The following is a 64,636-nucleotide window of genomic DNA, read 5'->3' on the forward strand; positions in this document are numbered from 1 at the left end:
TTGATCAAACCTTATTCCTCAAACATGTCGGTCCTGATCAAATTCTTGTTCAAATCTATGTTGACGACATTATTTTCGGATCGACAAGCCAACAACTTTACAAAGAGTTTGAAGCAGTGATGAAGAAACGATTTGAGATGAGTTCGCTTGGGGAAATGACCATGTTTCTGGGGCTTCAGGTCCAACAATCTTCAACCGGAATCCTTATTCACCAAGCAAAGTATGTGGATGATGTACTGGAGAAGTTTGGGTTCCGAGACGCAAAACCTGCTCTTACACCCATGGCAGACAGACCTCTTCTGACCCCTACTATTGAGGGGGAATCTGTAGATCAGACACATTATCGATCAATGATCGGATCACTCATGTACCTAACTGCCAGTCGACCAGACATCATGTTTGCGGTTTGTCAATGTGCTCGCTACCAAGCTAATCCTAAACTCTCTGATTTACTTGCTGTTAAACGGATTTTTCGGTATCTCAAAGGGTGCCCAAAACTGGGTCTTTGGTATCCGAAAAATCCAGAATTTGATCTTTACGCTTTTGCAGACAGCACCTATGGCGGGTGTGAGCTTGATAGAAAATCGACTTCAGGCGGATGCCAATTTCTGGGTGATAGATTGGTCTCATGGCAGTGTAAGAAGCAGCATACCGTTTCCACCTCAACAGCAGAAGCAGAGTATGTCGCTGCGTCTGCTTGTTGTTCACAAGTCATCTGGATCCAACATCAGCTGTTGGACTACGGTTTGAATTTTCAAGAAACCCCTCTTTTTTGTGATAATGAGGCTGCGATCCAAATTGCCAAAAACCTGGTCCAGCACTCAAAAACCAAGCACATCGACATCAAGATTCATTTTATTAGAGAATGTTATGAGCGTTCGCTTATTCGGCTAGAACAGGTCCATTCTGATAATAATGTAGCAGATCTGTTCACCAAGCCATTTCACAAAGCTCGATTCGATGTGCTGGTTAATTTTCTAAAAATGATTCATTTATAGGATTAATTTTTTATGTTCTTCTTAGGATAAATTTGCGCATTTTTCTATTATTATTTTATGCACAAATTTAGGGGGAGAAAATCAGAAAATCCAAAAACATTTAAAAAAAATTAGAAAATCCAAAAACATTAGAAAATTTTAAAAAAAATCCAAAAACAAAAATTAGAAAATCAGAAATTTTATTATGCTTATAGGAGATGGTTTGGGAAGTGATATTAACAAGTGATAACGGGCAATCTGAGTCTGCGTAACGTACCCAAAGTTGAAGGGTCTATGCTCTGGTTTGATGTGTCAGTAAGCACGAAAGATTCTAAATGGACATGACTAGGCAGAGTTGAACTTAGGAAATCAAATGACTTGACAAATCTTGACCTAGATAGTTCCGTTCAGCCTGACAATACGTCGCTCGGATAGGTTGAGCAGAGAGATATATATGGGAATCTACTCGTCACATTAATTGAACCCGTACTTGGAACTGTGGTTTAACTTTTCCTCTATGTGCGGACTTTGTCCTTAATTCCGGTTGGATGGGGGCGACTGGTAAATTCCAATAAATTAGGTCTGTAGAAAATCGTTTTCTTTCTTTCTGTCTGTTAGTCATATGTTGTTTCCTTTGCATGACTTCCAATCCGACCTGGTACACAACATATGCAACTCTGTTTCTCTGCATGTTATATATATGAAATTCTTCTTATCTATCAGCCATACGCTGTCTCCTTTGCGTGACTTCCAATCCGACCTGGTACACAGCATATGCAACCTTCTACTTCTCAACCCCTCTGAAACAATAAGCAATAGCAATCTGAATCTGTTCTCTCTCTGAATGATTGTATGCTCACTCGATGTATGGAGTACTCTAGAAGTTCTTGATGGCTGGGGCATATCAGGAAGCGGGAAACACGTTCTAGTACAATTAAAATTGAACACTCAAAGATTGTCTATAGATCTCGCTGCTTAATTTAGGTGGACAACAATATCCCTGGTCGTCGTCAGTTGAATGGTCTTTAAGATATTGTATCTAGAAACTTAGGTTTAAATATAATATCTAGGAATTTAGGATCACATTGTCTTGTCACTCATAGTGTGCCCAATTCTGTCACAAATTTTTCGTGTTTAAGTGGACAACAATACCGACAATCGACCAGACAAAGATGTGAATATGAAAGGTACCGACAAGTGGATAATGGTTGTCTAAAAACTTTGATCCCAAAATTCTAATAGGTTAAAATAATTTATATAGGTTTAAATTGAATTGTTTATTCATTGTCGTTAATAATATTTCAAATTTTTATTCTACTCTATTTTTAATTTTTTTATTTTTTAATTTTAATGTTTATTTTTTTTATTTTTAATAATAAGCTTTAGTTTATTAGGAATTTTGAAATTAATTAATCCTCAAAATAATTCATTTTGAGAAAATGGTGAGTGAAAGGGGCATCGACGTTAATGATTAAAAGATTAGGGGGAGAAGTTGTAATTTCTGCGCATATATAAAGCGTGTGTGCGATGAGCCTTTTTCACCGTCATTTACTTTTACCTCAACCGCACACGCACACTGTTTCTCTCTAAATCTCATTCTTAATTCCAAAATTTTCTCGTGAAATCAAAGCTTTGACTCGGTAAATTCTTATGAACTCGGTAAAAATTTTCATTGTTTGCTGTTGGATCTTGATTGTTTGCTGTTGGATCTTCATAAAAATTATTTTGTCTTCAAAAATAACCGCACACGGTGTGTGCGGCCGCACACAGGCGTGTGCGGATGACCGTGTGCGGCTGCATAATTTTGTGGATGTGCGGCTGCGGCCACACACTTACATGTGTGCGGCTGTGTGTAAACATGTGTGCGGTTGTGTGTAATCACGTGTGCGGCTTCATTTTTTTATTGTTTTGTCCTAATAACTTTGTGTGTTAACTTTCAAATTAACATGGGAGACATGGAATTTGCTAAAGCTCATAATTCTGCAATTTTTCTCGAAGACCCTCCTGCAGTCCACAATGACTTGAAATTCATTGTGGATGGCTTGAAGAAATCCTGTTTGTTTCATGCTCTAACTACAAGTCCTGCTATCTACCAAAGTTTGATTAAGGAATTCTGGAGGAATGCTGTTGTAAAGAAGAATGGTCAGGGTGAAAAATTCGTTGAAGCAACAATCGAAGACAAGAAAATTCAAGTAACAGAAAGCATTATTAGAGAATCTCTCCAAATTGAAGACAGACCTGAGTACCCCATGGAGATTGATGTTCAGCAAACTCAGGAAGTATTAGAGCATATGGGATACGAGGGAACTTTTCCTCCAACAATTAAGAAGTTGCTTCCTCCTTGCTGGAAGTACTTGGCTCATGTGTTTGTGAGCTGTATTTATGGTCAAAGATCAGGAGCAAACGAGATTTCTCTGGCCAACACTGGTGCCATTGCAGCATTGGCGGCAGGTTTTGAGTTTAATTTCTCAAAATTTATAATGAATGAAATGATACTAAATCTTGAAGGGAGCAAAAGAGACAAATTCTGGATGTATCCAAGATTTTTACAAATCATCCTTAACGTAACTCACCCCGAGCTGCAGAGAGGAAATGATACTCTGGATTTCAAATCCATTGGTCCAAGTGCCTTTGGACTAATGAAACAAAAGAGAGGCGGGAAGTTCGTATTTGAAGGAAAAATTTCCATTAATAAAATTTGGAATTTTTAAAGAGGATGTTAGAGAAGAATCAGAAGAACAATCAATGTCGTTGGAAAATGAAGATATTTCTCACTCTCCCTTCAGTGGAGGAGATTCATGACTCTCCCACAACTTATGTAGCTGATGAGCATGATAATCAGAAAGCAAATGATTCAAAATCTTCTCGAGAGGATGATGACGATGATCTTTATGAAGATGTGGAGTTTTTAAAAGAAATTGACTTTACGGGAATCAATGACGACATTCCAACAAACATAGAGTTTGACCTTGGTGATGAAGATTTTGATCCTTTTCTGGATATTCCCAACAGCCATGTTAATAAAGTCAATGAAGTTGCTTCTTTACCAACCAAGACTAGAGATGAAGGAAATGTTTTCAAGATTCTATTCTCTACCTCGAAGCCCTTGGAGATCGCACCAAGCCAAGGAGATGTGACATCATAGATTCCTCCCTCTGTGCCACTTATCTCAATTTCTGCTCCAGTCAGTTCTGACTCAGTTGAACCTCAAACTTCTCAGTCTTCCATAAAAACAAGCCAACCTCTTGAAAGTATGAAGGCACCTGCTGTAAGATGTGCTCCTCAAGTCCTTTCAACAATCACTGCTACCTCTGCTCACTCTCTTCCAAAGCAAACAGATGAAGGTCCAAGTACCATATTTGAGACTGGTGGATCCTCATCCATTCCAGAATATTCTCCAACTCGACCTTCTCTTGATGAAGCTTCTATTAGATTAGTAAAACATCTGGCTCAATCTAGTCCATCCTCCTCATGCGGAAAAGGAATATCATTCAAGGAGGGTCGATCAGGTGATGACAAATCTTCTTCGCCGGATCTTCGAGAGGAGATTGGGATTCTCCGTCAAGAGCTCATCGAAAAATCAATTCAGATGGATCAGCTTTCTGTATACATCTTTGAGCTCAGGGCGAAGGATGAAGAAAAGACCAAACAAATCAATGATCTACAAACGAGTCTTGGATCTGTTCTAGCTAATTGTTTCAATCTCAAGAATGTGTTGTACGATGCTTTTGGTGAAAAAGTCAAAGCCCTCTTCCAACAGCCTCATGGAGTAGTTGATCCTCCCTCTGTTCAATCACCTCCTGCAATTGATGATCTACCTGTCAACTCACCTGCTCCGAGAACAACTAAAATTGTTAACAGGTTTGAAAAAGAACCAGAAGGAAGCAGAGCCAAAATCACAATCAAACAGGGAAACAGAATCGTAACTACAAATCAACAAGAAGGTCTTTTATTCATGAAAAATTCCAATGAAAATCGCAAAGCAAAAGACCCTGTTTTAACAGTAACGGATTTGAAGAAAAGAAAGTTTGGCGATTAATATGGTGACAGGACAGGTATCCGAATGTGGGCCTTTGATCCAGTGACGAATTTGCGGGTTGTAAAGCAAAAATCAGGAGCATCTGAATGTAACAAAAGTACCCATGATTTCAACTCTTGGACCAAAATTGATCTAGCCGAATTATCCAGGGCCCCATTCCACAATCCCTCCGAAAATCCCAATGCTTCGAATTTCAAAAGATTTCTCGACAGACAGGTCAGAGAAAACTTTCCATCAATGAAGACTACAAAAGCTCTATATAGAAAAGACAAAGATGTTCTTGATCCAGAATCAGGCAAACCCATGAAGATCATACTCTGGGCTGCAACTAAGAAACAAAAGGAAATTCCTATTCCTCAACATTTTCATGAGGGATATCTGGATGATATGGAGTTTTGGGCCTATGATGACGAAACTGCAACTGCAGCTATCAAATTCAAGAATCGAGAACAGGTTTTGAGATTGATTAATGCTAAAGATCTCCTTCGTTTCAGAGAAAGGGATATACGAACTCTAGCCCGTCATCAAATCATTTGCAGAAAAGATGTCATGGAAGTTGCTGCTAAAGAATTCACTGCAATGGTGGCTACGATCATAAATGGAAGATTGTGGATGGGATCGATGGGGAGATCAGATCTGAGGTTGTTTGAGAAGCCTGCTGAGAAGCCAAACGAATGAAGTTCAAGACTATGCTAGTCTCAAACCAAGGGGGAGATTCAAAGTCCATAATTTTGTGGTTTGAGCTAGCCATATTTTTTGTATAGATCTATTCAGGATGTCTGAGTGTGTATTGCAGCAGTGTTTGTATTGGGCTTGTAATGTGTGCTGCCACACATGTGTGTCCGGCCGCACACATGTGTACGGCTGCACACTTTTGTGCTGGTAGGAGGGGTACTATTTATAACAACTGTGTTGTGTCAGATTGTACTTTTTGTACTTGTGTTAGAACTCTGCAGTAGTTGTAATTTATCAATATGTACTTGACATTTAATGGCAATAGATGTGTGCATGCTTGATTCTACTTCTTATTCTTCTTCATCTCACCTTAATTGCAATTAACTTCATTGATTACTAAATTGGATTGTAACACCCAAGATTTTGAAAGCCAAGAAAGTAAAGGAAACCCTAAATTTAGGAGGGACTCGGCGAGTCCAAGGAGGAACTCGGCGAGTCCGAGCGGGACCCGAGTCGAGGAATAAGTGATCAACTCGGCGAGTCGGCCAAGGCGACTCGGCGAGTAGGGTCTGTGCGAGGAAAACCCTAAATCCGGGGCTTGGAGCCTATTTAATCGCCTCATTCTTCTTCCTAGGGCTCCTTTACTGTCTCTCTCACCCAGAACGCCGCACCCTAAGCCCCCATTGTGCTCATTCATGCTCTTGGCCATTTTTGAGTGATTTTAAGGAAGAAGAGGAAGTGGGAATCTTTGAAGCATCAAGGAGTGGCATTGGATCCGAAGTTTGGGGATCATTTCAGAGCATTTGAAGGTATTAAGTCGTTTCTCTCCTCCATATTTTCCTTGGTTATGAGTTTTAGGGCTTTTAAGCCATGTCTAAGATCAATCTCGAGCTTGAGGTCCAGATCTGAGGTTGCTACCTCAGATCCATGCTTGTTTTGGTTTAGAATCCCGTAAAGTATCAGTCATGGAGTGGATTATGGAGCCTCTTGGTCTTAAACCTTAGTTTATAGTGCATTTTGCCTAGATCTCCTTCTCTACACGTAAAGTTTGCAACTTTACGTGAGGAGTAGGCTTGGGAAGGGTAGATCTACGGTTTGGAGTCCCTGCATGACTCGAAAGTCCTCTGCATGTTTGTGGAACCGAATAGACTCGGCGAGTCCTTCGAGTGGACTCGGCGAGTAGCTTGAAGATGAGGAGGCACTCGACGAGTGGGATGAACAGCTCGACGAGTCGGATGAAGATGGGCATGAACTCGGCGAGTTGGATGAACAACTCGGCGAGTTGGTTGGAGATTGCCTGGTGCTCGGCGAGTCTGTTCTTGGACTCGACGAGTCAGGTCGTGTGGTCCCAAACCCTTCCGAGTTAACACTCGAGTCAGCGAGTCGAGCCAGGACTTAGTAAGTTGATCAGGTCAGGATTCGGGAATCAGTAGACTCGGCGAGTCAAGGGCTGACTCGGCGAGTCAAGTCGCGATTAGAAGGACTTTGAGCATAGGAACTCGGCGAGTCAGTAGGTGGACTCGGCGAGTAGGGTTGGCCTGGAAGGTTGACTTTGACCAGGACTTTGACTTGGACTATAGTTGACTTGGTTGACTGCCGGAGGTCAGTTAGACTAAGTGTTGCTTTGATATTGATAGCTCGGGAAGCTTGTAGAGCCGGAGTCCAGTGAGCGGTCAGACAGCAGCTAGTGGGATCATCAGCAAGTTCATCCAGTGTAGGTGAGTTTCCCTTTGTATGAATGGGTCTACGGCCACAATGCCGACCCATGTAGTTATGAGTAGAAGGCCTGGGGGTAAGCCCTAGGCACAATATGCTAGTGTGATATTCGGACGAGGTCCAATGATAGAGGGCGGGTGCCCAAGGAGTGGTATATGTGATAGTTTATACTTGTTGTCTGTGTGATACTTGTATGTGCTCGGTAGGGAGGTGAGTGTGGGAGAGGTCCCGTATCTCACCAATAGCAGAGTGTGGATGGTGTTCCACATCTCAGTAGCAGCAGTCCAGGGGCGAGGACCAAGTTAGGAAAGGAGTGAGGATGGGCGGGGCCCGTATCTCACTATCAGCAGGAGTATGGACGAGGTTCCAGGACTCATCAGTAGCAGGACTCGGGCGGGGCCCGGAGATAGGCGAGGCCTTAGAGCAAGAGTTGTTAGTATATGTTTAGCTTATGTGATGTTATGTGATATATGTATGTGATCTTTTATGTTAGTGGGCGGGGCCCTGTGATAGGCGAGGCCTAAGTGAAACAGATATGTATCCGAGCGGGGCTCGAAGCCAGGCGGGGCCTGGAGCGGCGGGGCCCGAAGTAGGGGGCGAGGCCCCGGATAGCGGGCGTGGCCCAGTATGTGCAGTATATGGTTATGCATGGTATGTGGTAAGGTGGGGAACTCACTAAGCTTCGTGCTTACGGTTTTCAGTTTTGTTTTCAGGTACTTCCGGTAGCTGATGGTGGAGCTCGGGGTGATCGCATGGTACACACCATAGATTAGTCAGCCTGGGAATGTTTGCTCTGATAATGAACATGTGTTTTGAAAACTTATACTTAAATTATGTTTTGAGATGATGACTTTGTTTAAAGTAATGTTTTATTAAAAGAAATTTTTGGTCTTGAATTTTGGGTCGTTACAAGTTGGTATCAGAGCCTTGGTTTGAGGGATTCGGGCATACTCTCGGGTGTGCCTGAACTCAAACTGAGGGGTCGGATAAAAAGTTTTCAAAAGCGAAAAGATAGTTTTGTAAAAAGAATTTTTAGAACGAAAAACAGTTTTAGAAAAGCAAAAAGGAATTCAGAAAGTAAAGAACTTTGAAAAGAGAAAAGAGGTGTGGTGCATGCAATCAACCGAGCTCAAGTAAGTACCCCAAAATACCCATACAAGTTTATGTTATGATTATCAGTTGATAGAACAGCATGCTAGAATAGGACTAAGGATCTAGGGATGATGCCTTATGTGCCGTTATTTGTGCTTTTGAGCTGTATAGTAGTGCTGATTAGACAGTAGTAGGATAGCCTGTTTAGGCTATGCCTGAGTTATGAGTTTATGTTGCATGCTAGTTCAGATTCTTGATATGTGGATATGATTGCTTGAGTATGTTGTGGTTAGATTTTCCCTTGTTCGAATGCTGCTTGCTTTGTGCATTGTGGGATTCTGAGTGATGGGAGTTAGCCATTAGGTGGATACGACACGTCACATGCGATCAGGGTTGAATAATCTCAGAGTGCTGAATTTGGTCCTATTGCGCAGCTCTTGTTTGAGTCCAACCGTTGTAGGGACGAGTCTTTTACTTGAAGGATTATCTGAGCCTCGTCGCATGTGATGGTATCCAGGTGATGGCTAATTGGCATCACAAGGAGACCTTCAGCAGCCGAGGACTGGTTTGAGTTGAGTCAGAGGTTTCCCTAGGGTAAGCCTAGGATGAGATAGTGTTGGGAGCAATATTAGTGGATAAGGGACCTAGTGGAGTCAAAGCAATTCCTGAGGAAAGTACGGATAGATGTGGAAGGTAGTATGGGCCCGTACTACTGAAAGCAGGGGATCCGTACTCGATTCGGGAAAGGACGAGACAAGACCGGGAACCTGGTAGGGTGTGTTTGGTCTCGCATCAGTGATGAGTATTCTGATAGTGGTTGTGGTATAATTGCAGCATGGTGACATTGCGAGAGAGACCAGCAGGCGGATCAGGCGCCGGAGAGGGATCAGGCTCGGGTTCAGGGGCCGAGCAGATCGAGGAGCGGATGAGAGAGTTGATATCAGCTGAGGTTACGCGCAGTATTCTAGCTCAGACTCCTGTGATCTTTGGCACGGTCAAGGAGGGTATACTGGAGATCTTGGATGAGAGGCTGGGAGCCTTCCGTACTGAGATGATGGCATTGATGGGAGCGCGTACCTTGACATTTCGAGAGTTCAGAGCCTGCGGGGCACCAGATTATCATGGGGCTAGGGACCCCATTGCTAGCAGCAGATGGTTGGCTGATGTTGCCAACGCTTTTTGTACGAGCAAGTGTCCCAAGGGGGACAAGGTCAGACTCGCTTCCTGTCTTCTGAAGGACAGAGCGAGGGATTGGTGGGAGGAGATTGGTCATGATTTGGGGGATGATGCCGCGTTGGACGCGACGACTTGGAGCGATTTCTCGGCCAGGTTCAGGGTGGAGTTTTCGCCGATGATTGAGGTGCAGCAGCTGGCACGAGAGTTTCAGGATTTGACGCAGACTACTGAGACTGTGGCGGAGATCACCGCCAAGTTCAGGGAGAGGGCTCTTCTTGTACCGCAGTATGTCGCGGATGAGAAGATGAAGAAGGCCCGATATCATGAGATGTTGAGGGATGACATCAGGGAGTTCGTGAGCAGATCCAGCTGTAAGACGCTGGAAGATATGATTTCTCGGGCTAGAGAAAGGGAGATTGATTTGGAGCAAATCCGGAAGAGGAAGCCGGATTAGGTTCAGGTAGCTGCGGGTTCGGGCAAAAGGCCCAAGGGATCGGATTCGATATCGAGGGATCATCAGGACCGCAGTCGGTGCGGAAAGTGTGGCAGGGCGCACGGGGGCGCGTGCAGGAGTGGTAGCGGTGGTGAGTCTGGCTGCTTCAAGTGCGGTCGGACTGGTCATTTCAGCAGGGATTGCACTGTTACCGCCGCGCAGGGATCAGACTTGATATGTTTTCATTGCAACCTTGAGGATCACGGATGGCCGTCAGGGCCGGGTAGAGGCACCTGCAGCAGGGAGCAGGGCTTTTCAGATGACGACCGTGGAGGCGCGAGCATCGCCGGACGTTGCAGGTATGCAATTTCCGTTTGCAGTTATTTTATTTTGTGCATGATTATATTGTTATGGTTTTGCATCATCATCGGTATGAGTATTTTATTTATGTGCGGTTGATTATGGTCGAGTTATATGCCATCTGCATACCTTGGATATTTGTATGGTAGTTAGGGGTTGTGCTCTATTGGAGAAGGTTACGTAGGATGCAGTAGTTGTAGCATGCTTGGGAGGGACTTGGTATGTCTCGCTAGATCAGGGTCGTGTTGTGTCAGAGATGGATTGGTTAGATCCCTAGCTATGGTAAGCTTGGGTTCCTCAGCAGACTGATTATGGAATGGTAGCAAGGATTGGGTTTTCTCTTTGAGCATTGAACATTAAGGGGTAAGCAGGATCGAAATGGGGGAGAATCCTCCGAGTAAGCCAGGGTAGGAGCACGCAGACCCAGAAGGAGTGCGCGACCCCGAGGAGGAAAGGAAGTAGTTCAGTGTTTGATGGATTGAGGATTTCAGGGGTAAGGAGTTTGAGAAACTCCCCATCAGCTAGAGCGTGTGTCGGTAATGGTTAGTTCGTGGTTGGGAATTCAGGTTGTGGATCGCCCGTATGACTCGAGGGAGTCGGAATGAGGATCTTGAGAGCTAATGGCACATGGGTGCCTTCGTATTAGCAGTCAGTGGTGGAAGTGTTGTAAGACTACGGGGCAGCCGTAGCATTCACTAGCAGTCAGCAATGGATGGTGATGTAAGGCTATGGGTAAGCCGTAGCATTCCCTAGTCGCTTCGTTAGCGGAGTTGGGGCGAGGCCCTCATTTTCTAGTGATCAGATAGGGATCAGGATGGTTAGTGGTTGAGAATGATAGGGAGTTGCCTGTATAGCCCTAGCGAGGTGAGACCTTGGGAGAGGCCGCTCCAGGATATAGTTGGGTGAGACCCGTGGGCGAGGCCTGAGCGAGAGTGAATAGACTAGTAGGACTAGAAGGATAGAGTCGGGTGGGACCCGTGGGCGAGGCCCGTGAGTTTTAGCAGCGCAGGTGGGACCTGGTAGGGACCTTAGTGCCAACATAGGGGATCGGGGATCCCAGGTTTGTAGTGCCTGAATGGCAGATTTGATCGAGCCGTTAGGTGTTCGAGGTTTCTTTGGAAGACGCTGAGAGCGACTAGTGATGGTGTTGGGTCTAGCTACCGATGGGAGCCGGTAATCTAGATGTTGATTGGTTGGTAGGGACCAGAGTGGTCTCAGTTCATCCGGAAGGTGGATGAGGGATGGCAGAAATATCCAGTCAGTAGAAGTGCGGGCAAGCGGGTTATGGTGGAATTCAGTTCGCTGAGTCGAGGGGTGCTCGACACCAAGTTATGACAAGAGAGGAGTATCAGTGGTTACTGGCGGTGATGACCCGTATTGAATTTAGCGGGAATAATGGAATGGTGAAGATAGGATCTTCACGGTGTCAGAGGAAATAGTTGTTTTTGGAGCACCGCCTTGGGAAGGCAAGGGAATCGCATGAGGAAAGAAGGGGGTGAACCCCTATGGGTTCAGTGCGGTACTCGGAAAGTACCAGAAGGATTGTCGGCTGAGTAAGTGTTGTTCCATAATGTTCAGGGTCAGGATTGACCCGAGATGATCATCTGCAAGGGTTGATGCTAGTCAGAATGATCAGGAGGAAGACCAGCTGTAACAGCCCGAAATCTCAGGTATTGGTTAAATTATGTTTTTGGGTGATTTAAGAGGGGACTCGGCGAGTTGGGGCCTAGACTCGCCGAGTAGGATCGCAGACTTGGTCGCGGGATCGCGACTGGACTCGACGAGTCCAGGTATGGACTCGGCGAGTCGACGCTGTTTAGCGGAAACCCTAACCGTTCAGGTTTGGGACGTATAAAAGGGACTCATTGGCCGTCATTGTTCGTTTTAGCCTGCTGAGAAGAACCCTAGATCGATTGGGTGCAGCTGGAGCAAGGATCTTAGGCCATTGTTGGTTATAGAAGAGTGGTTGTGCAAGGAAGAGAAAAGATTGGCTAAAGGAGCAGCAAGGGGTCACACTCTGAGGATTGGGAATACAGAGAATACATCATCCAGGTAAGAATTCGTGTGTGCTCTGCTATATTGATGTATTTATGAAATTAGGGTTTATAGAACCCATTTAGTGATTAGATGATGTAGTGCCCTGTTACCCACGACTATAATTTTGTAGTAGGACCTTTAGAGGTCCAGAAGGTCCCATGCATGTGTATTTCGGGACGAGACCTATTTCAGGAAGCAGTTTGATCGACTGCATGGCGTGGACTCGCCGAGTCCGATGAGCAGACTCGGCGAGTAGCTTGAAGATTCACTGGGACTCGCCGAGTTGTTCTTCAGACTCGGCGAGTGGAGTCGGGGTGGCCCCGCGATTCTTTCAGGAGTAACTCGTCGGGTCGAGGAGGGTACTCGACGAGTAGATAAGGAATCTCAGAAAGTTGGAAGACGTCCAGACTCGCCGAGTCGTCATGGTACTCGCCGAGTCCGGTCGAGTGGACAGTTGACCGTTGACCAGAGTTGACCTAAGTCTGACTTCTTAGGGATAGTCACACTTAGAAGATATGAGTGCTAATGAGATATGTGATGTTATAGGAGGGTTGTAGCTCGTTGGATTGTGCACGAGTGATTTCAGGAGTTGCTAGCTTTCAGCATTTACGAGGTGAGTCTTCTCACTATACTGTACCCGGAAGGGTTGACTGTGTGACCGGAAGGTCGGATATGACATGTGATATGTATGCTATATGTGGTAAGTTAATTGTTATATGTGCTATGTATGTTATGGGCCGGAAGGCGATTATATTATGGGCCGGAAGGCAATATGTTATGGGCCGGAAGGCGATACGATTGTGTGATGGACCGGAAGGTCGGCGTGGGTAAGGCCGGAAGGTTTACCCAGCAGGGACGGAAGTCCCCTGAGACACATGGACCGGAAGGTCGGGCCTGGAAAGGCGTATGTGCGTAAGTTGTATATTGGGGAACTCACTAAGCATTTATGCTTACAGTTGTTGTGCATGTATTTCAGGTACCAGCGAGGACCGTGGGAAGGCGCCGGCATGATCGATACACACTGAAGATTGTCTTTATGAACTTGGGATTTTGAATATATGTATTTGACAGAATACTTGAACTATTTATGCCTTGTTTTAAATGGAATTAATTATGTTTTAAAAATGAAAAAAAAAAGTTGTTTGAAAATTTGAGTTGTTACAATTGGTATCAGAGCCTTGGTTTGAGAGATTCGGGTGCACCTTCGGGGGTAACTGAACTCAAACCGAGGATTTGAGGAAACTTTTCAAATAAAGGCATAAACGTTTGTAAATGGTTTTGTGGTAAGCAAGAAAGAAGCAGTGTGTACGATCAGTCAGCGCCCGAACGGTAAATATCCCCAAAATACCTTACAATATTATATGATATGAATTGTTATGCATGCTAGAAGACTAGGTATTCATGATAGGACTAGAGTGGCCTGATTTGTGATGCCTTAGTCTAGGGAAGTTGCCTATATGAAATGCTTTGCTAGTATGCGGGTAGATAGAGCGTATCAGAAGTAGAGTACTCACTATCCGGAGTTTGGGGAGGAGGACTTGGGATGAACATTGATGCGGTGTGGTCGGTAGTATTGGGCCCGTACTACCGAGGACACCGGGTCAGTGGGAGGCCCAAGTAAGAATCCCTGGATATCTAGGACTGAGTAGGGTTGCGTGTCGAGTACGGTTATACTCGGTAGAATCTCTGATAGTTTTATGTTGTATTTCAGAGATATCATGGTTAGACCGCGTCACGGGGCAAGTACGAGCGGTGTGAGTGACGAGGATATTCGTCAGATGATCCACGAGGAGGTGGCGGCGGCGATCCGGGCTGAGATCCCGGAGATGTTTGGGTCTATCAAGACCACCCTGATGGAGACGTTCGACGAGCGGTACGCCGCATTGACTGAGGCTGCAACCGCTGCAGCTACCGCAGCCGTGGCCGCTGCTAGGCCACAGGGAGGTGACTCGTTGCTGTTCCGAGAGTTCAGCAACACGAAGCCACCGGAGTTCGATGGGACGCAGGATCCGATTGCTGCGATGAGGTGGATCGCGGATATAGAGGGGTGCTTCTATACTTGTTCATGCCCGGAGCACCTGAGAGTACGGTTCGCTTTGAACCAGCTCCGTCTGGGAGCAAAGGACTGGTGGAAGTTCGTGACGGCGAACTTCACTTTGGCAGAGGCTGCGACAGTGACATGGGAGGGGTTCACTACCATGTTCAGGGATGAGTACGTTCCCCCGGTGGAGCGGGAACGATTGGTTCAGGAGTTCTTAACCCTCAAGCAGGGTACCGATTCTGTTGCGGTGATTACACGGAAGTTTCATGAGAGGGCGATGTTTTGCCCTGAGCTGGTGTCCTCAGAGCAGGCTCGGATGAGCCGGTACTTGGGAGTGTTGAGGAGGGATATCCGGGAGTTTGTATCGAACTCCACCTACCATACTTTTGCTGAGCTTCAGGCGAATGCCAGGAAGCGCGAGATCGAGTTGGAGACCCAGGCTCGGGAGGAGGCTGAGTCTCAGCGGGTGGACCGGCGACCGGCTCAGTTCCAGCCGGCAGCCAAGCGGACCAAGTCCGCTGATTCGAGGACAGGAGGTTCGAAGGGTCGCACTTGCGGGAAGTGCGGCAAGAGTCATGATGGAGTATGTCGATCTGGTGCTTGCTACAAGTGTGGCAAGGAGGGACACATTGCTAGGGAGTGTCCCAAGGGGTTTACGGTTTGCTTTCATTGCAACCAGACTGGCCATAGGAAGGCCGAGTGCCCTCAGCTTCTTCAGGGATCTGCACCTGCTGCCGGAGTTACTGCGACTCGACCGGTGAAGGCCGAGGCCCCGAGGGCTCGGGGAAGAGCCTTTCAGCTGACTGCGGAGGAGGTCCGCGCTGCGCCCGATGTTGTGGCAGGTATGTTGTAATTCATGTAATTATTTTAATGTCGATATGTTATGCTTATGTTATTATGCGCGTAGGTACTTTCCTTGTGAACTCTGTGCCTGCCTTAGTGTTATTTGACTCGGGTGCGAGTAGGTCCTTTATGTCCTTAGCCTTTAGTCAGCATATCGGCGTTAGTGGTGAGTCGTTGAGTCGACCTTTGAGAGTTTCTATAGCTGACGAGAAGGTGATTTGTGCTACGGAGGTTCTTCGGGGATGTGTACTAGAGATTTTCGGGGTTGGATTCCCGATTGATCTGATTCCTATCGCGATGGGGGATGTCTGTGTCATCGTGGGCATGGACTGGCTGAGCCGATTCGGCGCTGTCATCGACTGTGAGCGTCAGTTGGTGACTATACGAGACCCTAAAGGGGGAGTTCTTTCGGTGTACGGTGAGGGTACCCGTTCAGGACCAGCTTTTTGTTCGGCCGCAAGGGCGAGGCAGTGTCTACGGCAGGGCTGTAAGGGTTTTGTGGCGTATGTGATGGATACGCGGGAGGTTTCCGAGAAACCGAAGTCAGTTGAGGAAGTTCCGGTGGTGTGCGAGTTTTCAGATGTTTTTCCCGAGGAGTTGCCGGGAGTACCTCCTGTGAGGCAAGTAGAGTTTGGTATCGATCTGGTTCCGGGGGCCGCGCCTATTGCCAAAGTGCCCTATCGTCTTGCACCTCCAGAGATGCAAGAATTGTCCTCGCAACTCCAGGAGTTGCTGGGGAAGGGATTCATTCGGCCGAGCAGCTCGCCATGGGGAGCACCCATTCTGTTCGTCAAGAAGAAGGATGGTTCACACCGGATGTGCATTGATTACCGGGAGTTGAACAAGCTAACGGTCAAGAACCGTTACCCGTTGCCGAGGATCGATGATTTATTCGATCAGTTGCAGGGAGCATCTTGGTTTTCCAAGATCGATCTGAGGTCAGGATACCATCAGGTGAGGGTACGGAGTGAGGACGTCCAGAAGACAGCGTTCAGGACGCGATATGGGCATTATGAGTTTGTGGTGATGCCTTTTGGACTCACCAATGCCCTGGCTGTGTTCATGGATCTCATGAACAGGGTATGCAGGCCGATGTTGGATCGGTCAGTGATTGTATTTATCGACGACATTCTGGTGTATTCGAGATCTAGAGAGCAGCATGAGGAGCATTTGAGGGAGGTCCTTGAGGTTTTAAAGTCGGAGAAGCTCTATGCAAAGTTCTCCAAATGTGACTTCTGGTTGCGGGAGGTCCAGTTTCTAGGACATGTGGTTAATCAGAAAGGGATATTAGTCGATCCGGCCAAGGTTGAGGCGGTGATGAGTTGGGAGGTGCCGAAGTCACCCTCTGAGATCAGGAGTTTCCTTGGGTTGGCAGGGTATTATCGGAGATTTATCAAGGATTTCTCCAAGATCGCAGTGCCACTCACCAGATTGACCCGGAAGGGTGTTACATTCTCATGGGGGCCCGAGCAGCAGACCTCCTTTGAGACACTTCGCCAGAGATTGTGCGAAGCCCCGGTATTAGCTCTCCCAGAAGGGATGGAAGATTTCGTGGTATATTGCGACGCATCGATTTCGGGATTGGGCGCAGTATTGATGCAGAGGGGTCATGTGATAGCTTATGCGTCGAGGCAGCTGAAGCCTCATGAGGCGAGATATCCTACGCATGATTTAGAGTTGGGGGCAGTAGTGTTCGCTCTCAAAATTTGGCGTCACTACTTGTATGGGGTTCGATGTACGATTTACACGGACCATAAGAGTTTGAAGTATTTGATGGATCAGCCCAACCTAAATATGCGTCAGAGGAGGTGGTTGGATGTGGTCAAGGATTATGATTGTGAGATCCTGTACCACCCAGGCAAGGCTAATGTGGTAGCCGATGCATTGAGCCGCAGGGCGGAGAGCACTCCATTGCGAGACGTATGCTTGAGACTGACTGTGATGACTCCTGTATTGGATGATATTCGTAGGGCACAGTCTGAGGCTGTACGACCAGAAATGCAGAAGAAAGAGCGGGTTGTGGGGTTAATCTCAGAGTTTGTTAAGGATAGTCGAGGGCTTATGACGTTTCAGGGTCGGGTCTGGGTGCCGTTCGCGGGCGGTACGCGTACTACTTTGATGGAAGAAGCTCATAGATCGAAATTCTCGATTCATCCCGGTGCTACAAAGATGTATTTGGATTTGAGGAAAGAATATTGGTGGCCCTGTATGAAGAGGGACGTGGCATGGTTCGTTGAGAGGTGCTTGACCTGCCGTAGGGTTAAGGCTGAGCACCAGAGACCGCATGGCAAGTTGCAGCCATTGGAGATCCCCGAGTGGAAGTGGGAACAGATCACTATGGATTTTATCACCAAATTGCCAAGGACTGCTAGGGGAGTTGACGCAATTTGGGTGATTGTGGATAGGTTGACGAAGAGTGCACACTTCCTTGCCATCAGTGAGAGTTCTTCAGCGGAAAAGTTGGCGGAGATATACGTGAAAGAGGTGGTGTCTCGTCACGGGGTGCCGATCTCGATTGTGTCAGACCGCGATGTGCGCTTCACTTCCAGGTTCTGGAAGAAATTCCATGAGGAGCTGGGTACTAAATTGCATTTTAGTACCGCATACCATCCCCAGACAGACGGTCAGAGCGAGCGGACGATTCAGACGTTGGAGGACATGCTCCGAGCGTGTGTGTTAGACTTCGGGGGTAGTTGGGATGCGTATTTACCATTGGCAGAGTTCTCCTACAACAACAGCCATCATTCGAGCATTGGTATGCCACCTTTCGAGCTGTTGTATGGTAGGAGGTGTCGGACCCCCATTTGCTGGGGAGAGGTGGGACAGAGAGTGATGGGCAGCACGGAGATCGTGCTCCAGACAACAGAGCAGATTCAGCAAGTGAGACAAAGGTTATTGACTGCCCAGAGCCGACAAAAGAGTTATGCAGACAGGCGCCGATCCGAGCTTGAATTTCAGGTCGGCGACTTCGTTCTCCTGAAGGTCTCTCCTTGGAAAGGAGTGATTCGGTTCAGGAAGAGAGGCAAGTTGGGGCCCCGGTATATTGGGCCATTTCGTGTGATTGCAAGGATAGGCCGGGTAGCCTATCGGTTGGAATTGTCAGCAGAGTTGGGTCAGATCCATGACACTTTTCATGTGTCGCAGCTGAGGAAGTGCATAGCCGATGAGTCGGCAGTGGTTCCATTGGAGGATATTCAGGTGGATGCGAGCCTGAATTACGCGGAGAGACCAGTGGCGATCAGAGATCGGAAGATCAAGGTTCTGAGGAACAAGGAGGTACCCTTGGTGTTGGTTCAATGGCAACACCGTAAGGGATCGGAAATGACTTGGGAACCGGAACGCGAGATGCGGGAGCAGCATCCGGAATTATTTGCGGAGTGAGACTTCGAGGGCGAAGTCTAATCCAAGTGGGGGAGAGTTGTAACAGCCCGAAATCTCAGGTATTGGTTAAATTATGTTTTTGGGTGATTTAAGAGGGGACTCGGCGAGTTGGGGCCTAGACTCGCCGAGTAGGATCGCAGACTTGGTCGCGGGATCGCGACTGGACTCGACGAGTCCAGGTATGGACTCGGCGAGTCGACGCTGTTTAGCGGAAACCCTAACCGTTCAGGTTTGGGACGTATAAAAGGGACTCATTGGCCGTCATTGTTCGTTTTAGCCTGCTGAGAAGAACCCTAGATCGATTGGGTGCAGCTGGAGCAAGGATCTTAGGCCATTGTTGGTTATAGAAGAGTGGTTGTGCAAGGAAGAGAAAAGATTGGCTAAAGGAGCAGCAAGGGGTCACATTCTGAGGATTGGGAATACAGAGAATACATCATCCAGGTAAGAATTCGTGTGTGCTCTGCTATATTGATGTATTTATGAAATTAGGGTTTATAGAACCCATTTAGTGATTAGATGATGTAGTGCCCTGTTACCCACGACTATAATCTTGTAGTAGGACCTTTAGAGGTCCAGAAGGTCCCATGCATGTGTATTTCGGGACGAGACCTATTTCAGGAAGCAGTTTGATCGACTGCATGGCGTGGACTCGCCGAGTCCGATGAGCAGACTCGGCGAGTAGCTTGAAGATTCACTGGGACTCGCCGAGTTGTTCTTCAGACTCGGCGAGTGGAGTCGGGGTGGCCCCGCGATTCTTTCAGGAGTAACTCGTCGGGTCGAGGAGGGTACTCGACGAGTAGATAAGGAATCTCAGAAAGTTGGAAGACGTCCAGACTCGCCGAGTCGTCATGGTACTCGCCGAGTCCGGTCGAGTGGACAGTTGACCGTTGACCAGAGTTGACCTAAGTCTGACTTCTTAGGGATAGTCACACTTAGAAGATATGAGTGCTAATGAGATATGTGATGTTATAGGAGGGTTGTAGCTCGTTGGATTGTGCACGAGTGATTTCAGGAGTTGCTAGCTTTCAACATTTACGAGGTGAGTCTTCTCACTATACTGTACCCGGAAGGGTTGACTGTGTGACCGGAAGGTCGGATATGACATGTGATATGTATGCTATATGTGGTAAGTTAATTGTTATATGTGCTATGTATGTTATGGGCCGGAAGGCGATTATATTATGGGCCGGAAGGCAATATGTTATGGGCCGGAAGGCGATACGATTGTGTGATGGACCGGAAGGTCGGCGTGGGTAAGGCCGGAAGGTTTACCCAGCAGGGACGGAAGTCCCCTGAGACACATGGACCGGAAGGTCGGGCCTGGAAAGGCGTATGTGCGTAAGTTGTATATTGGGGAACTCACTAAGCATTTATGCTTACAGTTGTTGTGCATGTATTTCAGGTACCAGCGAGGACCGTGGGAAGGCGCCGGCATGATCGATACACACTGAAGATTGTCTTTATGAACTTGGGATTTTGAATATATGTATTTGACAGAATACTTGAACTATTTATGCCTTGTTTTAAATGGAATTAATTATGTTTTAAAAATGAAAAAAAAAGTTGTTTGAAAATTTGAGTTGTTACACCAGCGAAGGTAGGCAGCTGGTGTTGGCACAATTGGTGGGGTATTGGAGGCAGATAGCAGGCGGTGGGCCATGGTAAACTTCGAGGATGAAGTTTAGTTTAAGTGGGGGAGAGTTGTAACAACCAAGATTTTGAAAGCCAAGAAAGTAAAGGAAACCCTAAATTTAGGAGGGACTCGGCGAGTCCAAGGAGGAACTCGGCGAGTCCGAGCGGGACCCGAGTCGAGGAATAAGTGATCAACTCGGCGAGTCGGCCAAGGCGACTCGACGAGTAGGGTCTGTGCGAGGAAAATCCTAAATCCGGGGCTTGGAGCCTATTTAATCGCCTCATTCTTCTTCCTAGGGCTCCTTTACTGTCTCTCTCACCCAGAACGCCGCACCCTAAGCCCCCATTGTGCTCATTCATGCTCTTGGCCATTTTTGAGTGATTTTAAGGAAGAAGAGGAAGTGGGAATCTTTGAAGCATCAAGGAGTGGCATTGGATCCGAAGTTTGGGGATCATTTCAGAGCATTTGAAGGTATTAAGTCGTTTCTCTCCTCCATATTTTCCTTGGTTATGAGTTTTAGGGCTTTTAAGCCATGTCTAAGATCAATCTCGAGCTTGAGGTCCAGATCTGAGGTTGCTACCTCAGATCCATGCTTGTTTTGGTTTAGAATCCCGTAAAGTATCAGTCATGGAGTGGATTATGGAGCCTCTTGGTCTTAAACCTTAGTTTATAGTGCATTTTGCCTAGATCTCCTTCTCTACACGTAAAGTTTGCAACTTTACGTGAGGAGTAGGCTTGGGAAGGGTAGATCTACGGTTTGGAGTCCCTGCATGACTCGAAAGTCCTCTGCATGTTTGTGGAACCGAATAGACTCGGCGAGTCCTTCGAGTGGACTCGGCGAGTAGCTTGAAGATGAGGAGGCACTCGACGAGTGGGATGAACAGCTCGACGAGTCGGATGAAGATGGGCATGAACTCGGCGAGTTGGATGAACAACTCGGCGAGTTGGTTGGAGATTGCCTGGTGCTCGGCGAGTCTGTTCTTGGACTCGACGAGTCAGGTCGCGTGGTCCCAAACCCTTTCGAGTTAAGACTCGAGTCAGCGAGTCGAGCCAGGACTTAGTAAGTTGATCAGGTCAGGATTCGGGAATCAGTAGACTCGGCGAGTCAAGGGCTGACTCGGCGAGTCAAGTCGCGATTAGAAGGACTTTGAGCATAGGAACTCGGCGAGTCAGTAGGTGGACTCGGCGAGTAGGGTTGGCCTGGAAGGTTGACTTTGACTAGGACTTTGACTTGGACTATAGTTGACTTGGTTGACGGCCGGAGGTCAGTTAGACTAAGTGTTGCTTTGATATTGATAGCTCGGAAAGCTTGTAGAGCCGGAGTCCAGTGAGCGGTCAGACAGCAGCTAGTGGGATCATCAGCAAGTTCATCCAGTGTAGGTGAGTTTCCCTTTGTATGAATGGGTCTACGGCCACAATGCCGACCCATGTAGTTATGAGTAGAAGGCCTGAGGGTAAGCCCTAGGCACAATATGCTAGTGTGATATTCGGACGAGGTCCAATGATACAGGGTGGGTGCCCAAGGAGTGGTATATGTGATAGTTTATACTTGTTGTCTGTGTGATACTTGTATGTGCCCGGTAGGGAGGTGAGTGGGGGCGAGGTCCCGTATCTCACCAATAGCAGAGTGTGGATGGTGTTCCACATCTCAGTAGCAGCAGTCCAGGGGCGAGGCCCAAGTTAGGAAAGGAGTGAAGATGGGCGGGGCCCGTATCTCACTATCAGCAGGAGTATGGACGAGGTTCCAGGACTCATCAGTAGCAGGACTCGGGCGGGGCCCGGAGATAGGCGAGGCCTTAGAGCAAGAGCTGTTAGTATATGTTTAGCTTATGTGATGTTATGTGATATATGTATGTGCTCTTTTATGTTAGTGGGCGGGGCCCTGTGATAGGCGAGGCCTAAGTGAAACATATCTGTATCCGAGCGGGGCTCGAAGCCAGGCGGGGCCGTTGTAGCGGGCTAGGCCCGAAGTAGGGGGCGAGGCCCCGGATAGCGGGCGTGGCCCAGTATGTGCAGTATATGGTTATGCATGGTATGTGGTAAGGTGGGGAACTCACTAAGCTTCGTGCTTACGGTTTTCAGTTTTGTTTTCAGGTACTTCTGGTAGCGATGGTGGAGCTCGGGGTGATCGCATGGCACACACCATAGATTAGTCAGCCTGGGAATGTTTGCTCTGATAATGAACATGTGTTTCGAAAACTTATACTTAAATTATGTTTTGGGATGATGACTTTGTTTAAAGTAATGTTTTATTAAAAGAAATTTTTGGTCTTGAATTTTGGGTCGTTACATGGATCCTCAATTTTGGGACTAACAATGTTGCATACTTTTTTTTTTTATAATATGACCTTGATGTTAGTTGGAATTAAAACAATCTTTCTTAATAAATAAACAGCTTTTTGCCACATGTCACACTCTCATTAATTTGACAACATGTCATTTTATGGTTATTTTTAATTAATTTTTTTTTCACATAACATTTTGTGGTTTTTTTTATTTTATTAATTTTCACATAATATTTAAATGTAATAATTGCAATAAATGTAATAATAAATGCATATCAGTTTCATTAATTGACTTTCTTTTAATTTCAAATTTTCTAAATTAAAGTTTCATTAGTTTCATTTGTTTATTTATCTAAATTATTTGTTTAATTTAAAAAAAACAAACAATTTAATTTTAAAAATCCAATATTTTTCTATTTTTTTCTTATAAATTCAAACTTCTCAAATGTTTAAAATTTTATATATTTTTTTTCTTTAAAATAAACCCATTTAATATATGGGTCTTACACCTAGCTAGCTAATAAATAACTCAACAGTATAGTTACATTAAAACACAATCGAGCAAAAATAATAGAAATAAATATAGGATTCAACATGTTTTCACATATGATCTTTAAAACATATGAGATATATATGTTATATCATATTTTTAGCCGACCATTTCTTGTTTTTTTTTAACATGAAATAATAATATAATAGTTTTTTTAATATAAAAATAATATAGTTTATATATATATATATATATATATATATATATATATATATATACATATATATAATTAATTTTGTTTTTCTATAAATATTTCATAAATAAATAAACTTAATAGAGAAAAAACTTCTTTCCTCTCAAATAAATGTACTTAATACATAATAAAATGGAAATATTTAAAACTATTTTCATACAAGTGCACATTTTTTAACCAAATTAATTTTAAATGGTAATTAATATCTTTTAGTATTATAATAATACATTTGTTTAATACTCACTAAACATTTTTGGGGAAAGGAATGGGCCACAAAGAATTGGGTTCATTTATTAACATGATCGCCTCCAATGCTTATTCCAAAGAATCTTGGTGAATCATTTCAGTGGAACCATGTATTATATTTTAATTTTATTATTTCCAAAGTCTACTTCGCCTTGTTTATTATGATTTTTTTTGAAATATATATAATTTTTTATTTTATAGTTAAATACATAAAAAAGTGGTGCATATATATATATATATATATATATATATATATATATATATATATATATATATATATATATATATATATATATATATATATATGGCTGAGTTATTGTGCGAACAAAAAAAAAGGTGTGAAAACTTTCGAACTTATAATCCACTCATCATTTTTCAAAACCAAAAACATCAATCTTCTCCAAAATGGTGCGTCTAATATCTGGGCTAAAAAAAAGATTTGACAATTTTTTTATTCATTTTGAAAATTTGTATGTATGTACAAGCAACAGTCATATTGATTGCTCATCAACAGTCCATATGACTTTTGATTATGCCCATCACCATTCCATATGACCGCTGATTGTGTATAAATCCACATTTCCAATCCTTATATGGCTTTCTGTTTTCCTTTCTTCTATAAAAATATTAGGATAAGAAATATTAGGATTTCGGGTCATCGTAAGCTAGCCAAAAGTCTTATAGCAAGTGATGGTTTTCTTTAAATCTCTGATCATTAATAAGTATTTTACAAATGTGGGAAGTTTTGTATATAAGAATAAAAACGTGTGATCACTGTGGTTTTTCATTATAAGGATAAACAAGGATTTATCGCAGTTATAGTTATATAGTAATACATATAAAACTAAACTAACTCCTCGTTTCAAGTTCAATTTATGGAGAGAAAAGAAAGGAAATGGATGAAATTGAGAAGAAAGTAAAAGAAATTAATGTTTTCGAGTTTCATTAAAGGTAGGAAGTGGAAGAAAATTGAATGATCATTTTTCCTCTTAACTTTCCTTTCGATTTGGAAGGATTTGAAGAGAAATAACAAAATATTAATTTTCCTCTCATTTCTTTCCAACCCGAGAATACAAAAAACAAATTTATTTTCTTTTTTGTTTGTTACTTTCTTTTGTCTTCTTTTTTTTCTTTGCTACAACTCTAGAACATGGTGTAAGAGAAATTGAGTAAATTAACCATTATAAACGAGATTTTCAAAGAAAATAACTATTTTTTTTTTTAGTTTTTGAATAATAATAATTTTCTTCGGAATGACTAATTCTGAAGTATTGTTCATTTTTTCTCATTTATTATTATTATTATTTAAAATTTTCAAAGAAATTATTTTAATTTTTTGGGATTCCGAATGATACATTTCGTAATGTTTAATGTCGTCATTTTTCAATAAATGTCTAATTTTATGCACTTATATTGTACATAATTCATATTATTATGTTTGTTTAACTTTTTGTTAAATTAAGTAAAACTGATTTTTTCTTAAAATTCTAGAATTATTCTTTAGATTTCGACTTTGTTCTTGAAATTTCAGATTTATTTTTTCCAAAATCTGAAATTTGAATAATACTCTGGAATTAGCATTCTGGAATACTGTTTATATTTCGAAATTTTAGTCGTCATTCTGGAGTTAGTAAAAAAAATTATATTTTCTTGGTCTGGAATGTCTTTTTATGAACAAAGCGGTTATTTTTGAAAAAAAAGGCTAAAATTATAAAATCTTTACGTTGCGGACCTGCGGTTTTGGAAAATATTAGACCGTGTATATAACCATCAATAGAAAAGTGACATATAACCCAAAACCCGAATCCATGCCCATATCACCAAGATGTCAAATGGGTCATTCGGGCTCGTTGACCCGAATGCAACTTTCACCAAAAACCCATTTGCAAAAACCCCTTTCCCTCGTCCTTCCATTTCTCACCGGTGAAGGGTCCTCGCCACCACCGTGTCTGCTACCGCCGGCGTCCACTACTCCGTCTACAGGCGAGTTAGGTAAATCTTTTGATTTTTTTCCAATTGACGTTTTTGAGTTTTCTTCCTTGTCTGTCTATACAATGCCTACTGAAGTCTGTAATTCTCAATCAAATTGTGTAGTTATAGAACGAAACTTGCTTGAGCGTTATTTCTAAAGGAATCGATGAGTTTTTATATATAATTTAATCAGTGAAATTATCTTACTATGGAAGGTTATTGGGTAGGGGGCTTGATGTTTGATAGAACTGAACCTAGAACATTAGACCACCACTTTGAATGCGAAGTTACTTCTATAATACACGATCATTTGTTTGTTACGAATGCTATCTGTTCAGTACCTTATGTTTTATAATTTTCGGTCTACGTGAATTCCAGGGGAGAAAAATGGAGCAAAGGGTAGCTACTTCCTTGATAATGACACTAAACGAAAAGAAATTCATCGAGAGTGCGTTACTTTCTGAAATTAGGGTTGATGGTCGACGTCCTTTTGACTATAGAACCCTAACTATCACATTTGGCAGGTAAGATATCCTCTACATCCCTAATTTTCCTTCATCGTTGGATCATCGATGCCATTGTAGACCTCAATTTCTATCTCCGTTAACGACACACTGTTCTTTGAAAACCTAAAAGACGAAAAACATCTTGACATGTGTTTACAAGTGTAGTGAAGATGGTTCATCAGAGGTGCAACTTGGACAAACTCAAGTTATTGGTTTTGTCACAGCTCAACTAGTTCAACCTTACAGAGACAGACCAAATGAAGGATCATTTTCAATTTACACCGAGTTTTCACCAATGGCAGATCCTTCATTTGAGACAGGTCGCCCCACTGACATTGCTATTGAGCTTGGAAGAATCATAGATCGTGGTTTAAGGTATCAATCTCATTCTATTTAAATTTGAATCCCCAACTTTATATAGTTAGCAGAAGTTTTCCATTCATAAAAACATGCAGAGAAAGCAGAGCTGTAGATACAGAATCACTGTGTGTTATTTCAGGGAAGCTGGTTTGGTCAATCCGGATTGACCTTCACATTATAGACAATGGAGGGTAAGCTGAGAAAAGATAATAGAAATCCAAATTCTTGAATTTTTAATTGGATTGAATTTGATTTATGTGAAAACAGAAATCTTGTTGATGCTGCAAATATTGCTGCTTTAGCTGCATTGTCAACTTTCAGAAGGCCTGAATGTACTTTTGGAGGAGAAGATGGTCAACAACTTATAATACATCCACCTGATGTAATTATGAAATAAAAATAAAACAAAAAAATATTTATTCATCATTTCATCTATCTATAAAATTCAAACTTGATGATAATCTTCAAAAAACCACAGGTGAGGGAGCCACTTCCATTGATAATCCACCATCTTCCAATTGCAGTAACATTTGGATTCATTGGTAAAGAAAACACTATGGTATGCTACAAATTGAATTTTAAATTCTATTTAAGTATTTTCTCATAATTTTTAATTAGTGATTTGCTGATTTTAGGTGATTGACCCAACACACTATGAAGAGGCTGTGATGGGTGGATCAATGACAGCTACACTTAACACAAATGGTGATGTTTGTGCTATTCAGAAAGCTGGAGGTGAGGGGGTCCCACACAGTGTTATCATGCAGTGTTTGCGTATTGCTTCTGTTAAAGCTGCTGATATAACAAACAAGATCAAGAATTCTGTGAGTCTCTTTAAATAAAGTAAATTTTATTAAAAAAAAAGTAATCTTTGAAGTGACTAATATTTATTTTCAGGTGGAATCATATAATACAGAAAGGTCGTTACGAAAAGTCAAACGTCACAATCCTTCAACAGTTGTGGTTGAATTTGGTCAACAGGGTTGTGGTGACGTGGCGAAACATCATATGGAAAGATTAAATTTGGGTTCGGATGAATCTAGTGTAATTAGTCATAGTGATGATGTGGAACTTGGAAGAAAATTAATCGAAAATGATAAAATGGAAAAGAGAAACATCACTGCGAAACGCTTTGGTGGTGGGACCGCAACTTGGTATAGTTTTACATATGATGTTTTTTATATATCACTATAACATGCCAAATGACCTATTTACCCCTCCCCACAACGAAATGACGGGTCGTTTTTGTAATTTGGTGTCTTTCTCATCACTCCGCATGTTATAGCAAGATAAATAATACAAAAAAAAAAAAAAACTTGTGGGATTGGGCCTTGGATGGGCCGGGCTTTTTAGTAGGGAGAGGCCCATTTCTTAAAATTTGAACCTTTATGTTTTAATTTTTTTTCTCTTTTAAGGGATCCATATTCAAGAGGTGTTGATGGCAATGCATTGAGAGCTTCTTTAGCTTCTCGTGGTATGTTTCTTTTTGACTTAATACAGAAAGAACGACTTATTAAAGAAACTCTGAATGTGAAAACTTTTCCCAAATAACTCCTAACATTTTACAAATTTGCCAATATTTTTCCCTTGCAACATGTGGTAATAGTAGCTACACCTCCCGAAATACACAAAGAAGAACCAAAACAAGAAAAGCAAAATGAGACCCTATCTTATCAACAATCTTTAGTGCATGAAGTGACAAAAATTGAATTACAAACAAAGCAACCAAAGACATTGAAAGATGCAGTGAAACCGAGGCACAAGAGGAGAAACAAGTTGATGGCCAATTCCTCCCCGAGTTAACATTGGCTTTGTTTATACCAAATTGGCAAATTATATGATTTTTTTTTTTTTTGTATTTTGTTTCAACTTTCAGACTTTGTTTGCATCCAAAAATGATAAACTGTTTGTGACTAAAAAAAGGATATGAATGCTGTAGTTTAGGTGATGATCAAGTTAAACAAAGTTCTATGATAAGAATGACCTGGGTTCTTATATATTATAAATACTAGAGTCTGGAAAAAGAAAATGAGAAAATAACAAAAAATAATCATACTAGAAAGTAGCATATAGCGACATAGCTATCTTTTTAAGTTTTCACAAAGTGAATAAATTTCGAGATGAGGCCCACAGGTAAATGGGATAGAGAAATGAGCCCATAAAAACGATTCCACAACTAACAAAAAAGAATTGGATTTTGGATCATTTTGTACTTTTGAGAATGTTTTTCGTCCTTTGACATCTTCATAATTTTTGCAAAACAAATAAGAATGTTGCATCATAGTTGGCCAAAAAAGTGTACATTCAAGATTTTTTTTTTTCTTAAAGTTCGATTAGGACCTAAATGCCTTCTTCAAACAAATTCTTCGACAAAATTATAAAACTGATTAAAACATGATAAAAACAACCAACATGAAAAATATAAAATAAAATAAACTTTTAGTTTATTTAATTCATAGTAAATCTTACAAAACACGATAAACATGTAAATGTCGTGTTGAATCTTGAACATAAACACAACACGGTGTTGAGTTTTTCACACTTGACACGAACATGAAACAAACACGGATTAAAATTTTAAATTCTTCCTCAATTTCAATTTGTGTCGTGTATTTTTGTCGTGTCTTGTCATGTGACAATATTTTCAGCATGTCAGGTTTTGAACACTGGGTAATGGTGTGACTAGCAGATGAACAACAATGACATGAGAAATATTAACATTAGCGGGAGCATTGATTGATCTAGAGTTGTAACTCTGATAATATTTGATCAGGATAAGACTAAATTCTTATTTACTAATCATCAAATAAAAGAAAATTACAGGATCATACATAAAGTTCGACGAGTCGGTGGTCTTCGAGGTTTCTAAACTTAATTTTGCCTCCTTTATCTTCAACCTTCATGATCTATATATACTTAATGTTTCCAACAAATACAAAAATTTTCCCAAACACCCTTTTATTACTTTAATTAAATTGATATATAGATATAAAACCCTCCCATAACTAGTCTTCGTATCATTTTGACCAATATTTTTGGACTAATATCGGTACATCCATATCCATGCATCAGCATATATTAATATGTAGAGATTAAGGCCCACAGGGACTTTCATTGCCCCATAAGGATGGGCTCCAAGCTAAGGTATGTCGGCCGAAGTTAGTTGCACCTCGTCATAATTAAATTAAATGTCCATTGATTGGTCATCATGCAATGATGATCTAGAATTTCTGATCGAGATGTGTATTGTCATAAAAAAATTGGTTGAGGAATGCATTTGAATGAAGACTTTTTATAATTATATTATAAAATGCTAAAAAACTTTTTTGGAATATTTCTATTTTCGTATATATGATGCAATGAACCATGTGAGATTAGAGATAGGAATGTAATCTACAAGAAAGTAAAGACAAAATTGATGATTCCATATATGATGGTACTCTTCAACAAAGTATAGATGGTGTTGTTTTTTTTTGAAGAGGAATATATTTTCATCATACGTTTAGTATATTATTGAATGTATTAGATACACTTTGAATATGCCATATACTTTGAGTATTCTTTATTTGTTATTTGTTTTTTTTTTTTTAAATTTACTTATATAACTCTAGTTGTATTTTTGTTATTGAATTAATAATAAGATGTGAAAATGAATATAAATGTTGTGATGATACAAGTATTTATACATTTACACTTATAATTAAATATTGCAAAAAAGGATTTATATTTTGTATTAACAACATCGAATTAAACCACTGGTAATGTTTGTCATGATTAATATATCTTAAATTCTTATATTGTTACTTTCATTTGTATTTTAATCATCTCTTTATAATTTTCTGATAACTGAATCTATCTAATAAATAAAAACTATTTTTTGCTATTTGCCATTCTCTTATTTATTATGTAAGATATCATTTTGTGGTAGTTTTAGATAAATTATATCCACATGTAATTTTTTGATTATTTTGATTTTATTAAATTCTATATAATACTTAAATGTAATAAATGCTATAATAAATATATATCAAATTTAATAATGAAAATTTCCTTATAATTTCTAAATTTCTAAATTGAATCTATATATTTTAATTGTTTATTTATTTAAATTATTTGTTTAAATTTAAAAGAGAAATAAGCACTTTTAATAGTTAAATTTATTTTTTTTAATTTTCTTATAAATCAAAACTTTCTAATAGATCTTCATATTTATTATAATTATTTTTTGAATAAACTCATTTCACAACTAATATTATTTAAAAACTCTAAGAAAAAATTAGTGACAAACCAACAATTACATATGGATAGTTAATATGGGATTTTGTAACCAAGTGATATATATGTATTTAGGGATATTAATAAAATTAGTTATAATAAATAAGGTTATTGACAAAAATATCAATATTTTATGTGTGTTTCTTTTCAATACAACTATTATTTTTTCTTCTAAACATGGTATTTCAGAGTACCATTCATGACTCCAAACTTGAACATTTCAAATTCTAGTGAAACAATATTTTTTATATATTTTTTCTTAGTCAATTTAATGTTGTAAATCCAATCATCAACTTCTAACAACATATTTTTTTGGAAACATATATAATATTATTTCCATATATATATATATATATATATATATATATATATATATATATATATATATATATATATATATATATATATATATATAATCAACTTAAACTTGTAGAACCATAGAACCAAACTTATATCCTTCACATTATTAAATGAATGAATGAGATAAAAAAAAGATGTACAATAAAACTATACACCTTTGTCCATATATATTATCAAAAAAATATATTAGGAATTACATGTTATCATATTACATTAATTAGAAAAAATAATCATTTCTTTTCAAGTGAGCCAAATTGGTTTATATTAAATTAACTAAACATCCCACCACCCCATATGACTATACGGTCCTCCCCTCTTAAACATAGCCCCACCAAAAGATTTTGTCGTCGTCGATTGCGATCCAACCTCACCGCCGGCAACCCTCTTCTCTCGTCTTCCACCATTTCTTTCACCTATCATCACCGACGGCTAGAAGGTGTCTCCGAACTTGCCTGGTCCTCTAATTTACACTACATCTTCTCCGCCTTCAATTGATTTCCCAAAATTTCATACTTGTTTCTTGTGCTCTTTGATCATAAATTAATGTGAGGATTTTTCTAATTAAATGGATCTTACTCATACTTGATATTGATTTTTAGTCAACGGCTTCAGCGATTATTAAAATTAAGGAAGATCAAAATCTCATATTGCGAAATGGTTACTAGTATAATTGCGATTGTATATTTATGACTTTTAGTAGGGATCACTTAATTTTTTGAAGGTCCCACTAATTAATAAGTATCACTTCATTTTTTAATTATAGACTCCACACTTTGTAGAGCAACTGAATAATTTTTTGAATAACTTTTATCTACCATTATTTTTGTTTTGCACGACATGCATGACATTAAAATTTGTTATGACAATTTTTTTTCTGCTGCAGCTTCGACAAAGAACATGGCATATGGTATTTGAGTGACTTTTTGTGAACAAATAAACATTATGAGTTCCTTAAATTACTCCTATGCATTGTGGTTTTGTGGAAGATGAAAATTGTTAAATTTAGATACTACTTAGGTGAAACAAAGATATAACTGTACTTCACACATAAAAAACATTTTTTTGGCTCTTTCAGACGCTACTAGTGATGGGAGCAATGATGCAAAATTAAAGCATTTTGAGTCAAGTACACGAAGAGAACATTTTCATATACAAAGTATATTGATATGTAACAGATTTAGAATTTGTACATCACTTGATTTTACATGTGTTTAATATATATATGAATATTGTTCATTTTATAATTATATGTTCATTGAGGAAAATAGGTTCCAACCATGGTTTTAATCATGATTTTGTATAAACATTCTATTAAGAACATGTATAGTATTGTATGAACATATATGATTTTGTATATATGTTCAATATAAATATATATGCATATGAGTGTTTAGTGATGAACATTACCAATTTTTGGAGTTTTGTATAAATGTTCAGTTATGAACATGTATTATCATTTTGTTACTATAATTTTTGGGTTTTTGTATATTCTTTTCGTCATAAACTTATTGTCCACGTACAAAAAAACACACAGAATAAGAAAGTATTAATTATCATTAACTTTAGTTTTGTCCTTACTTTGCATTTAATGTTTTATTAAATCACTACTAGAAAGTTGACTTTCAGCTACGGATTTAAAGAGGGATCTATTCTGTAGCAAAATTTTGGCTTATAGAGAGGGAATTACGAGAGATCTGCGATGGTTTAAACAAGTATTTTATTTATTCAACATATAGCATATTAGAGAGGGTTTAGCGAGGGATAAGTTACGGATCTTACAAGTCTTTATCGACGCGCCCTTATTCCTCGGTAATCGGTGGAAAACGAAGACATTTGGCGAGGGTTCAACGAGGAAAAAAAATCGTCGACTTGTTGCCATCTGGTATGTATTTAGCGAGAGAACGCCGAGGGAGCATACACACGCTATGTTTTTTTAATTGAAGATCTCTCGCTGAAATTGACGAATCCAAGTCCAGTTTCACGAAGTTTGTGTAAGTCTCCTTCCCTCCCAAATCTGCTTTATCACTCCAATTGAACACGAAGTTTGTGTAAGTTTGACTCTCGAGTTGCAGCTTAACCTAATCTCACCTTCTCCGTTCAAACAGATGACGACACCATGGACCATTGCAGCTTCCGATTCCCGCAGCCTATTCTTCCTTAACTTCTGATTCAGGTAAACCTCTTGATTTTATTTGCTTTAGTCATATATTAGGTTAGGTTTGGTTCAATTGCACAATATATTACATTAGGGTTTAATTTCTCCGTTTTTTTTCCTTTTTCAATCGTCATTCCTCTTATATCGATTGCGTTAGGGTTTAATTTCGTACTCTTTGCTACTGATCGGATCAAATATGTAATTTTGAATAATTTTTCAATCTTATTAGAATAGATACTTAGAATAAGAACTTGATATAGGGCTTGATTGGTTGCTTTAGTCCTATATAAGCCTGGTAGCATAAGTTTTGTTCATCAAAGCCTCACCCTGAAGCTCTCCTGTCATCTCTGTACATGTATCCATATGCTCTGCAGCAAGCCCAACAACACCAGTTTCTTAGGCAATCATTGTTTGAATGTAGAAGATTCATCACCCATCTAATAGTTATAGGATGAACTGCTTCATCAAAAAAGTAAGTTATAAACTTGGAGGAGGCAATCTTATGCCATTGTTCAAGAAGCTATTCTGATGTAATGGTCACTACTAGATCAATTAGCATCTCAAGCAACATGATTCTAACAATAATTTGTTTCCCCATTGATTCTCTTAAAATCTCATTTCTTCATGTTAGCTCTGGTGGATCAAAAGTCATGATCACAAACCTAAGAACATGTTCCTAGAATAGTGACTAACTTTTTCTAACACTGGAAATTCAACATCACCCCTGTGAAGTGTAACTAACAGATGCAGGAACTGTGGGTGTATGTGTATGTGTATGTTCATGGACAACCATACCCTTTTCAGGTTCCTTTGGTCAACAAACACCCTTTGACTTTCTTTCTGGGTGTGTGGGTATCAACATGCTTTGCGTTTTGTTAAGTTAATACCCTTTGCCCTCTCCATTTCAACCTCTTTCTGAGCTTTCTTCTTATCTAGTTTAGCATGTTTATAGTTTTCTTCATGAGCTTTTCTAAACAGCCTCACAAAGTTCAAAAGGGTCTGTGTAACTGCATTGCTGCCCCTGTATATATGGGCTAGGGCTGTTTCTTTTTGGATTACAAGACTCTCTCTTTTCATACCCGAATCTCCATCTTTTACAACAAGCCCATCCATTATATTAAATAAATAAATAAACAGTCAATACATAATAAACAATCAATAATAATACTAGTATCCCTATCCATCATCAAACAGATCCTCTGTCCTTTTACATATGCCATATGACATATCCATCTCCTCCTCTTTTTTTTTTTTTTTTTTTTTTTTTTTTTCATATTTAAAGCATTAATTAATTAATTAATAAGATGAATATAACAAGAAGACTACTACTACTGAAACAATTATTTATATTCACAAATGCTTACTTGGATCCCCAACGCCAACATCATCCGCAAAAGATGACGAACCATATAAACTCCTCCTTTCAACAGCTCGATCCCTATAACCACTATGAGCCTGCTGCTGTTGTTCTTTACCAGACATTTCTGACTGTACATGTCCATGTCCATGTACAGGTGCCTCTGAAAACCTTCTTCTACCACTTACTGTAGCTGCTGGTGGTGTGTAAGACCCCAAAGCAGATGCATCTGTCCTAAATGGCACTGCACATGAATTATTCACTTCCATACTTGTAGTTATTGATGCAACATTATTTGACCCTGACCCTGACCCCACATATGTAGTATCTGATTTCACCACCCCTCTACCAGGCCCCCTTATCACACCTCTTAAAAGTTAGAAACAAAATTAGAAACAAAGATTTATAATTATTTATAAGTTATAACCAAATATGATTACCAAAATAGTATAAACAAATATAAAAAAATTACCTGTAGCGCCCTTAGCCATGGAAGATACAGGGGATGCTTCCACAACAGGCATCAATTGGCTTACCAGAGGGCCCAACTGCAAACACAAAAAAATTTAAAATTAAGTCTTAAAATGTGCCACGTCAGCACCACGTGGCATCAATGAAATTACCTGCTCGAAGTAAGGTACTGCCTCTGTTGCTGGCCTGTTGTTGTATGATATTATGGCATTAGCCTTTGGAAAGAAAATGGAAAACAGATTAGTTTTTTTAAATAAAGGGCATAATGGTCATTTTAAATTAGATCACTTATGAGGAACAGAGAAGGCATGAAAATTGAAACCAACCTTTGGTATCCTCTCAGAGAAATAGCTTCCAGAGAGTACTTGGAGTAGGGCTACATTGCTTCATATTATCATATAATAAATTAATAATCATAAAAAAATAAAAATAATTTTTTTTTGGCCAAAATAAAACAGTAAAAAGGTAGTAGAATAAAATAAATACACGCACCTATGACCAACAGAATAAAGAGGAAGATCAACAAGTTGAGCTGATGACACGTCATCATTAGGCAATCCAGATGTTAAAATCGAATCCAAACACAAATGAAACTTGTCATAAACTTCTGTAGCAGCTTTTGAGTGATCAAAAGTCACATTATATGGCACAGATATAATAAGATACCCTTCATTTGCCAATAGCCCTAAAAGATAGCTGCATATAAACATTATATTTTTTACATAAACCAATTCTTTTTTTGGTGACCCATAATTAAAAATTAATGAAATTTTAACAACTCACCTATAAGTAACTTCAGGAACTGCTCCAATAAAAGCACCACCAAGAAATTTAATGATTGCTTTAGGCTTCTCTCCTTTTGGTGGAGGAATAACTAAACAAGAATCAAGCCTCCTATATATCTTATCATCATCTTTATCCTATATAGTTCTAGTTTTCCATAATTATCTTTTTGGTGATGCTTTTAATAAAAATAAGTATTTCATGTAGTATAACTGTAGTTTCCAAGGATGCTTTTAGTAATGTGGATATGATTGCATTATCTAATTTCTAAATAATAGTTATATATTTGTTTGTAGCTAGTCATTATGTCACCACGTAGTGATAGAGATTGGATGTACAAAAGGTTAGATCATAGGTATCTTAGCACAACATATCATGCATCCGTCAAAGGATTTTTGGATGTTGCTTTTTCTAATGAAGCAACTGTTGATGGGGATTATATTAGATGTCCTTGTTTTAAATGCAAGAACATGTATTATAAAACAAGAGGTGATGTAGAGCTTCACTTGTTACAAAACGGTTTCACTCCTAATTACACAACTTGGTGGGCACATGGTGAAAGAAATACGATATCTCAGCATGAGGAAGAATCTTCTAATCCGATGCAGGATCCGATGGAAGATGATGATGATGATGTTAATGGGTGTACACAAATGTTGATGGATGTAATGGAGGAACTCCCGAATCCAAATGCCAAGGGGTTCTATGATATGTTGGAAGATGCTGATGAACCTTTGTGGGATGGATGTGAAAATTATTCAAAATTACAAGCTGCAACAGAGTTGTTGCATTGGAAGTCAGAATACAATATATCTGAGGCTGCTTATGATCACATACTTCCTATAATTAAGCGGATGCTACCCAAAGGTGAGAAACTAGTTGAGAACTTCTATGAGACGAAGAAGCTTTTGAAAATAATTAGACTCCCAGAAAAAAAGATCCATGCTTGCAAAAACCATTGCATGATATTCTATGGGGCAGATTCTGATTTGACTAAGTGTCGAGTGTGTGATCATGATCGGTACAAGAGTGGCAAACTGCCTTATTTGGTTATGAGATACTTGCCGATTGCTCCTAGACTCCAAAGGTTGTATTTGACAAAAAAGACGGCAAAGCAAATGACATGGCACTATGAACATCAAACGGAACCGGGTTTGATGGTCCATCCAAGTGATGGTGAGGCTTGGAAGCATTTCGACTCAATGCATCAAGAATTTTCAAGTGAACCACGGAATGTTCGCCTTGGGCTATGCACCGATGGGTTCAGTCCAAATAACTCAAATACAACCCCGTATTCATGTTGGCCTGTTTTCCTTTCAATTTATAACTTGCCTCCTTGGATGTGCTTAAAAGAACCATATGTTCAATTAAGCATAGTTATTCCTGGAAAAAAGAGCCCAGGTCAAAATATAGATGTGTTTCTCAGGCCGCTAATTGACGAGTTAAAGATGCTATATACAGATGGTGTTGTCACTTATGATGCTTCGACTAAATGCAATTTCACAATGAAAGCTATACTTCTTTGGACAGTTAGTGACTTTCCTGCTTATGCAATGTTATCGGGATGGAGCACACATGGCAAGTTAGCATGTCCGTATTGTATGGGTGAGTCGGGGTCGTTTCGGTTACACCATGGTAGTAAACCATGTTGGTTTGACTGCCATCGAAAATTTTTACCTGAACAACACACATATCGGGGTGACAAAACAGGATTTCTGGCTAATAAGGTTGAGCGATCTAGCCCCCCACCAATATTAACCGGTGATCAGATTTGGGAGCAAGTACGACACTTTCCAACTGTTTATGAAGGCAAACCTTTTAGAGCAAAGAATGCAAAATTGCCTGGTTTCGGGATTACTCATAATTGGGTTAAGAGGAGCATCTTTTGGGAGCTACCATATTGGCGGAAGTTGTTAATACGACACAACCTTGATCCCATGCACATTGAGACAAATGTGTTTGAAAATCTTTTCAACACCGTGATGGACACTCCGAAAAGCAAAGACAACATGAATGCAAGAAAAGATATAGAAATGTATTGCAATCGAGTGCAATGGCATACATGGAAGAAGGGAAATAAGGATATGAAAAATAGAGCATCGTTTGCTTTGAGCAAAGAACAAGTAGCTAAAATATGCCAATGGTTGATTAAACTTAAATTCCCGGACGGATACGCCTCAAACTTGGGGGGGTGCGTTAATGTAGATGATAATAGCTTTTACAAATTCAAGAGTCACGAGTGCCATGTATTTCTTCAAAGATTTTTGCCTATTTCTCTAAGAGGTATGGTGCCAAACTCAACATGGGATGCAATTACAGAGTTGTGTACATTCTTTCGTGTAATATGTTCAAGGGTGTTACGCGTAGATGACTTACAACGCTTGCAAACTACTATTGTTGAAACCATTTGCAAGTTGGAAAAAATATTTCCACCTGGATTCTTTGATTCAATGGAGCATCTTGTTATCCACTTAGCTCGAGAAGCTATGCTTGGTGGTCCGGTTCAATATAGGTGGATGTATCTTTATGAAAGGTATATTTTTTACCATACAAAATATTCTACCATAAAACCTATGGAATTTCTAATAAGTCTTTTCCAACATCTTTTTAGGAAATTGGGATCAATGAAAAGAAAGATAAAAAACCATGCGAAGGTTGAGGGGTCCATTGTTGAGGCTTACATGATTGGAGAAATATCGACTTTTTGCTCACAATACTTTTTGCCTACAATTGAAACCCGGTTGAATCGTGAGTCGCGTAATTTTGCCCCAGACATTCCTAGTTATACCATGGTCGACTCTCGATTAAGCATTTTCAAAGTTCCATCTTGAAGATTATTCGAAAAAAGTGGTCAATGCAGGCCTTTGACAGATGATGAGATGCGTATTGCTCATAATTACATCTTGATCAATTGTGTTGAGGTTCTACCTTTTTTAAGGTATGTCAAGTTATCTATTTTTCCTTGATTTCGTGAAACTCTAAAATTTTTGTTATTTTTTAAGGTTGTTTGAAAATTATGTGATCCAAAGCCAACCTGATATGGATGATGGAGCATTTGAAAGGTTTAGGGATCAACATTTTGCTAAGTGGTTTAAAGATCATGTGAGTATGATAAGAGAAAATTTTGTATTACCAAAGTCTCTTCCCCTGTGAATTAGTTAACAAATGAATTTATCAATGTAGGTTTTTCAACAATCAAATGATATCAATCAACATCTGAAATGCCTTGCACGAGGACCATTACGACATGTTAGGTCCTATAAAGGATACTTTGTCAATGGTTACAAGTTTCATACTGAAAAATATGGTGATGGACGGGCCACACACAATAGTGGTGTATGTGTAAGAGGTACTTGTTACAATGAGACTGAGTGTGACTATTATGGGTTGTTGGATGAGGTCTTGGAAGTAGAATATCAAGGCATAGGGCGTTGTGTCGTAGTATTATTCAAGTGTACATGGTTTAACCCTACTGAAGGGGTACGTGTGGATCGAAAGCATAATTTGGTTGATATTAAATACAAATCAAGGCTAAGAAATGAAGATCCGTTTATCCTAGCGTCACAAGCAGAACAAGTGTATTATGCACCATATCCTGCAATGAAGGATTTAAAAGATTGGTGGGCTGTCGTCAAGACGAAACCAAGGGGTGTATATGATCTACACCAATGTGTTACTGAAGAAGATGATGATGATGATGAAGAGGACCAATTCTTTCAAGAAAGTGAAGCAACTTTACCTTCTACAAGTAGCGGTGCAAATGAGGTGGCAGGACCCCTTTCTCATGTAATTGAAGGAGAAATAGAAGAAGTTAATGACAATGACATTGAGAGAGAAGAGGATGAAGAAGTTGATGATAACTTGGATGATTCATCCGAAGATGATATTGAAGATGAAAACATATGTGATGATAATTCTGATGATGAGTAATTACTAAAAATGTAGAATGAAACAATGTATTTGGAACTATATATTTTGCCTAATGGACCTTATAAATAACTTTTTAGCTAAAATGATCGTTTTCTTTTTCTATATACATTGCACTTTCATTTATTTGTGTATTATAGCATGTTACCTTCTCTTACTTCTATAATTTTCTATTATAATACATACTTGTTCTAACAAATACTTTATTAATTCTTGATTTTAAGGGTTATTTTTTGACTAATGGCGCAACGAGGAGCCCGTGGTGGTGGTCGCAGTGGTAGTCACATTAGTGGTCGTGATGCTAGAGATAGAAATGCATCCCAATCATACAATGATGCAGAAAGTCAACTTTCTTCTTCAGTTAGAGGATCAAACATCTTAGAACAAGTTCCAAGTAACCCATCAAAAAGGAAGTTCATTGAAGTCGATTCTGAAAAGGAGTACTAAAGTTAATTTTACAATTGTTTATGAAAATGAATTTACTTGTTAATGATAATACTAATGCTAATTTTTTAATTTTTAATTTTTTGCAAGATTTACGGATCAGATTTCAGTGATCAGAGCCATCACATGTATACTGAAGACGATGTTTGACGGCCCATGGACCTCATGGAAGAAGGTTGACAAAGAACATCGTGATGCAATGTGGGAACACTTCAAGGTTTGTACTTATTATTTTTATGATTTATCAAAGTAAAAATTGGTATAAAATGAAAAAGATAATTGTATGCGTGATCTACATGTAGGGTTTGTATGTTTGGCCCGAAGAGACTGATGTTCTTGCTCGCAAGGTATGGGAAGACTGTATGAAGAAACGATTTCCTGACGTAATGCGAAGAGCACGTGAAGCATCTTTAAAACTTGCCAAAGCTGCAAATGTGAATGCCTCACTAGAAGGTGATTTAAATTTGCTAAAGGACTATCGCCCAAATTGGATAAAAAAGGAGTATTGGGAAAAAATGATCAATGAAGTGTGGACCACATCCAAATGGAAACGTTTATCACAATCAGGGAAAAATAATAGAAATAAATTAGAAGATGGCTCTGTTTCCAAACATACCGGGGGTTCTATATCTATTCGTCAACATAAGAAAAGAATGGTAAGATGTTTGCATCTCACGTTAGTTTCCACTTAGACTGTTGAGTTTTTGTTTTGTTTTTTAATGTATTACTAATGGATTTTGTAGCAAGCAATGCTTAAATGCCCTCCTACAGGAGTTGAACTTTATGCAAGGTTGCACACTAAACGGTCTACTCAAGAGTACATTACACCAAAGGCAGCTAAAGTTAAGGTATTTTCAATTCTTTTGTAGGAAACAAAACTTCCTACTACTCGGGTTAATGACTTTGTTAAAGCAACTAATTGACAGAAAACAAATCTTTCGTAAGTAGTAATCAACTTACAAAAGAAAAGAAACAAATTATTATCTCTAAATTTTTGATCCTCTGCCTAGTTGTAATTAAGTGTTTTGTAAGTAGTAATCAACTTTATGCAAGGTTTGAGTATTATGAATTTAATGGGATGGAATGAACCATTCCATTCCTTATTTCATGTTACTATTTTTTCATATTTTTTTTTGCTATAATAGGAGGCTTATGAAAGTGCTATGGTGGCTAAGTTTGGTGATGATACTAGTTGCCACCCCCTCTTGGATAATGAAACATGGTGTGATGTTTCCGGAGGAGTCAAGAAAGGAAGAATATATGGATTCGGATCTGTGTCTGATCCAGCGAGCTTTTTGGAAGGAACATCTAGTACAATAACATCCCAAGAGGTTCGTTTAATTTTGTACTTTATAAAAATTTCCTATCATAGCATTGTACTTACAAAGTTTCCTATCATGGCATTGTACTTACAAAGTTTCCTATCATGGCATTGTACTTACAAAGTTTTCTATCATGGGATTATACTTACAAAGTTTCCTATCATGGCATTGTACTTACAAAGTTTCCTATCATGGCATTGTACTTACAAAGTTTCCTATCATGGCATTGTACTTACAAAGTTTTCTATCATGGTATTATACTTACAAAGTTTCCTATCATGGCATTGTACTTACAAAGTTTCCTATAATGGCATTGTACTTACAAAGTTTTCTATCATGGTATTATACTTACAAAGTTTCCTATCATGGCATTGTACTTACAAAGTTTCCTATCATGGCTTTGTACTTACAAATTTTCCTATCATGACATTGTACTTACAAAGTTTCCTATCATGGTATTGTACTTTAGGTTGTCTATGAACGTGTACGAAATGAGATGCGTGGCGAAATGGATGCTAAAGCTGCAGAAATGGAAGCTAAACATCAACAAATGCATGAGGAAATGGATGCCAAAGCTGCAGCAATAGATGCCAAACAACAACAAATTGATGCAAAATATGAAGCAATGGAGAAGATGTATGTAGCCTTGCAAAATATGATGGGAAATTGAAAAGTAGAGGTAATATGATGTTAACCATTAGTATTTGATGTTTTTGAATGACTTGTTAACCTTTTGTATTTGATGTTTTTGATTGTTTTGAATAATGTTTTATAGGAATAAGAACCGAAGATGATTGGATGGACATGAAATGAAGATATCAGCTAAAATGTTATTTTGAAGGTTAAACTTTTTTCTGTTTGTAAATGTTATTTTGAAGTTAAACCGTTGGGAGTTTGCTGTTATGTGGATAGTTTCGTTTTTGGATGTTTCTTGAATGACACTTTGGTAAACTTTGATAGTTTTGGTATTGTAATGCTTGGTTGTATCATTATTTGATGTTCTTTAGTATAATAATTTGATGATTGTAGTATTTTTTTTTTCTTTTAGAATCATAATAAAAAAATGATACTACAAGTTCGTGGTGAGAAAATAAAAAGTATTTTAATGCATGAATTTTGCGAGGGATTAGCTACGGAAAAAAAATCATGTCTAAAGTGTGCGACGGATCAGCGACGGAAAGGAAAAAAATTTAATGTATGAATTTTGCAAGGGATTAGTGATGAAAAAAATTCATGTCTAAAGTTTGCGATAGATCGGCAACGGAAAAAAAAAATAGTATATGAATTTTGCAAGGGATTAGCTACGGAAAAAAAAAAATTGTTCATGGAAATTTGCGACAGAACAGCGACGGAATGCATTGAGTGACATTTAGCGACGAATATTCTGTCGCTACCTTTGTCGCAAGAGAAAACCCGATCCGTCGCTAAAACCCTCGCTGAGAAATTAGCCACCTTTTTATTACCTATGGAGTGAATCTGTCGCCGATCCATTGCAAACAACATTTAGCGACGGAATAGCGACGAATTTTTCCGTCGCTAAAACCCATGTTTCTAGTAGTGAATGTTTAGTTGGTTAAGTAATAATGAGGGGGTATTCTAGTAAAAGTGATTTTTATTTTTTAGAGTGGATTATTATTTTGGGACAAACCAAAAAGAAAAGATGAATTATAATTTTGGAACGAAGAAAATAAATATTTAGTTACGAACAAGTACGAACATAACTAATTTATGAACATTTGAGAAATGTGAATAATGTTGATCAATGAACGTGTACATTAGTTTCAAGGAAAAATTTCGTTCATATCCTTCCAAACTTTAAATATTACGTCAATATCCTTATAAAATTTAAAATTACATATACATCATTTTAAAACTATAATATTTACATCTATATCCAAGTTTATATTTTTATTTAAATTAAACTAATATAATATTAAAAACCTATATAATATTCAAAATTATATATATTGTTACTAAAATACCCTTTTTAAATAAAAGATTATATATAAACGTTTTAATAAGGATTAAACAAATGACAATACACTAACTTCGACACTATTTCTTCAGCACGTTAAACAACTGCAGTTGATATAGCCACTGTTTTTGAAGGTTTCACAAACTACGTATCACAATTATGCCACTTGAGGTTTTATTTAGCGAGTATAATGATATGGGTAGTTGTTGCCTTGTTAGGTGTGTATTTCATTTTTCCTATTGGATATGTGAATTGCTTTTTGTTGTTTTCACTTTTCAGTACTACTCTATAAAAAAGAAGAAAACATATACACAAAAATGGTTACAATCAAAAGCTGAAAACCAAACATGAAAAACAACCAAACAAATACATAATCGTTATAATTCTGAAAAGAAAAGACTCTTCGTTGTAGGATAATAATGTTATTTATGCATATTAACGTTTAGACGATAATTGGTCATGAATCGAAATGTTTCTCTGTATATATAATGAGAATATGTTGAAAAGTTTAATTAGCTGTTTAATAAGATTAATCTTGTTAATATTTTATTTAGAAAGGGTATTTTAGTAACATCATATATAATTTATAATTTTAGACAAGTTTTTTAATATTATATTAGTTTAATTTTAATTAAAATATAAATTTGGATATAGATGTAAATATTATAGTTTTAGAATGATATATACGTAATTTTTAAATTTATAAGGACGTTGACGTAATATTTAAAGTTTAGAAGGATATGAATGAAATTTTCTCTAGTTTCAATTTATAAGTTTTTGTATAAATGTGCATAACTGAACGTATATATGTTCATCAATGAATTTGACGGTCATTTTCTTTTATTTAGAAAAAATATGATGATGTCAAAATATATACCACCATTTTTGTGAATAACTCCATATTTAATCCATTGTAATATGTAATTTACAATATGTAATTTAGTTCGGTATAAATTAAAATAAGTCTTTGGATGGATTAAAAAAACAGTTTATAACAATTTAAAGTCCAAGATAAATTATTTTTGATCGGTTAGTAACCCGTAACTTATCAAAACTCTTTATAATTTATAGATGTCTAACATCTTTAGAAAGTTTTTTTAGTTATTTTACCAAATACTGAAAAAAGACTTATTAAGTTATAGTGTTTGCTACTGAATAAATTAATCTAAACACTTTTTATAAACTCGGTTTTAACACCACTATAAGCTAAGGTATAAACTTTAATTAGCCAAATACCCTCTTAAAAATGCCGAACCTTTTTAGAAATAACGTTGTATTATTAGCCAAATACCCTCTTAAAAATGCCGAACCTTTTTAGAAATAACGTTGTATTATTAAAGGTGTAATCTTTATGAGAAGTTGAAAATATCTTATTTTGAATTAATGACGGCAGTTATTGAGGTCCCTAATTTTATATCAATATAGTTTCAATGCATAACTAAAAGACATTTACAGTCACACAACTACCACCCAACCATTCCTTTCAAAATAAATGCGGGGCCACTCCCGCCCCACCCCAGCGCACAAATATGAACTTAAGAGAGCTAATGAATTTTCCCAATTACTTTTATTAAAATTCTTTATCTTCTTTCTTTTCAAGTAAAGGCTTCTTACTTCTTAGTCTCAAGATGGAGATAGAAGTAGGGAGGAGCACCGGTACTGGTGGTGATGGTAGCCACAACGGCAGTACAATGGCGGAGCATGGTGATAGTAATGACGAAGGTGGTGGTGGAGAAAGTATGGGTCGGAGTCAGAGCATGAAGGAAAGAGCAAGTTATCTGGTGTGGCAAGATCTAAGGGTGATGCTCCCAAGCTCCGGTGATGGACCAACAAAGCGGTTGCTCCATGGTCTTAACGGTTTTGCAGAACCGGGTCGGATCATGGCTATCATGGGTCCTTCTGGTTCGGGCAAATCCACACTTCTTGATGCATTAGCAGGTTTGTTCCTTGTCTTCACCAGACAACTAGTTTCTTTTTACGTTCTTTTACTACTATGAAATATATATATATATATATATATATATATATACTAGTGAGATATAGTAAAAAGAAAGGAGTTATCTTTGTATCTAACTGATCTTTGCCCATTTGAGGAAAGTCCAAGATTTGAGACATGGGCAAAAAGGTTTAGGGAGTAAAAAATTACTATAACTAGTAAGTCACTTTTTTCGAAAATTTATGGTACTTTTTTAGTGTTTTTGTAAGTTCTCAATCATTTAACGTGACCCCAGGATTTGATTTTTTTTTCTAGATTCTCTAGATCAAACTAAAAAAATTGTATTATAAATTGATTCATATATTATTGGTAATTTATATAGCTATCTATTATGAATTACGATATTTGAATGTGTGATTTTAATTGTTTTTGATAGGTAGACTATCAAAGAATGTGGTGATGGCTGGAGATGTTCTACTAAATGGGGAGAAGAAGAAACTAACCTATGGTGTTGTTGTAAGTGACTCCATGTGTATATATCCCTTATATAATTGTTTTCTTGTAAATTTGATAATAAATTAATGTAAAAGAGATAATAATTAATGTAGGCTTATGTGACACAAGAAGATGTTCTAATGGGAACCCTCTCAGTGAGGGAAAGCATCACTTACTTAGCTCATTTGAGGCTTCCACCAACATTGACCAAAGAAGAAGTGAAAGATACAATAGAGGGGACAATATTAGAGATGGGACTCGAGGATTGTGCAGATAGGTTGATAGGAAATTGGCACTTGAGAGGTATAAGTGGTGGGGAGAAGAAAAGGCTAAGTATTGCACTTGAAATCCTCGTTAGACCACGAGTTTTGTTTCTAGATGAACCTACAAGTGGACTCGATAGTGCCTCGGCATTTTTCGTGGTTCATGCTCTAAAAAGCATGGCTCGTGATGGAAGAACAGTCATTTCTTCAATTCACCAGCCAAGTAGTGAAGTCTTTGCATTGTTTGACGACTTGTATCTTTTATCTGGAGGTGAAACTGTCTATTTTGGAGAAGCCAAAGAAGCTATTGAGGTTTGTGAATTGTGAGTAGAGTATATATAGAACTAATAAGTTTGGAGAATATATATAATTGTGTGTTGTTAAAACAACATACATACTACATATATAAAAGCAATCAATGTAAAAAAAAGTAGTATATGCAACAACCTCAATACATGTATAAAGTAAAAGAATTTTCATATGAATATCGTTATATCACGTATGTTTTAAGTGATGATAACTGTTTATAATTTTGTACAGTTTTTTGCTGAATCGGGGTTCCCGTGTCCCATCAAGAGAAATCCTTCCGATCATTTTCTACGTTGTATCAATTCAGATTTCGATGTCGTGACAGCTACACTAAAAGGCTCATTGAGAATTCAAGTATGTTTTCCTTGTCTTTGTTTATTATATTTAACGTTTTAGTGCCGCTTAAACACAAATGATTTAGTTTTATTTTATAAGTCAAGTAATTTAAATAAAATAAACTATTCTTTTAATAAAAATAAGTTTACTGTGTTTGGTTTGCGTTAATTAAAACTAGCTAGAAGGAAAAGAAATTACATGATTGCGAAGTAAATATTAAAAAACATGCATGTTTGTTTACCAAAAAATGAAATAAAATGAATTATTATCATTCCTTAAAGATCGAATATGTGCCATTCATTTTATTGGACCACTTTTTTGGTTTGTTTGTTATTCCGTTAAAACCTGCCGACTTGTTTAATTGTGCAATTTGAACTGGACTTATGTGTGATTTAGATATTTGGATTTTTATATTAATTTGCAACAAACCACATTAATGTTATGGATTTAGATTAGTTTTGATTACTAAAATGAGAACTAATAGTCCAAAAATAAAAAACAAATATTCTTTTATGGGATTTTCTAATATATACCTTAAGGACACATATAAGAAGTATTAATTAATCATAATTGTTACCATAATTAAACGTGAAACGCATTAATTATAAGAAATATTACCATAATTAAATATAATTTTTATTAATAATCTCCACAATTAATGCATTTCACGTTTAATTATGGTAACAATTGTGATTAATTAATATTCTTATATGTGCCTTAGGGCACATATTAGAAAATCCTTTCTTTTATTTATTTATATTGTTTATTTTTAATATATATCTTTTAGTTATTAGATAAACAATTGTTTTATTTAATGTATTTTAACTATCTAAAATAGTCATACATAAAGAAGGTAAAAGTAAAAAAATCAGTTACCTTTTTGCAATAAAATTAAAGTTTCTTGTATTGTTAATATATGTGATTAAATATAATATATTTCATATGTATATTATATATAATTTCTTGTATTGTTGGTGTAAAATGACATTTATATCATTTTCAATTCATTTTACATTTTTTAAAACTACTCTACCTTATATATAGATATTAAATTAGATGCCCTATCGAACCAACTCGAGTCATCCATCATTGTTGGCACCCTCCGATCCCTATTTGTCCTCCCCTTAGACATAAACTTGTTGCTGCCATTTAGGAAAAAACCTCCTCCTTCCTTTGTAAGGTATCAACCTGATGATACCTTGATGCCCAAGGAAAAAAAAAGAACAACAAAGAAAAGAAACAGAGGAATAACAGGGGAATAAAATGAAGAAGAACGAACTTTTAATTACTTGGTGAAAAGGTCTAATGTGCTTGAATTGTGGGTAAAGTGTTAGAATAACTTAATAAAATATGAAAATGAAATCACTCAATCTATTTAATTGTACCAAACAAACAATTAGAACATCCACAATTTACAGCTTAATAAAAGAGTTGAATGAGTTTAAATTATTAAACTCAACGACAGTGACATTCCAAGCTGGCATGCAATATTGACGATTGAACTTTTTAATGGGTTAAGAAAAACTATTTTAACTTTAATATAAATGTTGGATTGAACTCCTATATATATACTTCAGTACATTGCAGGAAAATAATAGTAAAAGATATATTTTCGGGTATGTTTAGGCATGTTAAGTTATTATCATCGTTGTTTAAATGTTTTCATTTGTAGGAAAAGCAAGAAGAATCAGACCCTTTTACGAATATGGGAACAACACAGATCAAAGCAACCTTAGTAGAAAAATACCGATGGTCAAAACACGCCGTGAAAGCTCGAGCAAGGATGAAACACCTCTCCACAATCGTAAGTTCCTTCAAACTCAAAACCTTTTCGTGTTTCCATGGCTGCTTGCTTATTATTCCCATTTCCAGCGAGGACCTGCGACCAAGGCAAATACAGCAAGCCATGCTGGATGGTGGAAGCAACTTGACACACTAACAAGACGATCGTTCGTGAACATGTCAAGAGATATGGGATATTACTGGTTAAGAATCATCATCTACTTAGTCGTATCAATATGCGTTGGGACAATCTTCTTCGATGTGGGAACGAGTTACACTGCCATTCTTGCAAGGGGAGCTTGTGGTGGTTTCATAACAGGGTTCATGACTTTCATGTCAATCGGAAGTTTCCCTTCATTTATCGAAGATATGAAGGTACGTACGCAATCATAAGTAAATTAAACCCATTTTAATGTATTTCATCGATTTTAACAATCATGCATGCAACTATACATTTCCAGATCTTTACTCGAGAACGTCTCAATGGCTACTACGGGGTTGGTGTGTTTATACTTGCAAACTTCCTATCTTCGTTCCCGTTCTTGGTTGCAGTTTCTCTAGTCACCGGAACAATCACATGGAACATGGTGAAGTTCAATCATGGATTCTCGCGCTACGCTTTCTACTGTCTCAACCTGTTTGGCTCGATTGCAGTGATCGAGAGCTGTATGATGATTGTTGCAGCTCTTGTTCCGAATTTCTTGTTTGGGCTCGTAGTTGGGGCTGGAGTTCTCGTAAGATTACATCTGAACCATTTTCATAGCGTTTCTTGTTTCAAAAACGCTAAATATACTGAATTATTTCACACAATATTGTAGGGTGTTATGATGATGACTTCAGGTTTCTTTCGTCAACTTCCCGATCTTCCAAAGCCATTTTGGCGTTACCCTGTGTCGTATATAAACTACGGATCATGGGCAATACAGGTATTCAAAGATCGCAAATTTAATTAATCTGTTTGTTAAATATATAAGGTATAGAGATTTATGTTATTTGAGCTACTGGAATTAATGCAGGGAGGATACAAGAATGATCTATTGAATTTGGAGTTTGATGGGTTATCTCCGGGAGACCCGAAAACCTCCGGCAGGGAGGTGATAACGAAGTTGTTCCGGATGCCGTTGACTCACTCGAAGTGGTGGGACTTGTTTGCGATATATGCGCTTCTTGTGAGTTACAGACTGACGTTCTTTTTAGTTCTCAAGTTGAAGGAGAAAGTGTTGCCATTTTTACAGTCGATGTATGCAAAGAGAACTGTACATCGACTGAAAAGGCGAGCTTCTTTCGTAAAGTTTCCTTCTTCAAGACGATACCAAAACCTTCGCACTTTATCGGCACAAGAGGGCTTCAGTTCTCCGATCCCATAGCTCAAAAACACAGTACATTTAAAACACATCACTTTTACAATCATTATTACACAATTTGGAGATATATCATGAATCAGTGTATAAATCTACAATGGGTTTAACTTTGTTTTACCAGCAATTTGATGTTTCTTTCATTTGTATACCCACTTCCATATTTTGTCACAAATGAGTTGATATTGTACTAGTACAAATTCCATACGTGAAGTTTTAATTTGGTGTCTGTTGGATATGTATAACAAGTTCTTTGGACTAGGTCTTTGCAAGCCCTATGAGGTTTTATACAGGTGAATAAAGTCTATGTAACTTGCATTATATATGTTTTTTATAATCATGATATTTCCATCTCTAGAACCCATTATTTTCCAGTTTTATTTTGTATTAATATTCAATTTTTGAATAATATCGGTTAATGAAAAAAATAAGTTATCGAAGTTTCTCTCATAAAACCCTTGTCTTCCTAATAACTATTGTAGCATCCCGTTTTAGAGGTAAGTTAAATATTAATTGACCTTTCAATTATCGAAATAAGGTATTATTTTGACCTTCGTTAGCTAGAAATTAGCTAGATAAAAATGTTAACAAAGTAGGGTTAATATAGTAGTCAGACTACTTTGTTAATTCCACTAGAAGTAAAATTTTACTGACAATTAGTGGCATAAGAAAACATATAGAAAACAAAGAAAATGTCATTAAAAATCGTTTCCCTTAAAGAGGTTTAATTTTTGTGTTACCTGTTGGTATTTTTTTTTTTTTTCTACGCGACTCCAGATTATAGATAGCACTATTAGATGATATTTTTTATGTCACTAATCCAGTTAAAATAAAATCATTATCTACTTTTAGCCGCATATATACTTTCACTACAAGAATTACCACCTGCACCGACAACATTTATACAAACGATAAGTGTTGTCTGTACAGAGTTAACAAACTTTTTTTTGACTTTGAACTGTATGTCGATGATTTATCGTTTGAATAGGTTAGGTGGGAACAAAAAGTTTTTCGTAGTCTTCTAAAAACGTATGCCGACGATATGTCGTTGATATATGTCACGATACAGTTTTGGGAGAGCTATACCGACGACACGTCGTCGCCATGCCACACTGGCAATCCGAGTGAAATGGCTCGGTACAACGCTCTATTTTTTTCCAGCAATTAAACAAAACGACGTAGTCTTGGGTACTATATACCGGCGACTTGTCGGCATACGGTTTAAAACCATCAAGACCAACGAATGCATCATTTCACTTTCAATTTCTCTTTTTCTCTCTTTCCGTCGGCGACCAAATCTCCTCCGACCACTCCCCTTCGCCAGCAACTAGTAAGTATCTTCTTGGTCCTTCTATTCCTCCTAATTTTATGATTGGTCAAGGTTTTTACTCCGGTTTTGAGGTTTGTTTTTTCCGGTTGAAGCTTTCACCTCCAATTTTGGGGTATTATTTCTGGTTGCAGCCTTCATCATCATCAGCCCTTCACCACCACCGGCCTCTAAAGACTACAGCTAGCTACACCGGTCATTTTGAGGTAAGATTCCAATTTTTTTTTTCCTTCTGTTTTGGGCAAAATTTTGTTTTGTGTTACTTATTTAGGCATGAAAATGAAATTGAACATGATTTGTTTGATTTTTTGTTTAAATGTGTATATATTTTGGGCAAAATTGGGCAAAAATAGACAGATTTCTGTTTTGTGTTATTTGTTTAGGCCAATGTTTTAAAAACCGGTTTGAATCGGCCGGTTGAACCGGGAACCTCGGGAGGGAGTGGTTAACTATCATCGGTTTTAAGTTGATTTCTGATCCGAATTAAACCGACCGGTTTTTAGAAAAACCCAATTGAACCGGTCAAAATAAACTGGTTGAACCGGGTAAACCGAATAAAAATACATGAAAAATAACCATTTACATAATAAATTTTGGTGATTTTTTTTTTCAAATTTAATTAGTTTCCTCTAAATAAAAACATATGGTAAATGTTATAATTCTTTTTTGATGTATTTGTATTTATCTAAACTATATTTTGTTTCGGTATTTTATATATATATATATATATATATATATATATATATATATATATATATATATATATATATATATATATATATATATATATATATATATATATATATATATATATATATATAGAGATAATTTAAAACACTAAAAGTTATGGTTATGTATTATTTTAATGTATTTGGATTGATCCACAACTTATTTTTACATGTATTTTTAATGTTTGAACTTGTAAACGTCAAATTCATAATATATATATATATATATATATATATATATATATATATATATATATATATATATATATATAGGGTTAGGTTAATGTGTTTTTCACATTTATTGTGTGCTAGAATGCACCAATAGGAATTTAATAAATTAAATAACTATTTAAGTAAATAAATATAGATATTAAATAATTTCCATAAATGTTTGTATATTAAATGATATCCATAATTATAATTCTCTTTTTATGGAAATTAAATATACTTCATTAATGTCAACAATAACATTCTTTCAGAATGATTTCGCGTCTACGTTTTTATGTATGAGTTTGTTTTTTGTTTCAGGAATCAGACACTTAAAATACATTAAATTTGCATCGAATATGAAGAACAAGAGTGTACACTCTCTTTATTCTAGATACGAATTCAGTCTGAAAGAATATTATTGTTGATATTAATGACGAATTTAATTAGTTTCCATAAAAAACAATTATAAGTATAGATATCATTTAATATGCATTTAATTTTACTTAATTTTTAATGGTGCATATATATATATATATATATATATATATATATATATATATATATATATATATATATATATATACAAAATAGTAAAAAAGATGAAAATTATAGAAACCGGTTAACTCGACGGTCAAACCAGGAAACGGTCACCATATCGGTTCAACTAAAAAACCATTTTTTAAAACATTGGTTTAGGCATGAAAATAAAATTGGGCATGATTTGTTTGATTTTGTGTTGTAGGTGTGTACATGTTTGTATGGAATTGGAATTGGATGTATTATATACATGTATGAAATTGCATAATTGTATGTCTCATTTGATTGTATGCCTCCTTTGAGTAGATGTATTGTATACATGTATGAAATTGCATAGATGCATTGCATAATTGTACGTCTCATTTGATTTTGTGTTTAGATGTGTACATATTTGTATGAAATTGGAGTTGGAATCGGATGTATTGTATACATGTATGAGATTGGAATTTGAATTGGATGTATTACATCTATTGTATGTCTCATTTAGATGTATTGCATACTTGTATGGAATTAAAGTTGTTTGTATTGTATACATGTATGATTTTGTTAGATGTTTAGGTTTATCAGTTTGAGTGCATGTAAGATAAGGTGATAAAGTGCTTAATTAATAAGTGTTTAATGTGTTGTGTAAGTGAATTCTTAATGAATAGTTGATATTGTTTGTATTATAAGGTACTTAATAGGTTAGTGCCTAATATCATTTTATTTAGTTGATAATATGGTTTTAAAGTACAAGGTTATAATAGAAAGAACAAAAATAAGATGCTATAAATACTATAAATATGAAAAAGAAGTGAAAATAGAATGCTTTTATAAATAAACTAATAAAAGTACATTGCTAATATCGATGTATTTTTATTAGTTTATTTAGAGTAAATTACACGAATGGTCCCTATGGTTTAGGGTAATTTGCACGTTTGGTCCCTAACTTATTTTTTTAACTCAGAAGGTCCCTACTGTTTGTTTTTGTTACACGCTTGGTCCCTGTCTTACCTAAAGAAACAGTTTTTGCCCTTGATTTTTTAAAATATTTAAATAAACACACCCTAACCCCAACCCCCTCACTTTTCCTTACCTATCTCATAATTTTTTCCTATTTAAATAATAGCCTTTTTAGGTAAGACATGAACCAATCACGTAACAAAAACAAACAGTAGGGACCAAGCGCGTAACAAAAACAAACAACAGGGACTTTCCGAGTTAAGAAAACAAGTTAAGGACCAAACGCGCAAATTACCCCAAACCATAGGGACCATTCGTGTAATTTACTTGTTTATTTATAAAAGCATTCTATTTTTATTTATATTTTATAATAGAAAACCAAAAAATAAAAGTATGTTTCTATTAAAAGTATGATGCTATAATAGTAAACAAAAGTATGATACTATAATTAACCAACAAAAGTATGACACTATTAATAACAAAAGTTTGAAAACACATTGAATCATTGATTTTTAGTTGAAGTCTCTTCTTCATAATCATCAAAAGCCTAGAAATATTGTCTGAAAATTGATTTAGAAATTAATGTTAGGATTTCCCTGTTTTGGGACTACTTTTTGAATACTTTATCTCATCTAGGATGTGAATTTGCATTGCATGATTGTTGTTTAATAAAAATTTGGTTGTCATTTTCTCTTTGCTCCTCGGGTAAATATTTCTTTATATACTTGGAGCTAAGTCGAAATGCTTCCGAATTTTTCTCAAACAAACAATCATGCAATACAAGTTCACATATGAGATAAGGTATTCAAAAAGTGGGTTTTGAGGCCTACCATTGTGAATACTCTATCCATTCCGTCTGATTTTTACTTCTCGAGTATATATTTCTTTATATACTTGTGAATACTCTTTACATTTTTAGGTATATATTTCTTTATATAGCCCAAATACAATCTAACTTTCGATAACTATATATACAATATAATTTTTAATAATGAAACATCAATGACGATTGATAAGAGTTGGATTGGAGAGAACCGAATGTCTTCAAAATACTTGGAAGGTTTAATACGACAATCCTATGCATTAAAGGCTACTTGTTCAAGTGGGAGATTGTTGGAAATGGGTGTCTATAACACCCGTAAGTTAGGGCTAGTCAATTTGAATATTATAAATGTTAAAGTAGACTTTTGATAGAAGATTATTTAGGTTAAATATGTGACAAGGATTCTGCACATATAAAGAACGCCTAAATCTGACTTCGTGAGAGGAAGTTATGATTTTTATAATATTTCAGCGTAGCAGTATACGACTTAGAAACCGAAATTGAAATCGGTCGATTGTTATGAAAAGACAATCTAAACGAGAGTTTAAGATCTCGTCAACACCTATTTGTCGATATAAAGATAGTCGAGAACGGATATCATATGAGAGGGTGATGAATTTTTAAATGACTTTAATAGTCTAAGTCTGTTAAAAATATAACTTTAAAAATAAAGTCAAAATTAGCCAATGGAGTCTAAATGAAAGTCGTAGATCTCGTTGATAGCTACACATGAATATAAAATCCATCGAAAAAGGAGCTCGTATGAATTAGTTATGAATTTCTACGAATGCATATTTTTCCACGTGCAGCCGCATATGCACAAACAACATGCGCGACACTCATTGACACTCCACCAGATGCTTGACATGTGGCACCATGCAGAGAGCGACACGTCACCTTGGTTAACCAAATGCGTGACGTGCAGGGGACATGGTGCCCGACGTGCACCCTTTTCAATCCTATATAAACCCTGCGAAATCCTTCATTTCTATTCACACCTCTCACCATAATCTCTCTGGAAGTCTTTCTAACTTTTAGCCCTTTTACTCTCGAGTTTTTGGCCACTTCGACAAAAACATGCAGTGTCAGATAGTCGACAATTAGGAGATCTCAAGTCAGAGTTATACCCGCTTAATTCTCAGTTTTCATCAGTGTGCTCTATAAGTTAAGCTACACTTATTTTATTTAAGTGTAACTTTCAATTATAATCATAGTCGTTATTATGAACCTATAATTAAGATTTTTTTCAGTAAATCCAATATGATATTACTGATCGATCTACTTACGGGAATGATTTCTAGGCTGGATTTAGTGGAGGTGTTTAAAGTGAGATTTCCAAATAGTGTACTCTATATACCAAACGAACCCTACCTCCGATATAATCCTACTTGATTGTTCCTTACTTGATAGATCTTGATGTAGACATTCAGATTAGTGAGGAATCTAAAATATCATTAATCGTTAGGAATATTTAACTAAGACTTAGTGACATCCGTATCTAGGTCACGTTAGAAGAAAACTCAAGGAGTTTTGCGGAGTACTGCCGAATTCTTCGGTCACCCACCTAAGTCAAGTGAGTGCATAGTCCCTTTCATGAAAATAATTTTAATAAGTATTAATTAAAGTATTAAATATATGTTAGAAAGTTTATATGTGAGCTATATGCTTATTTCATGGTATATGTGTTAGATATGTATTTGAGGATATGCGATATGCGAACCAAATGACTCTATATATGTTAAAGGGTATATATCTATTATTAAATGATAACAATAATAGAAATATTATTAGAGAAAAGGATAAAAGTGTATACTTTGTGTTAAATATGTACAAAAAGATTGTCTAAACAGAGTTGGTATTGGGAACCTAGTAGTTTTTCAAGTTAATAAGGTAGGGCTCATTATAGATACCCGGTTCAATTAAGTTTGATATTAGGTACTCTTATTCGAGATACGTGTGAGTAGGTTAGAACCACGAGTAAAGATCTTCTCCTAGACACTTTCAGGTGTTGATTGTACGAAAATGGTACCAGAGTACGTATTCCGTCTTGGGTGACCAGAAATGGTGGGTCCAGATCAGACAACTGTAATGGTATGTCTGTTTATTTTCTTAGGTGACCAGAAATAGTGGGTTGGGATCAGACAACTGAATAGTATGTCTGCATATTCTTTCATTAGGTGAGTTAATTTCCTGATAATCGTAAACTAGGATCTGTGAGGATCGATTAGGGATCAAATATATGCATCTGCCACCAATCCGAGAGTATGGATTAGGCAGAATCATCCTTCCCTAGTCTGAGAGTATGGATTAGGTATAGTCATCCGCCACTGATCTGAGAGTATGGATTAGTGTTAGATGCCATTTTATGCATTTTTAGGGTAGTTTTCATTAGCATTTAGGATCATATTTTGTACATTTTCATGTCATTTATTTAAATAATGTTAAGCTCATGTATTTCGTTAGAATTCCTGGACTGCTCATGTTCTAATGTCAATTTCAGATAGTTCGAGCGGAGTAGTTGGATGTGCGTTTGGAGCTTAAAATGGAGCTTGGAACTTATGAAGAATTATTAGGAATTCTTGGAAGTTGTTTTGGTCAAGAAACATTAGATCTAATTGATCACACGAATATAGAATCTGCAATCTGAAGCTAAAGGATGTTGTTGACAGCTTTGATCCCCTATCAATATTTTGACCATATCTCATGAATCGTAACTCCGATTGACATGATTCAAAATTTTCTGAAAAGTAGATGAAATTTCGGACGTCTTAAGAAAAACATGCGATTGCGAATGTTTTCCATGAAATCGCATGGAGCCTTTATGCGATCACAACTTTGCTCGCAACTTGTCTTCGAGGTTTTTTAATGCCAAAAATTCATCTGAAAGTGAAAAATGAAAACATACGATCGCAACCTCTATACATGCGATCCCAACTTTTCCAAAAAGTGTCGAAATAGCTTCGTACTTCATTAAAAAGGCCTGTGACGTGTTTTCTTGAAAACCAACAATCACAACCTCAATACATGCGATCACATGTTTGGAGATTCTTGTTTTGGAAGCTTCCACCTTGAGTATAAATATAACCATCATAATTAATTGTAAGGGTTGGATGATTCCAGATGAAAAAAACCTCTTCTGAAGGCTATTTTTGAATTCTTTCAGCGAATTTTGAAGATCTGAAGGTTGCGAATCATCTCACACATTTTTTTATCTAGATTATTCAGTAAATGTTTCTTTTATTTAGTATGATTTTGTTTTTGGCCATGTTTGGTTAAACTTTAGTTTTCAGTTTTGCATAGAATAATACTTTTCATGTGATTAGTTTTCAGATCTGATTTTCGTTTTGTGTTTCTATCTTGATTTTTCAGGTTTAAGCTTAATGAATGTTTGGTTTTAAATTCTTGTTAGTCTGATCACCTTGCTAGGGTTTTATCATTCCAGTTAACCAATTAACAGAATCCGTAATTGTTCTTGTCAATTGGTAAAAAGTAACAAGTATCAGATTGGTTCCGTTTTGGGATTTAACTCTGGTATAAACTGTAAAAATCATACCTTTATTCTTCCGAGCTTGTGAGAAGTATTGGGTATTGCTGGGAATTTTACAAAGAAGTGAAGAACTTAACGCAATTTTTCAGATTTAATTAAGAGCTTGTTTAATTGAATAGTAAAAAGTTAGGGTTAATTCAAAGAGCTTGTTTTGACTAACTAATTTAGGTAAAAGAGAAATTACTAGAGTTTGTTAGTTTTTCTCAGTACCAACTTAGATAGAACGCATATGAAATAATCAAATATGAGTTAGTTGCATAATTAGGAAAGTCACAGCAGAACTAAAACCACTTTTATTATTGATTTTTGCTTATTTTAATATCATTGTATTTTTTAGTTTTTAGTTTAACTCAAATCCCCTTTTATATTTTTTGGTTCTTGACTAGAATGTATATGATGCAAAAAGACATTGACCATTAGGTAGGGCTGGCAATTCTCGACATGACACGCGACACGACACGAAATAAATAGGTTTGAGTTGAGTTTTTCAAGCCGCCAACCCGCTAACCCGTCAACCCGCCAACCCATTTATTAAACGGGTCATATATGGGTTTCTCAAAAAATAAACGGGTTGACCCGCCAACCCGTTTATATTCTTAATAAAAAAAATAATTATATTTTTAAATGTATTTATGTATCAAGGATTAATATTTAATAAGTATTATATAATATATATCATTTATTCATAGACCATTTGATTGTTTTGACATTATTACTTGTGGTGGATGGTCTAAGGTCATAAGTTGTAACCTATAAGGATAAGTCTGTAACATGTTTCTATGAATGTTTTTAATTTTCATTTGGATGTTTAACACTTAAATATCTAAAATTTGGACCCACAAACCCAAATCTAACCCACGAACCCACCAACTTGTGAACCCGTATAAATAAATGGGTTGGTGGGTCATATATGAGTTTATGTTCCAAACCCGCCAACCCGTGACCCGCCAACCAGTGACCTGTATATTTAAATGAGTCGTGTTTGGTTTGGCATATTTTGACCCGCCAACCCGCTAACCCGCGACACGCCAACCCGAACACGACACGATTGCCAGGCCTTTCATTAGGTTGTATCCTTGAGGATTCGACCCTGCTCCCATGTGCTATATTTTTAGTACAACCAGCAGTGATAATTAATTTGTTTAATACGCGCGCAACAACGTGTTAACAAATTGGCGCCATTGTCGGGGACACAGTGCTTTCTAATGTTTTTATGACAAGAATTTTTCGTTCAAGTGCACCTTTAGTTTTTGATCCAGAAATCGACGAACTGCAAGGAAACTAAAGAAAGAAGCAAAAAAGAGAAAACAATTAGCTGGTTAATCATCATCTTCAGTACCTCCAGAAACCTCCACACCACAAGGCACTCCCTTATGGAACGAATCAGACCCGTTTATTCCCAAAGTACCCACATATTCTCCTCAAAACAGCCCTTATAAAAAATATTCCCCACCCTCTTCCGTTAAATCTGAACCCACATATTCTTCAGAATTCAAATATTAAGGATTAACCATGAGTGGAGACGAAGCAGAAAAGACCCTTAGAGAGTGGGCCACTCAAGGGGTCAACCAGAAGCCCTTTGCATTACGTTTCTAGAAGCCTAGAACTTCGAACTCAATTTCGGGCTGATTCATCTTCTTCCCATGTTCAGAGGTTTGTTCAGGAATTTCATGTGGTTTGTTCAGGAATGAAGCCTCATGCTGTCACTGAAGACCAAATAAAGTTAAGGGCATTTCCCTTTTCACTTCAAGATTCAGCAAGTGAATGATTATATGAACTCCCATCTGGTTGCATCACCACTTGGACAAAAATCGCAAAGTTGTTCTTAGAGAAATACTTTCTAGAAATACGAGTCTCTACTCTCAGAAGATATATCCTTGGGATCGAACAAGGAAAAAGAGAAGCTTTACATACTTTCTGGGAAAGGTTCAAGAAGCTTCTGTTTCGGTGCCCACAACATAGGATCAACGATTATCAAGTTTATAATTTCTTTTGTGAAGACTTGACAACCATGGAGAGGTGCTTGATAAATGCTTCCAGTGGTGGTTCTTTTGATGATATGGCACCAACTGAAATCAGAGAGCTGATCGAAAAGCTGACGATCGAGTCTAAACATTCTGGAAATGAAGATGAGTGGAATCCAGATTAGCCAAGGGGAGTCAAGGAAGTCAACAATGTTCATCTGGAAGCTCAGATATCTGAATTGGCAAAAGTTGTTCTGCTCTTGACAAAAGAAAGGCAAATGTGAAGAAACCATGTGACTTCTGTTTGAAGGCGGAACATCCAACTGATATGTATCTGATTTTGTAAGAGGATGTTGCTCCAGTCAAAGCTGTCGAAGGATACCAACAACAAAAGACTTATAATCAACCTCCAAATTTTTAGCAGAACAATTATCAACAAAGAAAACAATTTCAGCCACCAACGGGTTTTCAGCAAACGAACTTTCAGCATCAAACTTTCTAGAACCCGAATTACCAGAATCATAACACACATCAACAACCCATTAGTTTCAGCGTTACCTTAGAAGATATAATGAAGAGTCTTACTACGAGCACCTAAGCATTCCAAACAGAAACCATAACTAGTATTAAGAATCTGGAGTAGCAGGTGTCTCAACTTGCCACTTTTGTGGGTCATCTGGAATCTCATGGAAAGTTACCGGGCCACACATAAAACAATCTGAAGCACAATGTTAGTGCTATTTCCTTGAGAAGTGGGAAAACATATAGAGGCCATAGCGCATCTGACCAGACGAAGCTAATGAAGAATTTGAAGAACATCTGGTGGAAGAAGGAGATGTCGACGGGACAGAAAATGAAGTTGAAGCTGAAGAATATGAAGAAGTGTTGGTTGAAAAAGATAAAGAAAAAGAAATTCCAAGACCACCCAAGCCAATTTTGAAGGAGTATAGGCCACTGCCGCCTTTCCCATCATGACCGAGAAGCACGAAACGTGAGCATTCGGACGACGAAATTATGGAATTTTTTTCACAAAGTTGAGGTAAATATTCCACTTTTGGATGTTATCAAACATATTCCTCGTTATGCTAAGTTTTTAAAAGAATTATGTGTTTCAAAGAAAAAACTGAAATCTAATGAAACAATTAAAGCTGGTGAAAACAATTATGCAATTTTGCAAAAAGGTTTGCCTTCAAAGTGCAAGGATTCGGGGATTTTCTTAGTTCCTTGTCAATTGGGGAACCTTAATTTTTCAAAATCCATGCTTGACTTAGGTGCATCAGTTAATGTCCTATGTTTTCTATTTTTGAAAAATTAAAATTAGGATCTTTGCAAAAGACCGTGACTATCATCCATTTGGCGGATCATTCAGCTGTGCACCCCAAAAGTGTACTTGAGGATGTTCTTGTCCAAGTGGGTGAGCTTATTTTCCCGCTGATTTTTATATATTGGACATGGGGAATGTTGATGTGTCTGAAAAAAACTCAATCATTTTAGGAAGGCCTTTTGTGAAAACATCTAGAACAAAAATAGATGTTTTTGCTGGTACACTTTCAATAGAATTTGATGAGGAAGCAGTTAACTTTAAAATTAATAATGATGATTTTCCTTCTAAAAATATTTATGTCAATTATATGGCTATCAACAGTCCTTTATTAGAGGGTTGTTGTGAGTTTTCTAATGTCTTTGTGCAAGGAAAATTCTCAGACAGAAATTTATCATACACATTGGAGGAGTTGACAGAAAATAAGCTTAGGGAGATGGAAGAGGAGTATCTGATTCTTGCTAGGGAAGAATTAGATAAGAATCTGGAAAGAAAAATGTTTTTGGGCAAAGAAAAGGCGGGACAAGTGATTTCAGATACGAATCTGAAAAGAAGAAAAATTGAAGAGTTCAAAGAGAAGATTTCTGGGAAGAATAAGAAGACCAGAAAGAGAAAGAAGTCCAATCATCTTAAAGACTTATTTGAACACACTCTAGAGTCTTTCCAGTGTGCTGAAAAAGTTCCAAATCCCCCCATCTTGCCACATTTAAAGGGATCTGGGGTGACAAGAAAAAGATTTGAGCTTCAAAGAAGTCTCAACCACGCCAGTTAATAAATCTGATTGGGTAAAGTCGAGCAAACGACTTTAAATGGGCAGCTTTCCGGGAGGCAACCTGCGGAGTAGTTTTTGTTTTTATGTTTTCAATAAATAGATGGTCACAGTTCTAAGCAAGCTTGGGGAAATCAGAGGATCAACATAGTTGCTGAAATTCAGATTTTTCGCCACATTCATCATCAAAATCAGATTTCTGCAAGCTTATCAAGTACATTCATTCCTAGCTCCATTTTTTTTGCTTTTATATGCTTTATTGAGCTATTCATTCCTCTCTAAGCATTGAGTACAATGCATCATTTTAAGCTTGGGGAGGGGGTTAATGTAAAAGTTTGCATTTAGGGAAGCAGGGTCGAATCCTCAGGGACACATATATTATCATTTGGCCATATTAGGATAAAAACTCAGATATAAGTTTCGCAAGACGCAACCTTTTCATGTGATTAACCATTAGGCACGATGTTTGACTGTGATTACTGTTTAGTTTGATGAATTCTATGTTTAATTGAATGTTTGATTTTGATTTCAATTTCTGTTGGCCATTTTAATTGTTTGTAAATCATTCTTATTATCTGATTGTTTAGATCCGTAATTGTCTAGGTTAATTAGTAAAAAGTAACAAGTATTGGATTACTTATGTGTTCAGGATTAACTATAATATGAATTGATCAAACAAGTTTTTACGCCTCCGAGCTTATGAGATGTATTAGACTTTACTGGGAAGTTACACCGTGTTTAATGCTGCTTTTCTTTGTTAATCAAGAGCTTGTTTGGTTAACTTAGTAAAAAGTTAGATTTAATTCAAAGAGATTATTTTGATTAAATGATTTTTATAATAGAAGTCACTAGAGATTGTTAATGAACTTCAATACTAGTTTAAACAAGTGTACAGTCAATTCTCGTGTTGAAAGATAATTGCATGATTGGGGGAGTCACCGCGGAACTGAAATTCCTTTCTCTTATTGAATTTTTCTAGTCTTTAAATTAAGTTATTTATTTATAATTTTCTGTTTATATTAGTTTTGATTTTTAGATATAACACCCCCCCTTTTTCGTTTTATATCCCCGCCAACAATTAGTTTGTGCCTTACGCAAAGAGGCATAAAGTTTTAGGACGTGTCCTTGAGGATCCGACCCTACTTACCTGTACTACCTGTTAGTGTAATAGAGCAGATTTCTATTTATTTTTATTTGTTTAAATTGTGCGCGATATCGGTTTTAACAAATTAGCGCCGTTGTCGGTGACACATTTTTACACTCATGGTTGATCCTTCATATTCGGATTTTGAAGAATCTATGGGTTCATTTTTGGGTAAAAATTATTAAATTTTAAAAATATTTTATATAAGATGAGGATATCTTTTTACATTCGATAACTCTCTTAAGATGAAGTGTGATAGTTACCGAAAATAACGGTCTCATTACAATCAATTTTAAGAATTTTCTTTTCAAGTGTTTTTAATGTTTTAAATATGAACTAACATATGAGTCAGATAATTTTTACAATGGAAGTGTGGAATGGAAAAACGAACAGTGTTTTGAAAATAATTTCCTTGAATGCCTTAAAAAGAACCTAAATTGGATAACCCTTATCATTCCGTGAAGTACTAAACCCTACAGTTTCTGTGCCTTTTGAGGTTAGGAGGGAACTCTTGTTATACCCACAATTTATTACTATTTTTAAAGTATTGAAGATACGGTGGGCCTAAAAGTAAAATTCGCGCCCAGTCAATATATATGTTAGAAATGGTACATCAAGAAAACTGAAGAACTCCGCAATTCAAAGTTAAATCCAAGTCAAGTTCAAGTCAAAATCAAGAAGAAAGCAAGTTAAAATTGAAGAGTTGATCAAGACAAAAAAAGACGTGTGGTATAATGATATTAATCCCTCGATAGTGGAATTATAGGGGTAAGCTTGGATTTTCTGTCCATAATGGAGCTTACCGCGTTTACTGGACGAGTTCGGAAAAAAGGAGGCGTTGGTCAAGCTAAGTTTTTATAAACGAATTTTTGTGAAATTATTTTTAAAAATACACTATTTTCACAAATTTAATTCGACATAAAAATTATTTGCTCAAGCCTGGTTTGACCTAATTAAATATAATTATGAATCGTTTATATAAAGTATTGAGACGGTTGTCTAGGTAGTGATTTCATTGGAGCTTCGTCGTCGTGAAATCTGATCATGTGACAAAAAAAGAGTGAAGTATTTTAGTTTAAGTTTTTATTTTGTTTTTACTTTGTCTAAATTATTTTTATTTCATCTTCATCTTTCTATTTGTTTATAATGTTTTATCTTTTTCTTACTTGAGGGAAAGTAATGTTTAAACTTGGGGAGACTTGTTAGATGCCATTTTGTGCATCTTTTAGGGTAGTTTTCATTAGCATTTAGGATCATATTTT

The 64,636-nt window shown here is 37.4% G+C and overlaps 4 protein-coding genes across 9 annotated transcripts; 3 read left to right on the top strand and 1 right to left on the bottom strand.

Moving 5' to 3' along the window:
* The first annotated feature begins 25,515 nt into the window (after positions 1 to 25,515).
* Positions 25,516 to 28,462, top strand: LOC111894128 (exosome complex component RRP45A). Of its 3 annotated transcripts, none has more exons than XM_023890212.2 (10): positions 25,516 to 25,669; positions 26,027 to 26,172; positions 26,320 to 26,529; positions 26,583 to 26,705; positions 26,782 to 26,896; positions 26,993 to 27,073; positions 27,150 to 27,338; positions 27,412 to 27,668; positions 27,930 to 27,988; positions 28,121 to 28,462. In XM_023890212.2, the coding sequence occupies exons 2-10, from the start codon at positions 26,036 to 26,038 to the stop codon at positions 28,315 to 28,317; spliced, it is 1,368 nt and encodes a 455-aa protein (XP_023745980.1). In that variant the 5' UTR covers positions 25,516 to 25,669; positions 26,027 to 26,035; the 3' UTR covers positions 28,318 to 28,462. The 3 variants fall into 3 exon arrangements, with proteins under 3 accessions (XP_023745980.1, XP_023745981.1, XP_023745982.1); XM_023890213.2 differs by having other exon boundaries at positions 28,124 to 28,462; XM_023890214.2 differs by having other exon boundaries at positions 26,610 to 26,705.
* A 4,294-nt stretch (positions 28,463 to 32,756) lies between these two features.
* LOC111894114 (uncharacterized) lies at positions 32,757 to 42,282 on the top strand. Of its 4 annotated transcripts, XM_052764601.1 has the most exons (8): positions 32,757 to 33,140; positions 33,255 to 33,322; positions 40,067 to 40,282; positions 40,377 to 40,503; positions 40,589 to 40,942; positions 41,030 to 41,134; positions 41,432 to 41,617; positions 42,078 to 42,282. In XM_052764601.1, exons 3-8 carry the CDS (start codon positions 40,083 to 40,085, stop codon positions 42,276 to 42,278), a joined length of 1,173 nt encoding a protein of 390 aa, XP_052620561.1. In that variant the 5' UTR covers positions 32,757 to 33,140; positions 33,255 to 33,322; positions 40,067 to 40,082; the 3' UTR covers positions 42,279 to 42,282. The 4 variants fall into 4 exon arrangements, 2 of the variants coding, with proteins under 2 accessions (XP_052620561.1, XP_052620562.1); XR_008224717.1 differs by lacking the exons at positions 40,067 to 40,282; positions 40,377 to 40,503; positions 40,589 to 40,942; ... (1 more) ...; positions 41,432 to 41,617; positions 42,078 to 42,282 and adding exons at positions 36,212 to 38,448; positions 38,527 to 38,853; positions 38,918 to 39,017; positions 39,099 to 39,632; XR_008224718.1 differs by lacking the exons at positions 40,067 to 40,282; positions 40,377 to 40,503; positions 40,589 to 40,942; ... (1 more) ...; positions 41,432 to 41,617; positions 42,078 to 42,282 and adding exons at positions 36,216 to 38,448; positions 38,527 to 38,853; positions 38,918 to 39,017; positions 39,099 to 39,632.
* Positions 34,575 to 36,118, bottom strand: LOC111894176 (uncharacterized). The gene is made up of 6 exons (XM_052764879.1): positions 36,095 to 36,118; positions 35,916 to 36,052; positions 35,625 to 35,828; positions 35,459 to 35,516; positions 35,285 to 35,347; positions 34,575 to 35,209 (listed from the first exon to the last, which is right to left on the bottom strand). The coding sequence occupies exons 1-6, from the start codon at positions 36,116 to 36,118 to the stop codon at positions 35,075 to 35,077; spliced, it is 621 nt and encodes a 206-aa protein (XP_052620839.1). The 3' UTR covers positions 34,575 to 35,074.
* Positions 42,283 to 45,143: 2,861 nt separating the features above from the next.
* Positions 45,144 to 50,422, top strand: LOC111894152 (ABC transporter G family member 15). The gene is made up of 9 exons (XM_023890241.3): positions 45,144 to 45,521; positions 45,956 to 46,035; positions 46,128 to 46,589; positions 46,818 to 46,940; positions 48,595 to 48,726; positions 48,795 to 49,079; positions 49,166 to 49,438; positions 49,523 to 49,630; positions 49,721 to 50,422. Exons 1-9 carry the CDS (start codon positions 45,212 to 45,214, stop codon positions 50,069 to 50,071), a joined length of 2,124 nt encoding a protein of 707 aa, XP_023746009.1. The 5' UTR covers positions 45,144 to 45,211; the 3' UTR covers positions 50,072 to 50,422.
* The last annotated feature ends 14,214 nt before the right edge of the window (positions 50,423 to 64,636 follow it).

Source organism: Lactuca sativa, chromosome 6 (assembly GCF_002870075.4).
Source record: "Lactuca sativa cultivar Salinas chromosome 6, Lsat_Salinas_v11, whole genome shotgun sequence".
NCBI classification, from domain to species: Eukaryota; Viridiplantae; Streptophyta; class Magnoliopsida; order Asterales; family Asteraceae; genus Lactuca; species Lactuca sativa.

Bases quoted from the DNA above. Each gene is read 5' to 3' on its own strand.
- LOC111894152 (XM_023890241.3), top strand. From the start codon at position 45,212: ATGGAGATAGAAGTAGGGAGGAGCACCGGTACTGGTGGTGATGGTAGC. The intron at 46,941-48,594 runs GTATGTTTTCCT...TTTCATTTGTAG, and splicing joins AAGGCTCATTGAGAATTCAA to GAAAAGCAAGAAGAATCAGA. The intron at 48,727-48,794 runs GTAAGTTCCTTC...TCCCATTTCCAG, and splicing joins TGAAACACCTCTCCACAATC to CGAGGACCTGCGACCAAGGC.
- LOC111894114 (XM_052764601.1), top strand. From the start codon at position 40,083: ATGGCGCAACGAGGAGCCCGTGGTGGTGGTCGCAGTGGTAGTCACATT. The intron at 40,283-40,376 runs GTACTAAAGTTA...ATTTTTTGCAAG, and splicing joins GAAGTCGATTCTGAAAAGGA to ATTTACGGATCAGATTTCAG. The intron at 40,504-40,588 runs GTTTGTACTTAT...ATCTACATGTAG, and splicing joins CAATGTGGGAACACTTCAAG to GGTTTGTATGTTTGGCCCGA.
- LOC111894128 (XM_023890212.2), top strand. From the start codon at position 26,036: ATGGAGCAAAGGGTAGCTACTTCCTTGATAATGACACTAAACGAAAAG. The intron at 26,530-26,582 runs GTATCAATCTCA...TATAGTTAGCAG, and splicing joins ATCATAGATCGTGGTTTAAG to AAGTTTTCCATTCATAAAAA. The intron at 26,897-26,992 runs GTAATTATGAAA...AAAAAACCACAG, and splicing joins TTATAATACATCCACCTGAT to GTGAGGGAGCCACTTCCATT.
- LOC111894176 (XM_052764879.1), bottom strand. From the start codon at position 36,118: ATGAAATACTTATTTTTATTAAAA. The intron at 35,829-35,915 runs GTGAGTTGTTAA...GTTTATATGCAG, and splicing joins GTTCCTGAAGTTACTTATAG to CTATCTTTTAGGGCTATTGG. The intron at 35,210-35,284 runs GTAATTTCATTG...TTGTGTTTGCAG, and splicing joins CAGTACCTTACTTCGAGCAG to TTGGGCCCTCTGGTAAGCCA.